The sequence below is a fragment of the Hoplias malabaricus genome, chromosome 18 (genome assembly GCF_029633855.1).
Source record: "Hoplias malabaricus isolate fHopMal1 chromosome 18, fHopMal1.hap1, whole genome shotgun sequence".
NCBI classification, from domain to species: domain Eukaryota; kingdom Metazoa; phylum Chordata; class Actinopteri; order Characiformes; family Erythrinidae; genus Hoplias; species Hoplias malabaricus.
Genome location: NC_089817.1, coordinates 28812336 through 28873498, shown reverse-complemented (window position 1 = coordinate 28873498; position 61163 = coordinate 28812336). Strand labels below are relative to the sequence as shown.

Genomic DNA, 61163 nt, shown 5'->3' with positions numbered 1-61163 from the left:
ACTGTTCTCATGTCTGGGATTTACAGATATAACTATACATCTTCTTTGTGATATTTTGATTGGCAGACCACCAAGCAGATCACCTCGCAACCCACCAACGTGACCACCCCATCAGTTAAACAGCAATTAAAGCTTTCGACTTCGACAGAGAGGAGGACACCAAGCTCCACTCTCGCTTCAGGTCTATGGGTCTGAAAAAGTACGGAGCTGTAAAGGAACCTTAACTGGCAAATCAGTCATTATTAATTATGTATTTAATGTAAGCAGAAGCATTACATTTAACATCAGCATTAATCGTTTGTATACAATGTGTAAACTGTTATAAATGTATTACATGATGTAGAATCTCAAAACAATTAAAAATGAAGTTAGGAGGTTATGTAAGAAAGGCAGAGTAATGTTGTGTCACTGTAACTGAGCTTTATCACAGTAATCTGAGGGACAAGAGAGGGACAAGCTGGAGCACGTCTGAGGAGCATCGCTAAGGAAATGATTCACTGAGTCACTCTGTTGTTTAGGCTGTGAATCATAACGGTCTGTGACAGTAAACCCTTCATCATCAACCTATAGCTGCTGTATTATTATGATCTTTACACTCTGTGGAGTGTGTGTGTGTGTGTGTGTGTATCACACGCTCACATAAACTGGTTCGGCCTGGATTTTATGCGAGCCGTAACCAGCATCATCAGTGACAGACACGTTTCCCTTGACACAGAGGATTGTGCAATAATGCCCTATATTGTCAAATGTAGGTGGACATCTCATCCAAGTTTTCTTGTAAAATAAAACTATTCATTGTGAGAAACTGGTTGTTTATCCCACTTTGCGCAAGTAACAGACGTGTTAGAACCTTTCAGTGCCGATCTGATGTAACGAGAACATAAAAGAAGTCAAGTCCTAATGTTGGATGATTTGATCTGGATCACAAGCACCACTCCAACTCACCCCAAAGGGAGTGGATGCAGCACATTCCCAGCCAACACCCATACGGCAGACCAGCACGCTTTACCCACAGGTTTAATGATTACACTGATGCATACCCTCCAGGGTCAGTGTGGATTAAACTTAAATATAATAAATATAACTAAAGTCCAGCAGTGCTCCTATTACTGCAGACTGACAGAACAGCCTTTGTGTGTGTGTGTGTGTGTGTGTGTTCTGATGTTTTATCCAACTCTTGAAGGGTCCTTCAATTTCTTACCATAGGGTCGTAAGATTTTAACCTTACATTTAGAACAGCAGCAACTGGGAAAACTACACAGTCTTGTTTGCAACAAAACGTAAAGGATGTACAAGGGGGCGTTTGTAGGTTAATTTTATGTTTATGTGCCAGTTAAAACTCAGTTATTTAATTATTATCACTTTTCTCTGTAAACCCTGGACCCCTGTGGATGGTGTGCTGTGACTGTCAGAGATGTCTTTGGAAGAGGTTACTGTTGTATATAGTGTAACTGTCTCTGAAGAAGCTGCAGGATATGGAGGACCAAACCTGCCAAAATGATAGATAGATAGATAGATAGATAGATAGATAGATAGATAGATAGATAAAGTAGAATTAAAGAATTGAGAATGTAAAAACAAAAACTAAATTTATGATATCTATACATATTATTTATATATGCATATATTCAAATTTTGTGCATGTATTTACTCAGTATATTTATTTCTGTATTATTTACTATTTTTATTCATTCCTAAACATATTTTTATTTTTTTCTGTATTTATATTTTTAACATTTGTTAAAACATTAACATTATTTATTCATTTTTTTCATTCATGTATTTCCTTCTCAATATATGCCAATAAAGAGGGCGTGTTTTTCAGAGCAGTCAAGTCCAGAACAGAGCAGTTGATCCTACAAGTGTCCGAGAGCACAAACGTCGGGGCAATGGTTGGTGTCGGATCTGCTCAGAGAGGCAGCTGCTCGCCACAATGAAATGGAGCAATGTATGTATCCGCTTGTTAAGTGTAATGCCGCCCCATTTCGTGGGTCCAATCGCACCTTCGGTCTCCTGTCATACAGCTGTCTCTCCCGCACACAGTCAGTCCCAGTGTTCCCTTGAGTTGTGCTATGGGTTCGTCAAGGCCATTACTACACCGCCGAATACTGATGGAGCAAGACACATACAGTTGATCTACGGCATCGGGCATCGCTTAACCAATAAGAATGTTCAGACTCTGTGACATCATTCATGGACAGCCCCCTTGTTATCATCATAAACAAGGAAACATTGGGGAAAAAAAAAAATGAATGCAGAAAACAATTACTATAGAAATACATAAATAAACGAATTAAATGAATAGATAAAAACGAAAAAATAATAAAAAGATAAACAAAAATACATTAAAAAATAAATTTAAAAGTTACAAATATGAATAGAGAAAATATATATAGAAAAGAATAAAAATAGTAAATAATACAGAAATAAATACACTGAGTAAAAATAAATGCATAAAATAAAAAATATACATAAATTTAAAAATTATATAATTATTAATTATTTATTTATTGTTTTTAAATCCTTTATTCCTCTTTTCTTTCTTTAATTCCATGTTTGTTTATTTATTTATTTATTTTGGCAGGTTTGGTCGTCCACAGTAGAATGTTGTAATGCTCTGTTGCCTCTGAGGCAGATTCCTGTACATTTGAGTTATGATTGCTGCCTCTGAAAAATATCGGTTTATAACACGGTATTTGAAAATCTCTGCCTAAGGTTTGTTAACCAATCACATTCACTCCTGCCTGTTGGCTAGGTAACGGTTACATCTGGGGCTTCGTAAACACATTAGACCAGTTTCAAACGTACAAACGGCAGCAAAATGCTGAGGAAGCATCTTTAGAATTTTATAAAAAAAATTGAGTACAATTATGAACATCGTCTTATAATGGTATTGTAACATGTAATTTGATTTATTTTAGTGCATTGTTGTTTTGAGTACTAATCTGTAAAGGGAAACGTTATCATTTATTTAAAGAAGGCCTTTCCTCACCCTCCTCCTGAGGTAAGTATTCCGCCATTTTAGGGTTAGAGGCCACAGATGTTTGTCCTTGTTTGTCCTTGTCTGTTTCATGATTTGTTGTATGAAGCTAGCAGGCTAACAGCAGCAGGGAAAAGCACATCACATGCTATTTCAAATCCAGTTCAATAGGTGGCGCCAGTGTCCGCTGACTAAAGGAACTGAATGTATGTTTCTCAATATTATAACCCGCCATATTCGTGCACTGCGCAGTTCTACACTGTTCTACATACTGTTGCTCTGCTGAGTTGCTCAGTTTGTGTTGGTCGCCCTCTAGTCCTTCATCTGTTTATTGGGTATTTTACCTATGTTTGCTCTAGTGTCGTATAGTGACGCTGCTGTTTCTTCTTTATTGTGTCTTATCATTTCTTTACTTACGTTATCTAATAGCGGTAACGGATCCTGAATATAAATAAATGTGTAGTTATATAGATAGACAGGACAAATAGACGGGCAAAAAGAACGACACCAAAAACAACACCATATAGCTGCCTTGAATTTTATGTGACCACTTATTTTTAAACCAATATTATTTTTATTCAGAAATTATAACATAGGGATACAAAAGACATGTAACAACCAAGATTTTTCTTTGCAGTGATTACCAGTCAGATCATATGTCAAATAAATGAATAAACTTAAAGGTATTGATTGTAAATCAATAAATAAGTAAGTAATAGAATAAATAATTTCAAAGAGTTTTGAACCCTATTTTACCCTGAGAATGCTGAACCTCAGTGTAATTTAAAGTCATTGTAGCTTATGAACTTCCTTCATGTCCATTTTTGATGATATTGTTTTTCAGCACATTTACTATGACCCATTCCATATGTCATTGCAGTTTTTGTTTTGTTTTTAACTTGAATCAAGGCTTTTAATGAATTTCTTTCATTTCACAACTGGACTTTAAGGTTATTGTTCACTTCATACAGTGTACAGTACCATGTTTCTTGCAGTGACAATATTTCCCGTATTAGCTCATACAAGGATATTATAAACTCAACCCATGCAACAGTGATGGACTCAGACTGTTTGAAGGGGTGAAAAAATAACAAGGGCACCTACTGCATTACATAGGACCCCACTAAGAGAGATTTTACAAGGGCACTGTGTTATGTTTTCTCACTTGGAAGAGCATCTGAGAGGGCACTTCACAAGTTTAATTTATTTATTACAAAGGGGATGTTGAATTTATCCCATTTTGGGGGCATCTCTAGGGCACTATATAACATATTCTCCACTTGCGAGGCTTCCATTAGGAAACGTACCCATATTCTCTCTTATGTAGATACAGCCTTTGCATGCCACTTAATAATGCCCCCATCTCTATTGAAAAGCAAGCATATAAGAACACATCTTAAGACACATTATTGAAATTTCTTGGTATAAAGTCACATAATGGTGGCGCAGCAGGTAGTGTCGCAGTCACACAGCTCCAGGGGCCTGAAGGTTGTGGGTTCGATTCCTGCTCCGGGTGACTGTCTGTGAGGAGTTTGGTGTGTTCTCCCCGTGTCCGCGTGGGTTTCCTCCCACAGTCCAAAAACACACGTTGGTAGGTGGATTGGTGACTCAAAAGTGTCCGTAGGGGTGTGTGTGTGTCTGTGTTGCCCTGTGAAGGACTGGTGCCTCCAGGGTGTATTCCCGCCTTGCACCCAATGATTCCAGGTAGGCTCTGGACCCACCGTGACCCTGAACTGGATAAGGGTTACAGATAATGAATGAAAGAATAGAGTCACATCATCATAATTTATTGGAAGAAACTGCACCCAAGAGGGCACTCAGTTATTTATTTGTCATATGAAATGCAGCCAATACACCAATTTATCTTGTTTTTGCCACTCAAGGGGGGATTTCAGCATTTTTTATATATAATTTTTTATCTTTTAGTTCTTTCTCCTTTGTTTAACAGACTAGATGACCAAAATAAACATTCTAAAGTTGTCTCTAAACAATTCAATAGTTTTTAGTGAATATAAACAGATTTATGTTTTTTTCCTAAATGTCACTCTATACAAAATATCTTAAGTTGGTTACAGAAAGCTTTGGAATATTGTCTTGGTGTTTTTGTCAGTTAAATAAGGCTTTGGGAGAATTAACAGATGACAGATTCTTGATTTCTGCATTTTACACAATGTACAAACAGTTTTGGAAATGGGTGGGTTTTATTTAGAACTGAATCTGCATCTGAAAAAAATTCCTAGAAGAGATTTTTGAGAAAAATATGTGCTCTTCACAGCACCACACTACCCTCATTACCTGATTTTTTTTTCCTGTGGCAGTCTCAGTTATTCTGTGTATTGATTATGTTAAAACATTTTTAAACAGTGCTCTGTGCATGTGTTTATGTTGAGGTGACGTGTCAAGACAATCCCCTGCTGTGATATCGAGCAAAAGTCAGGTGATTCTTAATCACAAACATTTTCATTAAAAAATAAATGCGATACAACTTTTACATTTATATGAATTTATTAACATTTAATTTAGCTTTAAAAAATTAGAAACTCTTCAAAGATAAATATGGAGAGAAACAGAAAAAAGCAATACAGAGTGAGTTTTACAGTAGAATTAAATAATTTTAAAATACTTTAAATAAAATATGAAACTGAATAACAACCTCTCAAATTTGCACAATAATTTACTTAAAAATTTCATATTTATCTTAACTGTGGCACACCACTGCCTGCGTGGTGCATATGCCTGAGTGATTAACACGGCAGGAAGTAGTTGTTATTGAGCACACGGAGGAGTCTTCCATAGCCAAACTCAAACAGGCTTGACCCACTGTAGAGGTAGGTGAAATCTGTAAAAAAAACGAATGAACACAAAGTTAGAGGGATTAAACAAGTGCCTTATTTTCTTTCATTTGGAAGATTTAGATTTTTCTAGAGTCTAGAGTCCATAGGTTAAATACTGACCCCTGTACTGGAAAGCTGCAGTAACTGTCCCGGTCATTCCTGGGAATCTATCTGCCACCAGTTTTTTGAATCCTTTGTCTATTTTCTTTGTGGCCTCATCATAGCTGTAAAATGATAACATGATTGTATTAGTAAGTATTATCAGAGTATTGTGTCAGTTCTTGTCATCTTCACCTGACAGTGGTGTTACCTACCTGAAGTAGTGGTTTTTGACAAAAAACAGTGTCTTGCCAGTTTCCTGGTCATAGACGGCAGCATTGATCCTCTTCACTTTAGGGGGTAGACCCATGCTACTGAGGGTCTTGGGAAATCCCTTTGCCAAATCATAACCAGAGAAAGCCCAGACTTTCTGACCTGAGAATTAAGGCCACACATCCACATTAAGTCTTAAATAAGACTAGATATCAATGGAGTGGCTCCCAGACGGGGATTAAAACTAGTCCTGGACTATATCCTTGTTTTAATGAAAAATTACATTTAAAAATGCTGTACGATCCAGGACTAGGCTTAATCCCTCTCTGGGAAACCACCCCAAAATGTTTAATAATCATCTCCATTAGAATAGATGTTAGAATATTTCTGTGAGGATTTGATAGCATTCAGCTATGAGAGCATTACTGAGGTCAGGTACTGACTTTAGATGTTCAGTACCTCATGAGAGCACCTCATCTGTCATCTGTGTCCATAATCAGCTTTCTTACCTTTAAAGATGTAAACCAAATCATCTGATGGACTCTCATACGCAGCATCAATGTTTTCAGGAGCCTCTGGCCAGAAGCTCTTGATCAGATGTTGCTGAGACTCTGTAGAGAATGGGCTGTTACGCCAGAAGAGGCTGAATAAAAGTAAAACAGAATTCAGCATTAGATGGTATTACATGGTTAAAGATATTATAATGTAATCTTAAATGTAATTTAACATTTGTGCGTACCCCTTCTTGAAGAAGAGCATCTCTCCTCGCAGCAGGGTGACGGCATCCAGGACCAGGTTTGGGTCACAGGCATTAGGGGTGACTGGAGGTGTGGGTTTAGGCTTTTCTGGGTCAACAGGTTTTTCAGTGTTTGGGCCTGTTGTGTTAATTTCACACATGTTAGTAATTCACTGGAGAAAACAATGCATTAGCAATTTATTGATTGATTTTCAACTTAAAGACACAGTTACCACATATCAGACAATTTCAGGAGCTTACCATAGATGGACTGAATACCACTGACGTCATCTTGGGGCAGAACAAAGCTCTCAACATCTCTGAAGCTGTAATTTGGATACATTAGAGCACCAGGATCCTGGGAATGGTCAAGTCCCAGAGCATGTCCGAACTCATGGGCAGCCACCAGGAACAAGTTGTATCCTGTAGTAGACCATCAGATGTTGGGATACATGAAGTTCATATGTATTGAGAGTGTTGTTCTAATCATAGGTGACAAGTCTCACCAGAATAAGAAGAGGAGGTAAAGAACTCATCGTCATCAAAATGGGTATCTCCACCAATGCCAGGACTAGGGGGAAAGGCATGAGCCAAGAAACCATTGGGTCCATCAAATGGGTAGAAATCGCCATGCTCTGTGAAAAGGAAAAAAAATAATTACACTGGTGAACTAATCTCAGGTGAAGATGCAGCTCAAACTAACACATTGATAGGGATTCAGTTGGAAGTAAAACCTAGTACAGGCCCGACAGGTTACACATCTATTCTGTCTAAAACTATGGGTTTATTCTCAACAGTAAAGTGAAGCATTATTAGTGGGCACTTTTTAATTGAGATGAATTTGAGGACCATGAGTCAGGATACTGACCTCGGACACCGAAGGAAATCATGATGTCGGCCTCACCACTGTAAATGCGATTGAACTTGAGGGGAGTGACATCGGCCCAAACTTGGAAAGCTCTCTCAATTGAAATGTCCACTTCAGCTTGAGGCATGTCAGGAGTGTAGTTCTCAATCCTGTATTGGGAAATCACAGTCTATATACAGACCCTACTGGAAAATAAAAAAAAAAAACTACAACCAAGCTCCTAACCAGCAAGTGCAGATCCAAAAATGGTTCATGATTCCCTCTGGATACATCATACACAATATACAGATTACAATGAGATTTTCTCTGGAAACCCTGAGAAAAACCAAGAGCCCAAGCTGGAATCTTCTCACATACCTGTAGGTCACCAGGTTTGTTTTCCATTTGTAGTTTGCACCAGTAACTACATATGCAGATACGTCTGGAACTCCACACCGAGGTTTCTTCATCATGTCCAATGTTTCAGTGTCCAGAGTTCCTGTCACGTTCAACCTGAAGAACTCCTGCATCTCTGCCAGTTTCACACTCATGTCATTGACCGAGCGCCCAGAAGACTCTGTGCTCTTCTCTGTCATGCCATACAACTTCTTCAGGTAGTTCTGGTGGAATCAAGATGATCTGGAGTGAGAAATCTGAGCCTAACCTTTTGAGGTTTAATTTTCCATAAGTAAGAGAAAGACATCTAAATATCTCAGCAGTTTCTAGATACAATGTTGAGATCAGATGGAAAGCTGAGTCGTGAGGAAGAAAGACTCACCAGTGAATTTCACTTGTGTCTCTTCTTGTGTTTTAGTCGAGGTCTCATTAGTCTCAAACTGAGATCATAACATTCATAATAACCCAGAACTTCAATCATGTATCATCCAAGACTAAGAACGTCCCAGTTTAGTTCATGTAAATAAAATGTTATCTGATCCAGAAAGATCTGTTTAACCACCCTTAATTCTCCAGAGCCATTAACATCCATCTTCTAAGCTACCAATGCCTCTTTAGTGAAGTGGATTTCTTACCTTTGCCAGGTGTTCTTCTTCCTTGCCAGTATGTGGTGAAATTGGGCTCGAGAGAGCAGCGATCACCAGGCCAGCCATAATGCAGAGCTGATAGAAGGCCATGTTGCTTCTTCTTCTAGGAACTGTTTGATGCTGTCTTGGGTTTCTCTGCTGGCCTTTATACTGTAAGAAGAGACAGGTTGGGCAACACTTTGACTCACTCTGTGATGTAAAATAAGGAAGGAATTCCCCTCATTTCCTTGGGCAACAGACTGCGTGGTCCAGGTCTGTTTTAAAAACAAGTTTTGTTTTGTTTTTACCTAAAAACTGAGGTTTAATGTGAACAGGGCTGTGATGACTATCTACATATCTACCTTTGAAATTTGAATTTGATTTAGTTTGATGTGATGAAGATGAGTTAATTTGCTGGCAGTTATTTAATGTATGGATTATTGTCCTATCATGGAGTGAAGGGATGTTATGGAATTTAATACAATGGAAAGAAATATTATTCATAATGTGGCCAAAAGCTTATAGACACCTGCTCATACAACCTGTCTTCTACAATGTAGCCTATTAATTAGGAGTCTATTCCTCTTTAGTAGCAGTGCACACTCTTTTAGGACAGAGTACATTTTGGCCATTGCTGTAGGGTTTTATTGCAACCAGAAGGGCAATATTGATTTCGGACACTAATACTGGATAAATTTGAATGAACAGGCTAACAAACCCCACTCCAACTATTTAAAAAGGCTTTGAAGGAGCTCTCACACTCCAGAGAACACAGTTCCTTTGTTCTTACCCCTCTTTAAACCTCTCTTGGAACATTTGGAACTGAGCATATGTTTTAATGGAAATACATTTAAAGAGATACAAATTTGATGACTAAAGACTTCAGACAGAAAATACTAAGGGACTGGAGATGCTATATTCAGTCTAAAGCCTTATTCGGATGGGATTAGTTTTACATGGGGAGCTGGGGTAATGTTAGTTTTCCACAAGATGTTAGTAGTGTTTATGGTGGATAAGAAATCACGGTGTAAATAACAGATGGCAGGGGTGTGGATGGAGTGTATAGACTGTCACAACTTTTCTGAGATCAGTTCTCCCACCACAAGCATACAGCCCTAAACGTCTTTATCTAATAGTCCTTCATAGCGGATAACGGGCGAGAAGGAGGCAAAAATGTACTAATGCTTAACACAGTTATTATAGCCGATATTATATACCGTTTAATTTTAACGACACACGTTCATAACACGCATGGGGGCTACTAGTTTAGATAAAAACACACCTACAGCTCGCATCGTTCCACTGCTGAACTTTGATTTAAACCGTGTATTTCATCACTAAACGTCCCCTTCAGTTCCTCTTTTCCTGAGAAAACCTGCAAATAACGAATTTTCCCTGAAATATGACTCAATATTACACCACATTTTAATTCGGACGGGATTAGCAGAACCTGGGGTCGTTTTTACTGCCCGTTTTACAGGAGATGATCTTTACTGAAACGGGAGCGCGCACTCCAGAAGAATGACTGAAACGGTCTTTTCGGAACGAGATACTGAGGTAATAATTACTTTACCCACAAGTCCTCAGGTAACAATTACTTTACCCACAAGTCCTCAGGTAATAATTACTTTACCCCCACGTCCTCAGGTAATAATTACTTTACCCCCACGTCCTCAGGTAATAATTACTTTACCCCCACGTCCTCAGGTAAAACTAATCCCGTCCGAACAGGTCTTAATAATAATTATGAACTAAGAGAGAAGATAGTTTATTCACCTCCGTTATTGTGGAACTTGTTGCTAGCTCGGCACGGAAAATCCCACCGGCATGGCATCACATCTATTGGTCATCATTTGAATGAGGCAGTCAGCTGTTTCTCTTTAATAGGAAGCAGATCAGTCTGCGGTTTCTGGTGAGGTGTCATTGGATCCCCAAACTAAAGAAATGATAGACAGGTTCAAAAACACACAACCAAATAGTTATGTGACCATTTATTTTCAACCAATATTTTATTTTAATTCAGAATTCATAATTTAGGGATACAAAGTACAAGTAACAACCAAGATGTTTCTTTGCAGTGATTACCAGGCAGATTATTTGTCAAACAAATTAAAACTAAAGGTATTGATTGTGAATTAACAAGTAGGAAATTTAATAAATACATACATTAAAATGAAAAAAATTAAAATAAAAATCTTGAACATAAGAATGCTAATCATTGGTGAATCACAATGTAATGTAATCGTTATATGAGATTATGAGCTTCCTGAACCAATTGAACCAATACGATTTTGTTAGTTATTTTATTTTACTTAAATTGATAAGTTATGAAAAGCTACAAGTACTCCCCTATTCCACACAACTATAGCTTAATGTTCTATTTTTAAGTGTATGTTGTAACGGCCAGTATTCAGTAACGGATTTGCTGTCTCTTGAAGAGCCCTTATGCTAGGTGCGCAGGAGTGGAGGTAGCTAAGAGAAGAACCGTGTGTGGGTGTGTGTTGTGCTGTACGGCAGTGACCACTGGATCTAGCTCTTTTGTTTTTGGTTACACCTTTGTTTCTGTAAGTAACACTGCTGATGAGCTTTGTATGTCCATGTATGAATGGGCAAGTGACCTTATGAGGCCATATTTATTTCGGTCTAATTGCAAAATAAACGAGCAAGTGAAATACCAAATACTGTGTACGAGTGCCTGCTCTATGTGCTTCGTGCTTCACCTGCCGCAAACCTGACTACTATCTGGGTCAGAGCTGGAAACCCCAACAGGACTGGTCTCGAAGCGTTACAATGTTCACTTCATACAATGTACATTACCATTTTTCTTGCAGTGGCAGGATATTTCTTTTCATATTTCCCATATTTGCTCATACAAGGGTATTATAAACTCAACCCATAAAACACAGGTAAGTGTACCTATGTAAACAGAAAAGGCTGGACAGTTTATAAAAGGCAATAAAAACCCTAGGGTGGCACGGTTGCACAGCAGGTCGTATCGCAGTCACACAGCTCCAGGGACCTGGAGGTTGTTGGTTCGAGTCCTGCTCTGGGTGACTGTCTGTGAGGAGTGTGGTGTGTTCTCCCTGTGTCTGCGTGTTTCCTCCTGGTGACTGTTTGTGAGGAGCTTGGTGTGTTCTCCCTGTGTCTGCGTGGGTTTCCTCTGGGTGCAAACAAATTTGTTTCCTCCCACAGTCCAAAAACATGTTGGTAGGTGGTTTGGCGACTCAAGTGTCCATAGGTGTGAGTGTGTGTTGCCTTGGGAAGGACTGGCGCCCCCTCCAGGGTGTGTTCCTGCCCTGTGCTCAGTGATTCCAGGTGAAACAAATCGATTGTACTATGTACAAAATGCATGTGTTTCTTATTGTACAAATGTAAAAAATATGATTTTATTCGCAAACCTTTATTTTGAAAATGTGCAACAGAGATTAACATATTTTGGCAGCGAGTCTGATAAGGTGGGTCTTTAAGCCTTCATTAAGGCGCCTGTTCTAATATAAAGCTGCTCCATACATCAGCTTCACTGGCCTCTGATTTACCATCAGAGTCTGGCTTATAAAGTTAGTTTTTACCAGCTCTGGGCTTGAGGTCAGTTACGAGAACAGTTATGAAAGTGGCTTGTATATAACTGTTAGGGAAACAGAGGAGGATTTTGAGAGTTACTGAGTACAGAGTTTGCGGCTGCTAACTTTAGCCCAATTAGCTCACTTTTTTATATTAGACATAGATTCTAGTAATAAGTGCTTTTCTTTGGTTTCTGTATCTAAACAAAAATGGTCAAAGTCACACTTTGTATCTGTGGAACCCAAGATTTGTTGATGACAAAGTGTTATAGTCAGGTTTTTGAGAGTTACTGATGAACAAGTGCTAGTGTTATGCCTGCTAACTTTAGCCGGATTAGCTCAGTTTATAGAGTTGGTGCTATTTCTGTCAGTTGCTGTTGTAATAACAGCTAGAGTACCAACAACGTTACACTTTATGTCTGTAATAACAAGGTCCAGCTTCTATTATAAGGTAAAATATGAGTTTTATCATGTAGCCAACATCATTTTATTCGATTACACACGTTCCCCTGGCTCAACGTCATCTGAAGCCCACAGAGTCTTTGCCCATCTCTGTAAACATCACTTGGAGAGAGTGGGGCCTGCATGTGTTTCTGAGAGAGAGACAGGGAATGTATATTAGTAGAAGCCCAGAGAGTCGGTCATGTTTATGTGAGTGAGTGAGAGACAGAGATGTGTGTGAGACTTCATTTCACGACAGTACAGAAAACGTGAATTACACTCAGCAGCAGGAAGGGAGTGATCAGGAGACAAAAAGGCCAATTCTTACATTGTACTGTTTGGGAACTGAGGATACTAATTGTTGCTGTTTAGTGGGTGAATTTTTTGACTATTTTTTGACTCCATATTATCAAGGCCATTACTACATCGCTGAATACTGATGATGGAGCAAGACGTACAATTGATCTACGGCATCAGGCATCACTTAACCAATAAGAATGTTTAGACTGACATCATTCATGGACAGCCCCCTTATTATCATCAAGAGCAAGGAAAACTCGAAAAAAAATAATGAATGCAGAGAAAAATAGCTATAGAAATACATAAATAATAAAATGAATGAAAAAATAATAAAAATACAGTCATTCATTCATTATCTGTAACCGCTTATCCAGTTCAGGGTCGCGGTGGGTCCAGAGCCTACCGGGAATCATTGGGCGCAAGGCGGGAATACACCCTGGAGGGGGCGCCAGTCCTTCACAGGGCAACAAAGACACACACACACATTCACTCACACCCACTGACACTTTTGAGTGGCCAATCCACCTACCAACATTTTTGGACTGTGGGAGGAAACCGGAGCACCCGGAGGAAACCCACGCGGACACAGGGAAAACACACCAACTCCTCGCAGACAGTCACCCAGAGCGGGAATCAAACCCACAACCTACAGATCCCTGGAGCTGTCAGGCTTGGTAAACAAGAGAGACGCTCGCGGGTGTTTAGCAGGAAGAGATTTACTTCAAAGATGTGCAAAGCACACCGTAAAGAGAAGGCAGACACAGCAAAATGGACAATCCAAAGAATAGTGAGGTACAGGCTGAGGTCAAAAACACAATGTACTAAACAATAGCAGTCCGGATCCAAAAACACAGAGTCAAGAAGAACGTAAGGTAGGGTCATACACGGTTTGGCTTTCATTAATAAGGTTCGCTCGGTATGTAACAGAAAGTTTAGCAATACTTCGCAAATAGTAAATGCAACAGCCTGGGTTTATATAGTCAGTGAGTGATTATGATTAAAACAGAACAGCTGTGAGTTAAAACTCAGGTGACCCGGAGCGCACGAGAGAGTTCCTATTGGTTGGTGGAGTCATGGACCATCAGTTGAACCATGGGAAGTGAAGTCCTCGGAGTCATTCACAGACTCAAGTGGTACTGCGTCCTGAACTGAGGGAGGAAGCGAGACGTCCGCAGAGACAGGCGTGACAGTATCCCCCCCCCCCCTCCCCAAGGAGTCTGGCGCAGTCGGAGAACGAGGTCGACCAGGACAACTCGCACCGGAACGAGCAGGTAAGCCCCCTGAACCACCTGAGTCAAGAAGGTGTTGAACGGAAGAACTCCTCCCAGGACAACCCCCAGAACGTCGAGCAGTAGGAACCCTTCCCGTGCCAAGTGGTTGAGACCTGGGGCGTCCTCTAGGGCGAGGGGCTGGTTTGTCAGGATGGAGATGGTGGAACTCCAACACCAAGGCAGGATCCAGGACATCATGGGCAGGAACCCAAATCCTCTCCTCCGGACCATAACCCTCCCAGTCTACCAGGTATTGCAGTTGACCACTCCTCCTCCTGGAGTCCAGCAACCCACGAACCTGGTACACCGGGACTCCATCCACAACCACCGGAGACGGAGGTGCCTCGCCTGGTATCACCTCGTCCAAAGGACCTGGAACCACAGGCTTTAGAAGGGATACATGAAAAGACAGTGAAACTTTATACTGTTTGGGTAGATCCAACTTATACGTAACAGCATTAATCCTTTCCATAACCTTAAATAGGCCGATATATTTAGGAGTCATTTTCTTACAACCCCCTTCAGATCTGAAGTCCCGCGTTGAAAGCCAGACCCGATCTCCAGGCTGATAGAGTGGAGTATCATTTCTATGGCGATCAGCAAAGTTCTTATATCTGTTTAGTACCCTTTCAATGTGTTGGTGAGTAGATTCCCAGACCTCTTCACTCCTTTTCATCCAGCTGTCTACAGCTGGGACTTCGGTAGTCACCGCTGTCCAGGGCATGATAGGAGGTTGATAACCCAAAATACATTCAAATGGAGTGATACCCGTTGTTGAATTTACTAGGGAATTCTGTGCCATTTCAGCCCAGGGGAGAAAACGAGCCCACTCTAACTGGTTCTTGTGGCAATATAATCTAAGGAATTTACCCAGTTCCTGGTTCACTCTTTCACATTGTCCATTGGACTGAGGATGATAACCAGAGGTTAAACTTACATTGACCCCCAGATGTTCAAAGAATGCTGCCCACACCTGGGAAGTAAATTGTGGACCTCGGTCTGATACAATGTCTTCAGGGATTCCAAACAGTCTAAACACATAATTGAACAGGGCTTCTGCAGTTTCAAATGCTGTAGGTATCTGAGAAAATGGAATAAATCTCACAGCTCTTGAGAATCTATCTACCACCGTTAACACGGTGGTGAATTGCTGTGAAGGAGGTAAATCAGTGACAAAGTCAACTGCTATATGAGACCATGGGCGGTTAGGAACAGGTAATGGAAGCAATTTTCCAGCAGGCAAAGTCTTTGGGGTCTTGCATTGTGCGCAGACTGTACAAGATGCAACAACACGATGAATATCCGCTGACATGTTTTCCCAGCAATATCTAGCTTTTACCAATTCTTGAGTACATGTCTCACCTGGGTGACCAGAGGTAAGTGAAGAATGAGCCCAAGTGATTAAATAGTCTCTGAATTCAGTACGGACATATTTCTTGTTGACGGGGCACTGAGAGGGAATGCTCAGGGATTCTAAAGCCTTATCAATTTTATCATCTACTTTCCATCTAACCGCAGCCACTACCACCCCGGGTGACAGTGTCTTCTCAGTTTGCTTCTCCATGTCCTCTTCCGTAACAAACTGTCTAGACAAAGTATCAGCTTTAGTGTTACGTGAACCCGGGCGGTATTTAATGTTAAATTGAAAACGCGAAAAGAAAAGTGACCAACGAGCCTGACGGGGATTGAGTCTTTTAGCATTATGTAAGTATTCTAGATTTTTATGATCAGTTAAAACTAGGAATGGATGTAGTGCCCCTTCCAACCAGTGACGCCATTCCTCGAGAGCCAATTTAATGGCTAATAATTCCCTGTCCCCTATACCATAGTTTCTTTCTGTAGAAGTTAATTTGTGGGAATAAAAGGCTACGGGATGTAGTTTCTTAGTAAGATCTGAATGTTGTGAGAGAACCCCTCCAATACCTACATCGGAAGCATCTACTTCCACAACGAAAGGCATTTCCGGATTAGGGTGATGTAGAATTGGTGCTTTAGTAAAAGCCTCTTTAAGTCTTTGGAACGCAACGTCAGCTGGACTGTTCCACTGGAGTTTTCTAGGGGACCCTTTAAGTAGTGAAGTCAAAGGAGCAGCTAGTGTGCTATAATCTCTAATAAAGCGGCGGTAGAAATTAGCGAACCCCAAAAATTGTTAAAGACCCTTTATAGTAGTGGGAACTGGCCAGTTAATAACAGCGTCCACTTTGTTGTCGTCCATAACTACCCCTTGACTACTAATTATATATCCCAAGAAAGAGATTCTTGGTACATGGAACTCACATTTCTCTCCTTTTACATATAATTGATTGTCTAACAATTTATGGAGAACTTGACGGACCTGTTGAACATGAGTTTTAAGGTCTGGTGAATAAATTAAAATATCATCCAAATATGCAATAACAAATTTTCCCAGCATATCTCTCAGTACATCATTGATAAAAGACTGGAAGACAGAAGGTGCTATTGCCAAACCAAAAGGCATCACTAGATATTCATAATGTCCATTACTAGTTGAAAAAGCGGTCTTCCATTCATCTCCCTCCTTGATTCTTATCAAATTATAAGCGCTACGGAGGTCTAATTTAGTAAAAACCTTCGCTCCCCTAATCTGTTCCAAGGCTTCAGGCACTAATGGTAATGGGTATGGATATCTTTTGGTTATTTGATTTAGACCTCTATAGTCGATACATGGTCTTAAACCCCAATCTTTCTTCTCCACAAAGAAGAATCCCGCTGATACTGGTGAAGTGGAAGGACGAATGAAACCCTGTTGTAACGCTTCCTTTATGTACTCTTCCATTGCTTGGTTTTCGGTTTGTGTGAGAGGATAAATCCGAGCCTTAGGAAGATTAGCTCCCTCTATGAGGTCTATAGTACAATCATAGGAACGATGTGGAGGAAGTGACATGGCCTTTAACTTGCTGAATACTTCAATAATATCTCTATACTCATGAGGAATGTCGCATCTTGTACTAATATCCGGGCTCTCAATAGATGTTGAATGAATATTAATTTGTGGTCTTGACAGACAATGTTTGAAACAGTGTGGAGACCAAGACAACACCTACCTTTCCGACCAAGAGATAACTGGATTATGTTTCATTAACCATGGCAACCCCAAAATAACTGGATAGTCCGAAGAGTCTATAACAAATAAACTGATTTTTTCCTTGTGCAGAGCGCTGGTCTCTAATAAAACAGGAGCAGTCATTTGAGAAACCAAACCAGTTCCTAGGGGGTCTCCATCAATAGCTGATAGTTGTAGGGATCTTTCCAGAGACAAAACAGGAATTTTCAACTCCTTCACCACAGCCGCAGTTATGAAGTTTCCTTCTGCTCCCGAATCAATCAAGGCTGAAAACATAGGAGAACAAGCCTGAGAGCAGTGAATAGTCACTGGAAGAGTGAAGGACCTCGAAAAAAGCCCCTTTATGATTGTACTCACCAAATTAGCCTGTGGAGGCGTCTCGCGCTTTCCAGGGTTAGGTGCCTGATATTTGCGCGGACGAGCCGGACACTGACGTAGAACGTGATCAGCTGCGCCGCAATACATCCATAAACCTTTGTGTTGACGGTGAAGCCTTTCTTCTGGTGTCAGACGCGACGAATCACATTGCATGGGAGTAGGGTACTCGGATGCCTGATGAGTGAAAGAAGCAGGTGCTGGAAACGCCCTGTTGCGATGTTGCCGCAGGATAGGAATGTGGAGGCCCTGGGATATCTTTCCAATATTGCGAGGTTTACAAGTACTTAAAAGATGGTCGAGACGAATAGCCAAGTCGAATAATCCCTCCAATGTGAGATTTTCGTCCCTACAGGCTAACTCCGACTGGATGTCCCCATTAAGTCCGTTGCGAAACACAATGAGTAACGCGGGTTCATTCCAGCCGCTACCGGCAGCGAGAATACGGAACTCTAATACATAATCCGCCACGGATCTGCTGCCTTGACGAATTTTAGCGATTAGTTTGCCATTAGATCCCCCCTCATTAGGACGATCAAAAACAGTTTTAAAGTCTTTTTCAAATCTATCGTAAGAGAGACTCTGTACATTAGGCCAAACGGCCGTAGCCCAATCAAGTGCTTTACCAGTCAACCGAGATACTAAAAATGATATACGAGCGAAATCAGAGCATGGAGGGAAGCTATTAAAATATAACGAGCACTGTAGCAAAAACCCCTTACATTTGTCCATGGAACCATCATATTTCTCCGGTTTACTCACGCTATAGGGAGATGATGGAACAGAAGAAGGTATAACTTCATTCGAGGTTGATGGAGGTTCGAGCAAAGGGGCAGGAGGTCGCTGGTGAACAAGACCTTTTAAATGTTCAGAAATAACCGCCATTTGCTCTTGTTGCTGGCTCTGTTGTTGCCTCAATAGAGTTACAGACTCCGATAATTGCTGCAATATAGAGTGATGTTCTCCTAACAACTGTCCTTGGTTACCGATAGCAGTTGTTAAGTCACCAGAACCCGCCGTCTGCATTTTAAAGGCGAAGTATTCTGTCAGGCTTGGTAAACAAGAGAGACGCTCGCGGGTGTTTAGCAGGAAGAGAGTTAATTCAAAGATGTGCAAAGCACACCGTAAAGAGAAGGCAGACACAGCAAAAGGGACAATCCAAAGAATAGTGAGGTACAGGCTGTTGTAGGAAACAATTGTATTACTTTATGTTTGTGGACAAATATCCTTAAATGATGATTAGTTAAAATTAAGCATTTATAAGTGAAATCTTGTATCTTATATGCATTTATATGAATGACTAACTGGCGTGATGACTCACCTTCATAATTTTTAAACGTCTAACCTTGAACAGATGTGCACTTTAGGCTTTTAGCACGCTCACATTAATCACAAGTGTAGGGGGGCTGAAGTGTCTCCCTAAATTTTGCTCTCAGGGAAAGGAGGCATGGGAAAGAAAAGGTATATTGTCAGAAGCTATGATGAATGTCTTTGGGGTCACGGGATGCATGTGAAACTTGCACGCGAAAGACCTGAGTACTAACGTGGAATTATGTATATTAATATATGCTAATCAGCCAGAAACGCCTTGCCAGCAGGGGACACGTCATATGGGGTATAACTGTGGAGTCAGATCTTGGAGAGGTCAGAGCTTTACGTGGAAGGGGTGTTACACTGTTTTTTCATGTATTAGTTCTTCTTTTTCTGTATTGTTAAATAAATACTTTGATTTGCTTTGAACTTCACTCGACTGGTTTCTGCGACTCTTCCGGAACGAACACGTCTCCCCGAAGAGGGAGGGTGTATTTTGGACCTTTTGGAGATTTTCTAAATTTTAATTACTTTGAGAACGGTCCAAAAGAACATTTAAATCTTCAAGGCTGAGGTCAAAAACACAATGTACTAAACAATAGCAGTCCGGATCCAAAAGCACAGAGTCAAGAAGAACGTAATGTAGGGTCATACACAGTTTGGCTTTCATTAATAAGGTTCGCTCGGTATGTAACAGAAAGGTTAGCAATACTTCGCAAATAGTAAATGCAACAGCCTGGGTTTATATAGTTTATATGGTTTATATATACAGAACAGCTGTGAGTTAAAACTCAGGTGACCCGGAGCGCACGAGAGAGTTCCTATTGGTTGGTGGAGTCATGTGACCATCAGTTGAACCATGGGAAGTGAAGTCCTCGGAGTCATTCACAGACTCAAGTGGTACTGCGTCCTGAACTGAGGGAGGAAGCGAGACGTCCGCAGAGACAGGCGTGACAGGAGCTGTGTGACTACAACAGTACCTGCTGCACCACCGTGCCGCCCCGAAATAATAAAAATAAACAACAAAAATACATAAAAAAAAGAAAAAATAAATTTAAAAGTTACATATATATAAAGAGGAAATATACATAGAAAAGAATAAAAATAGTAAATAATACAGAAATAAATACACTGAGTAAAAATAAATGCACAAAATAAAAAATATACATTAATATAAAATTATATAATTATTAATTATTTATTTATTGTTTTTAAATCCTTTATTCCTCTTTTCTTTCTTTAATTCCATGTTTGTTTATTTATTTATTTATTTTGGCAGGTTTGGTCGCCCACAGTAGAATGTTGTAATGCTCTGTTGCCTCTGAGGCAGATTCCTGTACATTTGAGTTATGATTGCTGCCTCTGAAAAATATCGGTTTATAACACGGTATTTGAAAATCTCTGCCTAAGGTTTGTTAACCAATCACATTCACTCCTGCCTGTTGGCTAGGTAACGGTTACATCTGGGGCTTCATAAACACATTAGACCAGTTTCAAACGTACAAACGGCAGCAAAATGCTGAGGAAGCATCTTTAGAATTTTATAAAAATGTTTTTTGAATACAATCAAGAACATCGTCTTATAATGGTATTGTAACATGTAATTTGATTTATTTTAGTGCATTGTTGTTTTGAGTACTAATCTGTAAAGGGAAACGTTATCATTTATTTAAAGAAGGCCTCTCCTCACTCTTCTCCTGAGGTAAGTATTCCGCCATTTTAGGGTTAGAAGCCACAGATGTTTATCCTTGTCTGTGTCATGATTGTTGTATGAAGCTAGCAGACTAACAGCAGCAGGGAAAAGCACATCACATGCTATTTCAAATCCAGTTCAATAGGTGGCGCCAGTGGCCGCTGACTAAAGGAACTGAATGTATGTTTCTCAATATTATAACCCGCCATATTCGTGCACTGCGCAGTTCTACACTGTTCTACATACTGTTGCTCTGCTGAGTTGCTCAGTTTCTGTTGTTCGCCCTCTAGTCCTTCATCTGTTTATTGGGTATTTTACCTATGTTTGCTCTAGTGTCGTATAGTGACGCTGCTGTTTCTTCTTTATTGTGTCTTATCATTTCTTTACTTACGTTATCTAATAGCGGTAACGGATCCTGAATATAAATAAATGTGTAGTTCTATAGATAGACAGGACAAATAGACGGGCAAAAAGAACGACACCAAAAACAACACCATATAGCTGCCTTGAATTTTATCTGACCACTTATTTTTAAACCAATATTATTTTTATTCAGAAATTATAACATAGGGATACAAAAGACATGTAACAACCAAGATTTTTCTTTGCAGTGATTACCAGTCAGATCATATGTCAAATAAATGAATAAACTTAAAGGTATTGATTGTAAATCAATAAATAAGTAAGTAAAATAATAAATAGATTTAAAAATAATAATATAAAATAATCATTTATAATATAAAATAGTGGGAAATCAAAGAGTTTTGGACCCTGAGAATGCTGAACCACAGTGTAATTTAAAGTCATTGTAGCTTATGAACTTCATGTCCATTTTGATTATATTGTTTTTCAGCACATTTACTATGACCCATTCCATATATCATTGCAGTTTTAGTTTTGTTTTTAACTTGAATCAAGGCTTTTAATGAATTTCTTTCATTTTTTGAAATCAATAAGTTATGAAAAGCTACAAGTACTCACCTATTCCACATATTAAACCTTCGTTTACCACACAACTGGACTTAAAGGTTATTGTTCACTTCATACAGTGTACAGTACCATTTTTCTTGCAGTGACAATGTTTCCCGTATTAGCTCATACAAGGATATTATAAACTCAACCCATGCAACAGTGATGGACTCAGACTGTTTGAAGGGGTGAAAAAATAACAAGGGCACCTACTGCATTACATAGGACCCCACTAAGAGAGATGTTACAGGGGCACTGTGTTATGTTTTCTCACTTGGAAGAGCATCTGAAAGGGTACTTCACAAGTTTTATTTATTTATTACAAAGTGGATGTTGAATTTATCCCATTTTGGGGGCATCTGTAGGGCACATATTCTCCACTAGCGAGGCTTCCATTAGGAAACTTACCCATATTCTCTCTTATGTAGATACAGCCTTTGCATGCCACTTAATAATGCCCCCCTCTCTATTGAAAAGCAAGCATATAAGAGCACATCTTAAGACACATTATTGAATTTTCTTGGTATAGAGTCACATCATCATAATTTATTGGAAGAAACTGCACCCAAGAGGGCACTCAGTTATTTATTTGTCATATGAAATGCAGCCAATACACCAATTTGTCTTGTTTTTGCCACTCAAGGGGGCATTTCAGCAAGTTCTTTTATATATTATATATATTATATTATATATAATTTTTTGATATTTTAGTTCTTTCTCCTTTGCTTAACAGACCAGATGACCAAAATAAACATTCTAAAGTTGTCTCTAAACAATTCAATAGTTTTTAGTGAATATAAACAGATTTATTTTTTTCCTAAATGTTACTCTATACAAAATTTTTGTAACCAACTTAAAATAGCTTTGGAATATTGTCTTTGTGTTTTTGTCAGTTAAATAAGGCTCTGGGAGAATTAACAGATGACAGATTCTTGATTTCTGCACTGTACACAATGTACGAACAGTTTTGGAAATGGGTGGGTTTTATTTAGAACTGAATCTGCATCTGAAAAAAATTCTTAGAAGAGATTTTTGAGCCTTACAGAATAAGTTATATTATTAAAAAATATGTGCTCTTCACGGCACCACACTACCCTCATTAACTGATATTCTGTGTATTGATTATGTTAAAACATTTTTAAACGGTGCTCTATGCATGTGTTTATGTTGAGGTGACGTTTCAAGACAATCCCCTGCTGTGATATTGAGCAAAAGTCAGGTGATTCTTAATCACAAACATTTTCATTAAAAAATAAATGCGATACAACTTTTACATTTATATGAATTTATTAACATTTAATTTAGGTTTTAACGATTAGAAACTCTTCAAAGATAAATATGGAAAGAAACATAGAAAAAAGCAATACAGAGTGAGTATTACAGTAGAATTAAATAATTTAAAAATACTTTAAATAAAATATGAAACTGAATAACAGCCTCTCAAATTTGCACAATAATTTACTTAAAAATTTCATATTTATCTTAACTGTGGCACACCACTGCCTGCATGGTGCATATGCCTGAGTGATTAACACGGCAGGAAGTAGTTGTTATTGAGCACACGGAAGAGTCTTCCATAGCCAAACTCAAACATCTTTGACCCACTGTAGAGGTAGGTGAAACCTGTAAAGAACGAATGAACACAAAGTTAGAGGGATTAAACAAGTGCCTTATTTTCATTCATTTGGATGATTTACATTTTTCTAGAGTCCATAGGTTAAATACTGACCTCTGTACTGGAAAGCTGCAGTAACTGTCCCGGTCATTCCTGGGAATCTATCTGCCACCAGTTTTTTGAATCCTTTTTCTATTTTCTTTGTTGCCTCATCATAGCTGTAAAATGATAACATGCTTGTATTAGTAAGTATTATCAGAGTGTTGTGTCAGTTCTTGTCATCTTCACCTGACAGTGGTGTTACCGACCTGAAGTAGTGGTTTTTGACAAAAAACAGTGTCTTGCCAGTTTCCTGGTCATAGACGGCAGCATTGATCCTCTTCACTTTTGGGGGCAGACCCATGCTGCTGAGGGTCTTGGGAAATCCCTTTGCCAAATCATAACCAGAGAAAGCCCAGACTTTCTGACCTGAGAATTAAAGCCACACATCCACATGAATTCTTAAATAAGACTAGATATCAATGGAGTGATTCCCAGACAGGGATTAAACCTAGTCATGGACTATATCCTTGTTTTAATGAAAACTTACATTTAAAATGCTGTACAATCCAGGACTAGGCTTAATCCCTCTCTGGGAAACCACCCCAAAATGTTTAATAATCATCTCCATTAGAATAGATGTTAGAATATTTCTGTGAGGATTTGATAGCATTCAGCTACAAGAGCATTACTGAGGTCAGGTACTGACTTTAGATGTTCAGTTCCTCATGAGAGCACCTCATCTGTCATCTGTGTCTATAATCAGCTTTCTTACCTTTAAAGATGTAAACCAAATCATCTGATGGACTCTCATACACAGCGTCAATGTTTTCAGGAGCCTCTGGCCAGAAGCTCTTGATCAGATGTTGCTGAGACTCTGTAGAGAACGGGCTGTTACGCCAGAAGAGGCTGAATAAATGTAAAACAGAATTCAGCATTAGATGGTATTACATGGTTAAAGATATTATAATGTAATCTTAAATGTAATTTAACATTTGTGCGTACCCCTTCTTGAAGAAGAGCATCTCTCCTCGCAGCAGGGTGACGGCATCCAGGACCAGGTTTGGGTCACAGGCATTAGGGGTGACTGGAGGTGTGGGTTTAGGCTTTTCTGGGTCAACAGGTTTTTCAGTGTTTGGGCCTGTTGAGTTAATTTCACACATGCTAGTTATTCACCGGAGAAAACAATGCATTAGCAATTTATTGATTGATTTAACTCTTAAAGACACAGTTACCACATATCAGACAATTTCAGGAGCTTACCATAGATGGACTGAATACCACTGACATCATCTTGGGGCAGAACAAAAGTCTTAACGTCTCTAAAGCTGTACGTTGGATACATCAGGGCACCAGGATCCTGGGAATGGGAAAGTCCCAGAGCATGTCCGAACTCATGGGCAGCCACCAGGAACAAGTTGTATCCTGTAGTAGACCAGCAGATGTTGGGATACATGAGGTTCATGTCATGTATTGAGAGTGTTGTGTTCTAATCATAGGTGACAAGTCTCACCAGAATAAGAAGAGGAGGTAAAGAACTCATCGTCATCAAAATGGGTATCTCCACCAATGCCAGGACTAGGGAAAAATGCATGAGCCAAGAAACCATTTGGTCCATCAAATGGGTAGCCATCACCATGGGCTGTGAAAAGGAAAGAAATTAATATACTGGTGAACTAATCTTGGGTGAAGATGCAGCTCAAACTAACACTTTGATAGGAATTCAGTTCGAAGTAAAACCTAGTACAGGCCCGACAGGTTACACACTTATTCTGTCTAAAACTATGGGTTTATTCTCAACAGTAAAGTGAAGCATTATTAGTGAGCACTTTTTAATTGAGATGAATTTGAGGACCATGAGTCAGGATACTGACCTCGGACACCGAAGGAAATCATGATGTCGGCCTCACCACTGTAAATGCGATTGAACTTGAGGGGAGTGACATCGGCCCAAACTTGGAAAGCTCTCTCAATTGAATTGTCCACTTCAGATGGAGACATGTCAGGAGTGTAGTTCTCAATCCTGTAGTGGGAAATCACAGTCTATTTACAGACCCTACTGGACAATGAAAAAAAACTACAACCAAGCTTCTAACCAGCAAGTGCAGGACCAAAAATGGTTCATGAGATAATGAGACAATGAGATTTTCTCTGGAAACCCTGAGAAAAACCAAGAGCTCTAACTGGAATCTCCTCACATACCTGTAGGTCACCTGGTTTGTTTTCCATTTGTAGTTTCCACCAGCAGCTACATATGCAGATACGTCTGGAACTCCACACCGAGGTTTCTTCATCATGTCCAGTGTCTCAGTGTCCAGAGTTCCTGTCACGTTCAACCTGAAGAACTCCTGCATCTCTGCCAGTTTCACACTCATGTCATTGACCGAGCGTCCGAAAGACTCTGTGCTCTTCTCTGTCATGCCATACAACTTCTTCAGGTAGTTCTGGTGGAATCAAGATGATCTGGAGTGAGAAATCTGAGCCTAACCTTTTGAGGTTTAATTTTCCATAAGTAAGAGAAAGACATCTAAATATCTAAATATCTCAGCAGTTTCTAGATACAATGTTGAGATCAGATGAAAAGCTGAGTTGTGAGGAAGAAAGACTCACCAGTGAATTTCACTTGTGTCTCTTCTTGTGTTTTAGTCAAGGTCTCATTAGTCTCAAACTGAGATCATAACATTCATAATAACCCAGAACTTCAATCATGTATCATCCAAGACTAAGAACTTCCCAGTTTAGTTCATGTAAATAAATTGTTATCTGATCCAGAAAGATCTGTTTAACCACCCTTAATTCTCCAGAGCCATTAACATCCATCTTCTAAGCTACCAATGCCTCTTTAGTGCAGTGGATTTCTTACCTTTGCCAGGTCTTCTTCCTGCTTGCCAATAGGTGGTGATATTGGGCTCGAGAGAGCAGCGATCACCAGGCCAGCCATAATGCAGAGCTGATAGAACGCCATGTTGCTTCTTCTTCAAGGAACTGTTTGATGCTGTCTTGGGTTTCTCTGCTGGCCTTTATACTCTAAGAAGTAGAGTAGGTTGGGCAACACTTTGACTCACTCTGTGATGTAAAATAAGGAAGGAATTCCCCTCATGTCCTTGGGCAACAGACTGCGTGGTCCAGGTTTGTTTTAAAAATAATTTTTTGTTTTGTTTTTACCTAACAAATTTTTTTAATGCAAACAGAGCTGTGATGACCATCTACCTATCTGCCTTTGAAATTTGAATTTGATTTCGTTTGATGCGACGAAGATGAGTTAATTTGGTGGCAGTTATTTAATGTATGGATGATTGTCCTATCATGGAGTGATGGGATGTCATGGAATTTCATACAATGGAAAGAAATATTATTCATAATGTGGCCAAAAGCTTATAGACACCTGCTCATCCAACCTGTCTTCTACAATGTAGCCTATTAATTAGGAGTCTATTCCTCTTTAGTAGCCGTGCACACTCTTTTAGGACAGAGTACATTTTGGCCATTGCTGTGGGGATTTTATTGCAACCAGAAGGGCAATATTGATTTCGGACACTAATACTGGATACATTTGAATGAACAGGCTAACAAACCCCACTCCAACTCTTTACAAAGACTTTGAAGGAGCTCTCACACTCCAGAGAACACAGTTCCTTTGTTCTTAACCCTCTTTAAATCTCGCTTGGAACATTTGGAACTGAGCATATGTTTTAATGGAAATACCTTTAAAGAGATACAAATTTGATGACTAAAGACTTCAGACAGAAAATACTAAGGAAATGGAGAAGCTATATTCAGTCTAAAGCCTTATTCGGATGGGATTAGTTTTACATGGGGAGCTGGGGTAGTGTTATTTTTCCACAAGATGTTAGTAATGTTTATGGTGGATAAGAAATCACGGTGTAAATAATAGATGGCAGGGGGGTGGATGGAGTGTATAGACTGTCACAACTTTTCTGAGATCAGTCCTCCCACCACAAGCATACTAGTTTAGATAAAAACACACCTACAGCTCGCATCGTTCCACTGCTGAGCTTTGATTTAAACCGTGTATTTCATCACTAAACGTCCCCTTCAGTTCCTCTTTTCCTGAGAAAACCTGCAAATAACGAATTTTCCCTGAAATATGACTCAATATTACACCACATTTTAATTCGGACGGGATTAGCAGAACCTGGGGTCGTTTTTACTGCCCGTTTTACAGGAGATGATCTTTACTGAAACGGGAGAGCGCACTCCAGAAGAATGACTGAAACGGTCTTTTCGGAACGAGATACTGAGGTAATAATTACTTTACCCCCACGTCCTCAGGTAATAATTACTTTACCCACACGTCCTCAAGTAAAACTAATCCCGTCCGAACAGGGCTTAATAATAATTATGAACTAAGAGAGAAGATAGTTTATTCACCTCCATTATCGTGGAACTTGTTGCTAGCTCAGCACGGAAAATCCCACCGGCATGGCATCACATCTATTGGTCATCATTTGAATGAGGCAGTCAGCTGTTTCTCTTTAATAGGAAGCAGATCAGTCTGTGGTTTCTGGTGAGGTGTCATTGGATCCCCAAACTAAAGAAATGATAGACAGGTTCAAAAACACACAACCAAATAGTTATGTGACCACTTATTTTAAACAATAATTTTCTTTTAATTCAGAATTTATAATTTAGGGATACAAAGGACAAGTAACAACCAAGATGTTTCTTTACAGTGATTACCTGGCAGATCATTTGTCAAATAATTCAATAAAACTAACGGCATTGATTGTAAATGAACAAGTAGGTAATTTAATAAATACATACATTAAAATTAAATTAAATAATAATTTAAAAACCTTAACATAAGAATGCTAATCATTGGTGAATCACAAAGTAATTTTAAATCGTTGTATGAGATTATGAGCTTCCTCTATTTCCATTATGATGATATTGTTTTTGATATTGTTTGTGGTTGTCAAGTCTGGGATTTTTAGCAGGGCTCTTAAGTTTCATAAGTACATATTTTTACAGTACAATAGGGAACAGAAATGACAGCAGTAAACATTCCCTAAGACCTGACATTTGTATTTTTAGTGGACACTACACTTTTCTGGGAGTGAAATATATCCTTTGTGGTTGTGATTATGTAATCCATGTTGAGTATGACATAGAGAGGAGAGCTAGAAATATCTTTTGGAGCAATATTCAACCAAAAATAATTCTCTGATTCATACCAGTTTTGTTATTTGTAGCTTCTGCTACGGCCTTATGTCAAAACCACTGTGAGAAAATACTGTATTTTGATGACTCACAAACCATGAACACAGTTTTGAACACAATCTGACCTGTGGGTTGAGAAAAACATATGCCCTGTGTTAATTACACATTTTCAAAATTTTCTCAATGACAATAAATCATACCTTCTACGGGGGGCACTTATTTATGGTTAAACTTTCTGTTTTAATATTTTCTACCCAATAGTGACTGAGTTAAAAACCTAAAGGTAAAGGTGCTCCGGCCTCATTGTAGGAGACAGGTTTAAATAAACTTTAAATATGGTGAAGGTGTTCATTTAATTGTTTCCACTAATTTTCTTTTGACCAAATCGCCAAAACCTTGGCCTAAACATGGAGGACCAGATTTAACCCCTTACCCACCCCTTATACACACAATAATATCTGTTCAACACCTTGTGTGACACTGTGTGTGTGTAAAGTTTTGGGTGCCTCTGATCAGAAATACCATGTACCTTATAAAATGTAATTCAGAATGTAACAGAACGTATGGCCAGTGAAGCAGCTTCGCCTCAGCGCCCATGTAAACAGGTAAAATCCAGTTTATTTTGCCTGGTAAACGTCACAAGACACAGTCTTTCCGCTTGAGTAAGAAAAGAGCAGTTTTTATGAGAAAAGCATGTTAGAACAGATCACTGTAAAAAACCGGAGCGTTAAAAGCCTTTTGTGGGTTTTACTGATAAAATCTGACCAGACATGACAGTGAAACCATTGTGGAGATGACTTCCCAGAAAAAGAAAAATGTCTACTGAATAAATTATTCCAAGATTAAAATAACAAACCTGAACCTCACCTTTTATTACTTCATTTTGCAGCCTTTTTATTTAACATCCATCCAAAAACAGCCATTAAATACAGGCTTCTATTAAGTAGCATTTGGGAAGATATAGAAAACCTGTATGTAACAGATAATTATAAGAAAAAAAAATCCTCATTTAATACAATATAATCAACCATTTTATAATGTAACATCAACATTTTCAGAGTTCAGTGTCCAACCCTGGCCTCCGTTAGAGCTTCCCTTCATTTAATCTCTAGGGGACTTTTAATATTTCTGTTGCATCTACTTCCTCTTAGGGCGGTACGGTGGCGCAGCAGGTAGTGTCGCAGTCAAATCAAATCAAATTTATTTATATAGCGCCTTTTACAACTAATGTTGTCACAAAGCAGCTTCACATAGTATGAGAACAGAACATTTAAATCAAAGCCCAATGCGAGCAAGCCGAAGGCTACAGTGGCAAAGAAAATCTCCCTCGAGGCTGGAGGAAGAAACCTCCAAGAACAAAGGGGATCCATCCTCCTCTGATCAAACTATAGATTGAATTTTAAATTATCACCAATGAAGTGTCATTATGCTACATAATAATAATAATAATAATAATAATAATAATAATCGTGACATCAATCTTGGGGCATAATAATAGTGCATCAGCTTGGAAGAATCAGTCAGTGTTGCTAATCTGAGTCCATTTCTACTTCAGTGTAGTTGATCATGGTGAGTGGTCAGAGGCTGGCAGCAGTAGATGGAGGTGAGCAGCTGGTCTGGTGTGGGCTGCAGGTGAATCCAGTAAACAATCTTCCATCAGTGGGCCACCTATTTCTCAGAGACCAGTAAAGGGAAGCAGTTAGTTTAGTTGAGTGCAGCAGAGAAAAAGAGCATGTGAATATTCCCATTAGTGTAGTGACAGATCTAACTGTAACAGACCGGGAGGAGGGAAACCAGAAGGAGCTCAGGCAAAGACATCCTGCCGCTCCAAGCAAGAGAAATGGTGAGCACATCATCCGAGTTTACCCTGATTCCCCATGCCCATGAGTTCCTGAAATGACAACCGTAAACTACAAAGAGGTTAGTTGCCAAAGGCTAAACTGAACAAGTGTGTTTTGAGCAGAGACTTAAACATAGTGTCTGTGTCCTGAACACTAGCTGGAAGATAGTTCCAGAGCTGAGGGGCTTTGTAGGAGAAAGCCCCCCCCCCGCTGAAGTCTTATGAATTCTGGGTACTAGTAAGAAGCCGGCACCCTGAGATCTGAGTAATGTTGGTAGTATTCAGGGGCGAGACCATGTAGGGATTTATACGTGAGTAAAAGAATTTTGTAATCAATACGGAATTTAACTGGAAGCCAGTGAAGGGCCGATAAGACTGGGCTGATATGATCAAATTTTTTTTGTTTTGGTGAGGACCCTGGCTGCAGCATTTTGAATTAGCTGGAGTTTACTCACGTTTCTGCTGGAGCATCCTGATAAAAGTGCATTGCAATAATCTAATCTTGATGTAATAAAAGCGTGAACTAATTTTTCCGCATCTGGGAGGGATAAGGAATTTCTTAACTTAGCGAGGTTCCGAAGATGTAGGAAAGCTGTTTTTGTAATGTTACATATATGCTGATCAAATGATAGATCTAAATCCATTATAACGCCTAGATTTTTAGCTGATGAGCTCGGGAGAACAGGGAAGTCAAAATTATGTATTAAGTCTGATACCTTATTTATAGCAGGTTTTGGACCTAGAAGAACCTCTGTTTTGTCACTGTTTAGCAGAAGGAAATTGTATGACATCCAATGATTCACTTCTTTAACACAGTCCTCCATTTTCTGTAGTGTTGGTTTGTCGCCTGATTTGGCTGATATATATAACTGTGTGTCATCATCTGTGTAACTGTGGAAGGTAATGCCATGCCTGCTAATAACTCTGCCCAGTGGCAGCATGTATAATATGAATAATAAAGGTCCTAAAATGGAGCCTTGGGGAATTCCAAATGTCATTTTTGTATGAATAGAAGAAACATTATTTACTTTTACAAACTGTTAGCGATTCTGTGAGGTAAGGCTTAAACCATGATAGGGCCGTTCCTGTTATTCCAACCATGTTTTTTTTTATCTTTCTAGCAGAATAGTATGATCAATTGTATCAAAAGCTGCACTGAGGTCTAGTAGAACTAGCATGGATACGCAGCCTTGATCAGAGGCGAGAAGAAGGTCGTTCGTTATCTTAACTAAAGCCGTTTCGGTGCTATGGTGTGGCCTAAAACCAGATTGAAATTTTTCATATATGTTATTTTTATGCAAGTATGGCCTAAGTTGTTGGGCCACAACTTTTTCTAAGATCTTAGATACGAATGGAAGGTTAGAGATGGGTATATAATTGGATAGTACACTAGGATCAAAATTCGGTTTCTTGATCAGGGGTTTAATAATTGCTAGTTTAAATGCTTTGGGTATGTGACCCAGTCTAAGGGACGAATTTATGATTGTTAAAAGGGGATTGATTATGACTGGTAATACTTCTTTAAATGCTTTTGTTGGTATTGCATCAAGTGTGCAGGTCGTACACTTTGACGAGTAGATGATTTTCTCCAATTCTAGCTGTGGTAGCTGTTGCAGGTGGGATGCAAATAATCTGGAGAAATTAGCATTTCTTTATTAATAGAGATAGAGTAAAAAGCACCCACTCACAATGGATTCATTAATAGCCCTTAAACATAATAAAAGAACACTATATAGGAGACCAGAAAAAAAATTAGCTTGCCTGATCCCTAAATATGATTTTATTCGCAAACCTTTAATTTGAAAATGCGCAACAGAGATTAACGTGTTTTGGCAGCGAGTCTGATAAGGTGGGTCTTTAAGCCTTCATTAAGGTGCCTGTTCTAATATAAAGCTGGTCCATTCATCAGCTTCACTGGCCTCCGGTTCACCATCAGAGTCTGGCTTATATAGTTAGTTACCAGCTCTGGGCTTGAGGTCAGTTACGAGAGCACAACAAATAACAATGACTGATAATTACAGTTATGAAAGCGGCTTGTATATAACTGTTAGGGAAACAGAGGAGGATTTTGTGAGTTACTGAGTACAGAGTTTGCGGCTGCTAACTTTAGCCCGATTAGCTCACTTTTTTGTATTAGAAATAGATTCTAGGAATAAGTGCTTTTCTGTGGTTTCTGTATGGAAAAAAATGGTTAAAGTCACACTTTGTATCTGTGGAACCCAAGCTTTGTTGATGACAAAGTGTTAGAGTCAGGTTTTTGAGAGTTACTGATGAACAAGTGCTAGTGTTATGCCTGCTAACTTTAGCTGGATTAGCTCAGTTTATAGAGTTGGTGCTATTTCTGTCAGTTGCTGTTGTAATAACAGCTAGAGTACCAACAATGTTACACTTTATGTCTGTAATAACAAGGTCCAGCTTCTATTATAAGGTAAAATATGAGTTTTATCATGTAGCCAACATCATTTTATTTGATTACACACATTCCCCTGGCTCAAAGCCATCTGAAGCCCACAAAGCCGTTGCCCATCTCTGTAAACATCACTTGGAGAGAGTGGGGCCTGCATGTGTTTCTGAGAGAGAGAGAGGAAATGTATATTAGTAGAAGCCCAGAGAGCCGGTCAAGTTTATGTGAGTGAGAGACAGAGATGTGTGTGAGACTTACACGACAGTACTGCAAACGTGAATTACACTCAGCAGCAGATAAGGGGAGATCAGGAGACAAAAAGGCCAATTCTTAAATTGTACTGTTTGGGAACTGAGGATACTAATTGTTGCTGTTTAGTGAGTGAAATTTTGCCCATTTTCACTTGATACAAGATTTCAGTTTTGTAGCAGTCTGTCTTCGCTAATGTCTGATGCTTCTGTTCAAGATGAGCCATAGGAAACAGATCTGGACTGATCTGAAAATTTTCTCTTTTTTGACTCCATATTATCAAGGCTATTATTATACTGATGATGGAGCAAGGCATGTACAGTTGATCTACGGCATCAGGCATCACTTAACCAATAAGAATGTTTAGACTCTGTGACATCATTCATGGACAGCCCCCTTATTATCATCAAGAGCAAGGAAAAATGAAAAAAAAAATAATGCAGAAAAAATAGCTATAGAAATACATAAATAAATAATAAAATATATAGATAAAAACGAAAATAAATAAAAATAAAAATAAATTTAAAAGTTACATATATAAAGAGGAAATATACATAGAAAATAATAAAAATAGTAAATAATACAGAAATAAATATACTGAGTAAAAATAAATGCACAAAATTAAAAATATACATTAATATAAAATTATATAATTATTATTTATTTATTGTTTTTAAATCCTTTATTCCTCTTTTCTTTCTTTAATTCCACGTTTATTTATTTATATATATTTATTTATTATTTGAAAATCTCTGCCTAAGGTTTGTTAACCAATCACATTCACTCCTGCCTGTTGGCTAGGTAACGGTTACATCTGGGGCTTCGTAAACACATTAGACCAGTTTCAAACGTACAAACGGCAGCAAAATGCTGAGGAAGCATCTTTAGAATTTTATAAAAAAAAGTTTTTTGAATACAATCAAAAACATCGTCTTATAATGGTATTGTAACATGTAATTTGATTTATTTTAGTGCATTGTTGTTTTGAGTACTAATCTGTAAAGGGAAACGTTATCATTTATTTAAAGAAGGCCTCTCCTCACTCTTCTCCTGAGGTAAGTATTCCGCCATTTTAGGGTTAGAAGCCACAGATGTTTGTCCTTGTCTGTGTCATGATTTGTTGTATGAAGCTAGCAGACTAACAGCAGCAGGGAAAAGCACATCACATGCTATTTCAAATCCAGTTCAATAGGTGGCGCCAGTGGCCGCTGACTAAAGGAACTGAATGTATGTTTCTCAATATTATAACCCGCCATATTCGTGCACTGCGCAGTTCTACACTGTTCTACATACTGTTGCTTGCTCTGCTCAGTTGCTCAGTTTCTGTTATTCGCCCTCTAGTCCTTCATCTGTTTATTGGGTATTTTACCTATGTTTGTTCTAGTGTCGTATAGTGACGCTGCTGTTTCTTCTTTATTGTGTCTTATAATTTCTTTACTTACGTTATCTAATAGCGGTAACGGATCCTGAATATAAATAAATGTGTAGTTCTATAGATAGACAGGACAAATAGACGGGCAAAAAGAACGACACCAAAAACAACACCATATAGCTGCCTTGAATTTTATCTGACCACTTATTTTTAAACCAATATTATTTTTATTCAGAAATTATAACATAGGGATACAAAAGACATGTAACAACCAAGATTTTTCTTTGCAGTGATTACCAGTCAGATCATATGTCAAATAAATGAATAAACTTAAAGGTATTGATTGTAAATCAAATAAGTAAGTAAAATAATAAATAGATAAAAAAATACAAAATAATCATTTATAATATAAAATAGTGGGAAATCAAAGAGTTTTGGACCCTGAGAATGCTGAACCACAGTGTAATTTAAAGTCATTGTAGCTTATGAACTTCATGTCCATTTTGATTATATTGTTTTTCAGCACATTTACTATGACCCATTCCATATATCATTGCAGTTTTAGTTTTGTTTTTAACTTGAATCAAGGCTTTTAATTAATTTCTTTCATTTTTTGAAATCAATAAGTTATGAAAAGCTACAAGTACTCACCTATTCCACATATTAAACCTTCGTTTACCACACAACTGGACTTTAAGGTTATTGTTCACTTCATACAGTGTACAGTACCATTTTTCTTGCAGTGACAATGTTTCCCGTATTAGCTCATACAAGGATATTATAAACTCAACCCATGCAACAGTGATGGACTCAGACTGTTTGAAGGGGTGAAAAAATAACAAGGGCACCTACTGCATTACATAGGACCCCACTAAGAGAGATTTTACAAGGGCACTGTGTTATGTTTTCTCACTTGGAAGAGCGTCTGAGAGGGTACAAGTTTTATTTATTTATTACAAAAGGGATGTTGAATTTATTCCAATTTCAGTTTTTTTTATATATAACTTTTGATATTTTAGTTCTCTTTCTCCTTTATTTATCAGACCAGATGACCAAAATAAACATTCTAAAGTTGTCTCTAAACAATTCAATTGTTTTTAGTGAAAATAAACAGATTTATTTTTCCTAAATGTCACTCTATACAAAATATCTTAAGTTGGTTACAGAAAGCTTTGGAATATTGTCTTGGTGTTTTTGTCAGTTAAATAAGGCTTTGGGAGAATTAACAGATGACAGATTCTTGATTTCTGCATTTTACACAATGTACGAACAGTTTTGGAATTGGGTGGGTTTTATTTAGAACTGAATCTGCATCTGAAAAAAAATCCTAGAAGAGATTTTTGAGAAAAATATGTGCTCTTCACAGCACCACACTACCCTCATTACCTGATTTTTTTTTCCTGTGGCAGTCTCAGTTATTCTGTGTATTGATTATGTTAAAACATTTTTAAACAGTGCTCTGTGCATGTGTTTATGTTGAGGTGACGTGTCAGACAATCCCCTGCTGTGATATCGAGCAAAAGTCAGGTGATTCTTAATCACAAACATTTTCATTAAAAAATAAATGCTATACAACTTTTACATTTATATGAATTTATTAAAGTTTAATTTAGCTTTTAAAGATTAGAAACTCTTCAAAGATAAATATGGAAAGAAACAGAAAAAAGCAATACAGAGTGAGTATTACAGTAGAATTAAATAATTTAAAAATACTTTAAATAAAATATGAAACTGAATAACAGCCTCTCAAATTTGCACAATAATTTACTTTAAAATTTCATATTTATCTTGACTGTGGCACACCACTGCCTGCATGGTGCATATGCCTGAGTGATTAACACGGCAGGAAGTAGTTGTTATTGAGCACACGGAGGAGTCTTCCATAGCCAAACTCAAACAGGCTTGACCCACTGTAGAGGTAGGTGAAATCTGTAAAAAAAAAACGAATGAACACAAAGTTAGAGGGATTAAACAAGTGCCTTGTTTTCATTCATTTGGACGATATAGATTTTTCTACAGTCTAGATTCCATAGGTTAAATACTGACCCCTGTACTGGAAAGCTGCAGTAACTGTCCCGGTCATTCCTGGGAATCTATCTGCCACCAGTTTTTTGAATCCTTTGTCTATTTTCTTTGTGGCCTCATCATAGCTGTAAAATGATAACATGATTGTATTAGTAAGTATTATCAGAGTGTTGTGTCAGTTCTTGTCATCTTCACCTGACAGTGGTGTTACCTACCTGAAGTAGTGGTTTTTGACAAAAAACAGTGTCTTGCCAGTTTCCTGGTCATAGACGGCAGCATTGATCCTCTTCACTTTAGGGGGCAGACCCATGCTGCTGAGGGTCTTGGGAAATCCCTTTGCCAAATCATAACCAGAGAAAGCCCAGACTTTCTGACCTGAGAATTAAGGCCACACATCCACATTAAGTCTTAAATAAGACTAGATATCAATGGAGTGATTCCCAGACAGGGATTAAACATAGTCCTGGACTATATCCTAGTTTTAATTAAAAATTACATTTAAAAATTTTGTGCGATCCAGGACTAGGCTTAATCCCTCTCTGGGAAACCACCCAAAAATGTTTAATAAACATCTCCGTTAGACGAGATGTTAGAATATTTCTGTGAAGATTTGATGGCATTCAGCTACAAGAGCATTACTGAGATCAGGTACTGACTTTAGATGTTCAGTACCTCACGAGAGCACCTCATCTGTCATCTGTGTCCATTATGACCTTTCTTACCTTTAAAGATGTACACCAAATCATCTGATGGACTCTCATACGCAGCATCAATGTTTTCAGGAGCCTCTGGCCAGAAGCTCTTGATCAGATGTTGCTGAGACTCTGTAGAGAACGGGCTGTTACGCCAGAAGAGGCTGAATAAATGTAAAACAGAATTCAGCATTAGACGGTATTACGTGGTTAAAGATATTATATTGAAATCTTAAATGTAATTTAACATTTGTGCATACCCCTTCTTGAAAAAGAGCATCTCTCCTCGCAGCAGGGTGACTGCATCCAGGACCAGGTTTGGGTCACAGACATTAGGGGTGACTGGAGGTGTGGGTTTAGGCTTTTCTGGGTCAACAGGTTTGTCAGTGTTTGGGCCTGTTGTGTTAATTTCACACATGTTAGTAATTCACTGGAGAAAACAATGCATTAGCAATTTATTGATTGATTTTCAACTTAAAGACACAGTTACCACATATCAGACAATTTCAGGAGCTTACCATAGATGGACTGAATACCACTGACGTCATCTTGGGGCAGAACAAAGGTCTCAACATCTCTGAAGCTGTAATTTGGATACATTAGAGCACCAGGATCCTGGGAATGGTCAAGTCCCAGAGCATGTCCGAACTCATGGGCAGCCACCAGGAACAAGTTGTATCCTGTAGTAGACCAAAAGATGTTGGCATACATGAGGTTCATATCATGCATTGAGAGTGTTGTTCTAATCATAGGTGACAATTCTCACCAGAATAAGAAGAGGAGGTAAAGAACTCATCGTCATCAAAATGGGTATCTCCACCAATGCCAGGACTAGGGGGAAAGGCGTGAGCCAAAAAACCATTGGGTCCATCAAATGGGTAGCCATCGCCATGCTCTGTGAAAAGGAAAAAAATAATTACACTGGTGAACTAACCTCGGTTGAAGATGCAGCTCAAACTAACACTTTGATAGGGATTCAGTTGTACAGTGCCGACAGGTTACACACTTATTCTGTCTAAAACTATGGGTTTATTCTCAACAGTAAAGTGAAGCATTATTAGTGAGCACTTTTTAATTGAGATGAATTTGAGGACCATGAGTCAGGATACTGACCTCGGACACCGAAGGAAATCATGATGTCGGCCTCACCACTGTAAATGCGTTTGAACTTGAGGGGAGTGACATCGGCCCAAACTTGGAAAGCTCTCTCAATTGAAATGTCCACTTCAGCTTGAGACATGTCAGGAGTGTAGTTCAGAATCCTGTAGTGGAAAATCACAGTCTATTTACAGACCCTACTGGACAAAAAAAAAAAAAACTACAACCAAGCTTCTAACCAGCAAGTGCAGGTCTAAAAATGGTTCATGATTCCCTCTGGATACATCATACACAATATACAGATTACAATGAGATTTTCTCTGGAAGCCCTGAGAAAAATCAAGAGCCCAAGCTGGAATCTTCTCACATACCTGTAGGTCACCAGGTTTGTTTTCCATTTGTAGTTTGCACCAGTAACTACATATGCAGATACGTCTGGAACTCCACACCTTGGTTTCTTCATCATTTCCAGTGTCTCAGTGTCCAGAGTTCCTGTCACGTTCAACCTGAAGAACTCCTGCATCTCTGCCAGTTTCACACTCATGTCATTGACCGAGCGTCCGAAAGACTCTTTGCTCTTCTCTGTCATGCCATACAACTTCTTCAGGTAGTTCTGGTGGAATCAAGATGATCTGGAGTGAGAAATCTGAGCCTAACCTTTTGAGGTTTAATTTTCCATAAGTAAAAGAAAGACATCTAAATATCTAAATATCTCAGCAGTTTCTAGATACAATGTTGAGATCAGATGGAAAGCTGAGTCGTGAGGAAGAAAGACGCACCAGTGAATTTCACTTGTGTCTCTTGTGTTTTAGTCGAGGTCTCATTAGTCTCAAACTGAGATCATAACATTCATAATAACCCAGCACTTCAATCATGTATCATCCAAGACTACGAACGTCCCAGTTTAGTTCATGTAAATAAAATGTTATCTGATCCAGAAAGATCTGTTTAACCACCCTTAATCCTCCAGAGCCATTAACATCCGTCTTCTAAGCTACCAATGCCTCTTTAGTGCAGTGGATTTCTTACCTTTGCCAGGTGTTCTTCTTCCTTGCCAATAGGTGGTGATATTGGGCTCGAGAGAGCAGCGATCACCAGGCCAGCCATAATGCAGAGCTGATAGAAGGCCATGTTGCTTCTTCTTCAAGGAACTGTTTGATGCTGCCTTGGGTTTCTCTGCTGGCCTTTATACTGTAAGAAGAGACAGGTTGGGCAACACTTTGACTCACTCTGTGATGTAAAATAAGGAAGGAATTCCCCTCATTTCCTTGGACAACAGACTGCGTGGTCCAGGTTTGTTTTAAAAACATTTTTTTGTTTTCTTTTTACCTAAAAACTGAGTTTTAATGTGAACAGAGCTGTGATGACCATCTACCTATCTACCTTTGAAATTTGAATTTGATTTCGTTTGATGCGATGAAGATGAGTTAATTTGCTGGCAGTTATTTAATGTATGGATTATTGTCCTATCATGGAGTGATGGGATGTCATGGAATTTCATACAATGTAAAGAAATATTATTCATAATGTGGCCAAAAGTTTATAGACGCCTGCTCATCCAACCTGTCTTTTACAATGTAGCCTATTAATTAGGAGTCTATTCCTCTTTAGTAGCAGTGCACACTCTTTTAGGACAGAGTACATTTTGGCCATTGCTGTGGGGATTTTATTGCAACCAGAAGGGCAATATTGATTTCGGACACTAATATTGGATACATTTGAATGAACAGGCTAACAAACCCCACTCCAACTCTGTACAAAGACTTTGAAGGAGCTCTCACACTCCAGAGAACACAGTTCCTTTGTTCTTAACCCTCTTTAAATCTCGCTTGGAACATTTGGAACTGAGCATATGTTTTAATGGAAATACCTTTAAAGAGATACAAATTTGATGACTAAAGACTTCAGACAGAAAATACTAAGGGACTGGAGAAGCTATATTCAGTCTAAAGCCCTATTCTGATGGGATTAGTTTTACATGGGGAGCTGGGGTAATGTTAGTTTTCCACAAGATGTTAGTAATGTTTATGGTGGATAAGAAATCACGGTGTAAATAACAGATGGCAGGGGTGTGGATGGAGTGTATAGACTGTCACAACTTTTCTGTCTTTTAATTTTAACGACACACGTTCATAACATGCATGGGGGCTACTAGTTTATATAAAAACATACCTACAGCTGTATTGTGGATTTGAGGGTGGTGCATCGTTCAACTGCTGAGCTTTGATTTAAACCGTGTATTTCATCACTAAACGTCCCCTTCAGTTCCTCTTTTCCAGAGAAAACCTGCAAAAAACGAATTTTCCCTGAAATATGACTCAATATTACACCACATTTTAATTCGGATGGGATTAGTAGAACCTGGAGTCATTTATACTGCTCGTTTTACAGGAGATGATCTTTACTGAAACGGGAGAGCGCACTCCGGAAGAATGACTGAAATTATCTTTTCGGAACGGTTTAAAACTAACGAGATACTGAGGTAATAATTCCTTTACCCCCACGTCCTCAAGTAATAATTATTTTACCCACACGTCCTCAAGTAAAACTAATCCTGTTTGAACAGGTCTTAATAATAATTATGAACTAAGAGAGAAGATAGTTTATTCACCTCCATTATCATGGAACTTGTTGCTAGCTCGGCACGGAAAATCCCACCGGCATGGCATCACATCTATTGGTCATCATTTGAATGAGGCAGTCAGCTGTTTCTCTTTAATAAGAAGCAGATCAGTCTGTGGTTTCTGGTGAGGTGTCATTGGATCCCCAAACTAAAGAAATGATAGACAGGTTCAAAAACACAAACCAAATAGTTATGTGACCACTTATTTTCAACCAATATTTTATTTTAATTCAGAATTCATAATTTAGGGATACAAAGGACAAGTAACAACCAAATATGTTTCTTTACAGTGATTACCAGGCAGATCATTTGTCAAATAATTCAATAAAACTAACGGCATTGATTGTAAATGAACAAGTAATTTAATAAATACATACATTAAAATGAAATTAAAAAATAATTAAAAATCTTGAACATAAAACTGCAAATCATTGGTGAGTCACAATGTAATTTTAAATTGTATGAGATTATGAGCTTCCTCTATATCCATTTTGATGATATTGTTTTTCAGCACATTTATTTATGAAATGTCATATTTGAGGGCAGCATGGTGGTGCAGCAGGTAAGGTCTGTGAGGAGTGTGGTGTGTTCTCCCTGTGTCTGTGTGGGTTTCCTCTGAGTGACTGTCTGTGAGGAGTGTGGTGTGTTCTCCCTGTGTCTGCATGGGTTTCCTCCGGGTGCTCCGGTCTTCTCCCACATTCCAAAAACACACGTTGGGAGGTGAATTGGTGACTCAGAAGTGTCAGTAGGTGTGAGTGTGTCAGTGAATATGTGTGTGTTGACCTGTGAAAGAGTGGCACCACCTCCAGGGTGTATTCCCGCCTTGCGCCCAATGATTCCAGGTAGGCTCTGGACCCACCGTGACCCTGAACTGGATAAGGGTTACAGGCAACGAATGAATGTCATATTTAAGTGTAGTTTTAGTTTAGTTTTTTTTTTTTTTTACTTGAATCATTATGATTTTGTTAGTTATTTTATTTTTGTAAATTGATAAGTTATGAAAAGCTACAAGTACTCCCCTATTCCACATGTTAAGGTTCCGTTAACCCACACAACTATAGCCTAATGTTCTATTTTTAAGTGTACATTGTAACGGCCAGTATTCAGTAACGGGTTTGCTGTCTCTTGAAGAGCCCTTATGCTAGGTGCGCAGGCGTGGAAGTAGCTAAGAGAAGAACAGAGAGCGTGTGTTGTGCTGTACGGCAGAGACCACTAGACCTAGCTCTTTTGTTTTAGGTTACACATTTGTTTCTGTAAGTAACGCTGCTGATGAGCTTTGCGTGACTATGTATGAACAGGCAACTAACCTTATGAGGCCATTCTTATTTATTTATTTGCAGTGGCAGGATATTTCTTTTCATATTTCCCATATTTGCTCATACAAGGGTATTATAAACTCAACCCATAAAACACAGGTAAGTGCACCTCTGTTAACAGAAAAGGTTGGACAGTTTATAAAAGGCAATAAAAACTCTAGGGCGGCACGGTTGCGCAGCAGGTCATATCTCAGTCACACAGCTCCAGGGACCTGGAGGTTGTTGGTTCGAGTCCTGCTCCGGGTGACTGTCTGTGAGGAGCTCGGTGTGTTCTCCCTGTTCTCCCCATTCATCAGTTTCACTGGCCTCCGATTCACCATCAGAGTCTGGCTTATGAAGTTAGTTACCAGCTCTGGGCTTGAGGTCAGTTACGAGAGCACAACAAATAACAATGAAGGATAATTACAGTTATGAAAGCGGCTTGTATATAACTGTTAGGGAAACGGAGGAGGATTTTGAGAGTTACTGAGTACAGAGTTTGCGGCTGCTAACTTTAGCCCGATTAGCTCACTTTTTTGTATTGGACATAGATTCTAGTTATAAGTGCTTTTCTTTGGTTTCTGTATCTAAACAAAATGGTCGAAGTCACACTTCGTATCTGTGGAACCCAAGATTTGTTGATGACAAAGTGTTAGAGTCAGGTTTTTGAGAGTTACTGATGAACAAGTACTAGAGTTATAGCTGCTAACTAGCCGGATTAGCTCAGTTTATAGAATTGGTGCTATTTCTGTCAGTTGCTGTTGTAATAACAGCTAGAGTACCACTAATGTTATATTTTATGTTTGTAATAACAAGGCCCAGCTTATATTATAAGGTTTTATCATGTAGCCAAAATCATTTTATTCAATTACACACATTCCCCTGGCTCAACGTGTCACGCTCTTGTTCTGTCTTGTCTGTTGTCCCTGCCATGTGCTCACTTAGCGCATGGCTGTTTGTTTTTGTTCATGTCTCCGCCCTAGTCCCGCCTTTGTTCCTCCTCCTCGTCTGTGTCTCATTTGTTACCCTGCCCTCTCATTAGTTGTCCCAGGTGTTTCTTGTCATGTTGTGCATTTAAGTTCCCTTGTCTCTGTGTGTGTTGGTTGGACATTCCATGTTTGCATGTCTGTCTACATCTTTCTTTATCTAAGGTTCCTGTCATGTTCTCCTTGTTTGTCTATCTGTTTTGTTATCTTCTGTTTAATAAAAATTAGTGTGTTAGCAAATGTGTCTGCCTCCCATCAGTCGGCGCAATCCTAACACAACGTCATCAGAAGCCCACAGAGCCGTCTCTGTGAACATCAATTGGAGAGAGTGGGGTCTGCATGTGTTTCTGAGAGAGAGACAGGGAATGTATATTAGTAGAAGCCCAGAGAGCCGGTCAAGTTTATGTGAGTGAGAGACAGAGATGTGTGTGAGACTTACACGACAGTACTGCAAACGTGAATTACACTCAGCAGCAGATAAGGGGAGATCAGGAGACAAAAAGGCCAATTCTTACATTGTGTACTGTTTGGGAACTGAGGATTTCAGTTTTGTAGCAGTCTGTCTTCGCTAATGTCTGATGCTTCTGCTCATGATGAGCCATAGGAAACACATCTGGACCGCAGACAGGCTGGTCACGTCTACACACTATGTCAGTAGTTCGATAGAAGTAATTGGACCTGTCCTACACCTGCTTCTAATTTCCTGAATCTTTCATTGTTATGTGTGTGGTAGATGGTGAAAAACATTTTTTACAACTTTGAACCTTGTTTTCTCTCACAAAATGTATTAAAAGTCACATGATTCTTAATTACAAATATTTTCATAAAAGAAGAAATGCTATACAACTTTTATAAGAATTTATTAAAGTTTATTTAAAATATAACTCCAAGCATGGCAAGGTTTTAAAGATTAGAAACTCTTCAAAGATAAATATGGAGAGAAACATAGAAAGAAGCAGTGCAGTGGAATTAAATAATTGTAAAATACTGTAAATAATATATGAAACTGAATAACAGCCTCTCAAATTTGCACAATAATTGACTTTCAAATGTAATATTTATCTTAACTGTGGCACACAACTGCCTGCGTGGTGCATATTCCTGAGTGATTAACACGGCAGGAAGTAGTTGTTATTGAGCACACGGAAGAGTCTTCCATAACCAAACTCAAATAGGCTTGACCCACTGTAGAGGTAGGTGAAATCTGTAAAAAAAAAAAAAAAAAACCAAAAAAAAAAAACCAAAAAAAAAAAACCGAATGAACACAGAGTTAGAGGGATTAAACAAGTGCCTTGTTTTCATTCATTTGGACGATTTAGATTTTTCTAGAATCTAGAGTCCATAGGTTAGATACTGACCACTGTACTGGAAAGCTGCAGTAACTGTCCCGGTCATTCCTGGGAATTTATCTGCCACCAGTTTTTTGACTCCTGTTTTCTTTGTGGCCTCATCATAGCTGTAAAATGATAACATGATTGTATTAGTAAGTATTATCAGAGTATTGTGTCAGTTCTTGTCATCGTCACCTGACAGTGGTGTTACCTACCTGAAGTAGTAGTTTTTGACAAAAAACAGTGTCTTGCCAGTTTCCTTGTCATAGACGGCAGCATCGATACTCTTCACTTTTGGGGGCAGACCCATGCTGCTGAGGGTCTTGGGATATCCCTTTGCCAAATCATAACCAGAGAAAGCCCAGACTTTCTGACCTGAGAATTAAGGCCACACATCCACGTTAATTCTTAAATAAGACTAGATATCAATGGAGTGTTTCCCAGACAGGGATTAAACCTAGTCCTGGACTATATCCTAGTTTTAATTAAAAATTACATTTAAAAATGCTGTGCGATCCAGGACTAGGCTTAATCCCTCTCTGGGAAACCACCTCAGAATGTTTAATAATCATCTCCATTAGAATAGATGTTAGAATATTTCTGTGAGGATTTGATGGCATTCACCTACAAGAGCATTACTGAGGTCAGGTACTGACTTTAGGTGTTCAGTACCTCATGAGAGCACCTCATCTGTCATCTGTGTCTATAATCAGCTTTCTTACCTTTAAAGATGTACACCAAATCATCTGATGGACTCTCATACGCAGCATCAATGTTTTCAGGAGCCTCTGGCCAGAAGCTCTTGATCAGGTGTTGCTGAGACTCTGTAGAGAATGGGCTTTTACGCCAGAAGAGGCTGAATAAATGTAAAACAGAATTCAGCATTAGATGGTATTGCATGGTTAAAGATATTATAACGTAACCTTAAATGTAATTTAACATTTGTTCGTACCCCTTCTTGAAGAAGAGAATCTCTCCTCGCAGCAGGGTGACGGCATCCAGGACCAGGTTTGGATCACAGACATTAGGGGTGACTGGAGGTGTGGGTTTAGGCTTTTCTGGGTCATCAGGTTTTTCAGTGTTTGGGCCTGTTGTGTTGATTTCACACATGTTAGTAATTCACTGGAGAAAACAATGCATTAGCAATTCATTGATTGATTTTCAACTTAAAGACACAGTTACCACATATCAGACAATTTCAGGAGCTTACCATAGATGGACTGAATACCACTGACATCATCTTGGGGCAGAACAAAGGTCTCAACATCTCTGAAGCTGTAATTTGGATACATTAGAGCAACAGGATCCCGGGAATGGTCAAGTCCCAGAGCATGTCCGAACTCATGGGCAGCCACCAGGAACAAGTTGTATCCTGTAGTACACCAACAAATGTTGGGATACATGAGGTTCATATCATGTATTGAGAGTGTTGTGTTCTAATCATAGGTGACAATTCTCACCAGAAGAAGAAGAGAAGGTAAAAGACTCATCGTCATCAAAATGGGTATCTCCACCAATGCCAGGACTAGGGGGAAAGGCGTGAGCCAAGAAATTGTTGGGTCCATCAAATGGGTAGAAATCGCCATGCTCTGGGAAAAGGAAAAACATTTATTATACTGGTGAACTAATCTCGGGTGAAGATGCAGCTCAAACAAACACTTTGATAGGGATTCAGTTGTACAGTGCCGACAGGTTACACACTTATTCTGTCTAAAACTATGGGTTTATTCTCAACAGTAAAGTGAAGCATTATTAGTGAGCACTTTCTAATTGAGATGAATTTGAGGACCATGAGTCAGGATACTGACCTCTGACACCGAAGGAAATCATGATGTCGGCCTCACCACTGTAAATGCGATTGAACTTGAGGGGAGTGACATCGGCCCAAACTTGGAAAGCTCTCTCAATTGAATTGTCCACTTCAGTTTGAGACATGTCAGGAGTGTAGTTCAGAATCCTGTAGTGGGAAATCACAGTCTATTTACAGACCCTACTGGACAAAAAAAAAAAAAACTACAACCAAGCTTCTAACCAGCAAGTGCAGGTCTAAAAATGGTTCATGATTCCATCTGGATACATCATACACAATATACAGATTACAATGAGATTTTCTCTGGAAACCCTGAGAAAAACCAAGAGTCCAAATTGGAATCTCCTCACATACCTGTAGGTCACCAGGTTTGTATTCCATTTGTAGTTTGCACCAGTAGCTACATATGCAGATACGTCTGGAACTCCACACCGAGGTTTCTTCATCATGTCCAGTGTCTCAGTGTCCAGATTTCCTGTCACTTTCAACCTGAAGAACTCCTGCATCTCTGCCAGTTTCACAGTCATGTCATTGACTGAGCGCCCGGAAGACTCTGTTCTCTTCTCTGTCATGCCATACAACTTCTTCAGGTAGTTCTGGTGGAATCAAGATGATCTGGAGTGAGAAATCTGAGCCTAACCTTTTGAGGTTTAATTTTCCATAAGTAAGAGAAAGGCATCTAAATATCTCAGCAGTTTATAAATACAATGTTGAGAACAGATAGAAAGCTAGAGCCATTAACATCCATCTTCTAAGCTACCAATACCTCTTTAATGCAGTAGAGGTCTTACCTTTGCCAGGTCTTCTTCCTCCTTGCCAATAGGTGGTGATATTGGGCTCGAGAGAGCAGCAATCACCAGGCCAGCCATAATGCAGAGCTGATAGAAGGCCATGATGCTTCTCCTTCAAGGAACTTTTTGATGCTGTCTTGGGTTTCTCTACTGACCTTTATACTCTAGGGCGTCAGGTTGGGTAACACTTTATCTCACTCTGTGATGTAAAATAAAGAAGGAAATCTCAGAAGACAGCGAATTTCCACGAATTCTTCTCATTGCCTTGGGCAACAGACCCTGCTTGGTACTGGTTTGTTTTGAAAAATATATTTTTTAATTTTGTATTTACCTAAACACTTTTAATGCGAACATAGCTGTGATGACCATCCATATCTCTGGCTTTGAAATTTGAATTTAATTTTGTTTGATGCTATGAAGATAATGAGTTCATTATGCTAGTAGTTATTTAATTACAGTTATGAAAGCAGCTTGTATATAACTTTTAGGGAAACGGAGGAGGATCTGAGAGTTAGCCAACATTAATATTAGCTGTGTTCAGGTCGTGAGAAAGCGCTCCAAACATGCTGCAAGTTAAATGTTAGTCTCTGGCCACGTCCCAAACTGCACACTGCTGCACTGAATAGTATGAAGATACATATATACCACATTAGCAGTGTTTCTGTAGTGTATTAAGTAAAGTTCCATTATTTACATTTTGTATGGGACACAGTGTCTCTAACGTAAATGTTTATCAAATGCTGTTCCACATCATTATGAATGCAGTATTTCACTGCCTTATCTACATAGGAATCACCTTATAGCTAACATTTTGGGTATGGGGTGCGCTTTGACTCACCAAATATGTCCCTCGCCCATATCAAACTCACTCCTATGCCCTGCACCCCCATTTGCTCATTTCTGCACAAATTGAAAAGTGAGAAACTGAAGCACAGTTTAAATATTAACCTTTCTTGATTTTTCACCAGTTCTCTGTATTTCTGAAAGTTAGAACGTTGATGTTAATGTTGTAGCTGGTGTTATAATGTTAAGCTACTGATTTAGAGATAGAAGTTGGTATTACTTGAATAAATTAGAAAATTGTAAACTTTCATGTATTTTAGTACCATTTTTGGGGGGTGATTTGGGACAGTTGGTGTGCCGAAATTCCCCTTCGCTTAAGATGGGGAATAATAGAAAACGTTTGAGAACCACTGCAGTAGAGTGAACTGAAACAGACCTGAGGACAAAAGTTGGAGCAGAAAGTGTTGCCCTTTTTTCATGTGTTGTGGGGTTAGTTAGTTAGTTATAAATGTTGTTTATGAAAGTGTTATAATCAGGATTTTGAGAGTTACTGAGTACAGAGTTTGCGGCAGCTCACTTTTTCGCATTAGACATAGATTCTAGTAATAAGTGTTTTTCTTTGGTTTCTGTATCTAAACAAAATGGTCAAAGTCACACTTTGTATCGGTGGAACCCAAGCTCTGTTGACGACAAAGTGTTAGAGTCAGGTTTTTGAGAGTTACTGATGAACAAGTGCTAGTGTTATGCCTGCTAACTTTAGCCGGATTAGCTCAGTTTATAGCGTTGGTGCTATTTCTGTCAGTTGCTGTTGTAACAACAGCTAGAGTACCAACAATGTTACACTTTGTCTGTAATAACAAGACATCTATTTTATATTATAAGGAAATTATGAGTTTTATCATGTAGCAAACAACATTTTATTCGATAACACACATTCCCCTGACTCAAAATCATCTGAAGCCCACAGAGCAATTGGCCATCTCTGTAAACATCACTTGGAGAGAGTGGGGCCTGCATGTGTTTCTGAGAGAGAGACAGGGAATGTATATTAGTAGAAGCCCAAAGAGCCGGTCATGTTTATGTCAGTGAGTGAGAGACAGAGATGTGTGTGAGACTTCATTTTACGACAGTACAGAAAAGGTGAATTACACTCAGCAGCAGGTAGGGGGTGATCAGGAGACAAAAAGGCCAATTCTTACATTGTACTATTTGGGAACTGAGGATACTAATTGTTGCTGTTTAGTGAGTGAAATTTTGCCCATTTTCACTTGATACAAGATTTCAGTTTTGTAGCAGTCTGTGTTCGCTAATGTCTGATGCTTCTGCTCATGATGAGCCATAGGAAACAGATCTGGACCACAGACAGGCTGGTCACGTCTACACACTGTGTCAGTAGTTCAATAGAAGTGATTGGACCTATCCTACCCCTGCTCCTAATTTCCTGAATCTTTCATTGTTATGTGTGGTAGATGGTGAAAAATTCACATATTTTACAACCTTGAACCTTCTGAGTTTTCTCTCACAAAATGTAACAAAAAGTGTTTAAAAACACAAGAGAATTCCCTACTGTGAAGTCAAGTAAAAGTCACGTGATTCTTAATGACAAATATTTTCATAAAAGAAGAAATGCTATCCAATTTTATAAGATTTTATTAAAGTTTAATTAAAATATTACTCCAAATATTGCAAGGTTTTAAAGATTAGAAACTCTTCAAAGATAAATATGGAGAGAAACAGAAAAAAGCAGTAGAGTGGAATTAAATGATTGTAAAAAACTGTAAATAATATAAGAAACTGAATAACAGCCTCTCAAATTTGCACAATAATTGACTTTTAAATTTCATATTTATCTTGACTGCCTGCGTGGTGCATATGCCTGAGTGATTAACACGGCAGGAAGTAGTTGTTATTGAGCACACGGAAGAGTCTTCCATAACCAAACTCAAACAGGTTTGACCCACTGTAGAGGTAGGTGAAATCTGTAAAAAAACGAATGAACACAGAGTTAGAGGGATTAAACATACATACATTTTCTTTTCCGCCTCTCCATTTCAGGGTCGCGGTGAGGGATTAAACAAGTGCCTTATTTTCATTCATTTGGAAGATTTAGATTTTTCTAGAGTCCATAGGTTAAATACTGACCCCTGTACTGGAAAGCTGCAGTAACTGTCCCGGTCATTCCGGGGAATCTATCTGCCACTTGTCTCTGTAATCCTTTGTCTATTTTCTTTGTGGCCTCATCATAGCTGTAAAATGATAACATGCTTGTATTAGTAAGCATTATCAGAGTATTGTGTCAGTTCTTGTCATCTTCACCTGACAGTGGTGTTACCTACCTGAAGTAGTAGTTTTTGACAAAAAACAGTGTCTTGCCAGTTTCCTGGTCATAGACGGCAGCATCGATCCTCTTCACTTTAGGGGGCAGACCCATGCTGCTGAGGGTCTTGGGAAATCCCTTTGCCAAATCATAACCAGAGAAAGCCCAGACTTTCTGACCTGAGAATTAAGGCCATACATCCACATTAATTCTTAAATAAGACTAGATATCAATGGAGTGTTTCCCAGACAGGGATTAAACCTAGTCCTGGACTATATCCTTGTTTCAATGAAAAATTACATTTAAAAATGCTGTGCGATCCAGGACTAGGCTTAATCCCTCTCTGGGAAACCATCCCAAAATGTTAAATAAACATCTCCATTAGACTAGATGTTAGAATATTTCTGTGAGCATTTAATGGCATTCAGCTACGAGAGCATTACTGAGGTCAGGTACTGACTTTAGATGTTCAGTACCTCATCTGTCATCTGTCTATAATCAGCTTTCTTACCTTTAAAGATGTACACCAAATCATCTGATGGACTCTCATACGCAGCATCAATGTTTTCAGGAGCCTCTGGCCAGAAGCTCTTGATCAGATGTTGCTGAGACTCTCTAGAGAATGGGCTGTTACGCCAGAAGAGGCTGAATAAATGTAAAACAGAATTCAGCATTAGATGGTATTACATGGTTAAAGATATTATAATGTAATCTTAAATGTAATTTAACATTTGTGCGTACCCATTCTTGAAGAAGAGCATCTCTCCTCGCAGCAGGGTGACGGCATCCAGGACCAGGTTTGGGTCACAGGCATTAGGGGTGACTGGAGGTGCGGGTTTAGGCTTTTTTGGGTCAACAGGTTTTTCAGTGTTTGGGCCTGTTGAGTTAATTTCACACATAATAAGTAATTCACTGGAGAAAAAAATGCATTAGCAATGTATTGATTGATTTTCAATTTAAAGACACAGTTACCACATATCAGACAATTTCAGGAGCTTACCATAGATGGACTGAATACCACTGACGTCATCTTGGGGCAGAACAAAGGTCTCAACATCTCTGAAGCTGTAATTTGGATACATTAGAGCACCAGGATCCTGGGAATGGTCAAGTCCCAGAGCATGTCCGAACTCATGGGCAGCCACCAGGAACAAGTTGTATCCTGTAGTAGATCAACAGATGTTGGGATACGTGAGGTTCATATCATGCATTGAGAGTGTTGTTCTAATTATAGGTAACAATTCTCACCAGAAGAAGAAGAGAAGGTAAAGAACTCATCGTCATCAAAATGGGTATCTCCACCAATGCCAGGACTTGGGGGAAAGGCGTGAGCCAACAAATTGTTGGGTCCATCAAATGGATAGCCATCGCCATGCTCTGGGAAAAGGGAAAAAAAATAATTACACTGGTGAACTAATCTCGGGTGAAGATGCAGCTCAAACTAACACTTTGATAGGGATTCAGTTTGAAGTTAAACCTAGTACAGGCCCAACAGGTTACACACTTATTCTGTCTAAAACTATGGGTTTATTCTCAACAGTAAATTGAAGCATAATTAGTGAGCACTTTTTAATTGAGATGAATTTGAAGACCATGAGTCAGGATACTGACCTCGGACACCGAATGATATCATGATGTCGGCCTCACCACTGTAAATGTGATTGAACTTGAGGGGAGTGGCATCGGCCCAAACTTGGAAAGCTCTCTCAATTGAAATGTCCACTTCAGCTCGAGACATGTCAGGAGTGTAGTTCTCAATCCTGTAGTGGGAAATCACAGTCTATTTACAGACCCTACTGGACAAAAAAAAAAAAACTAGGACTAAGCTTCAACCAGCAAGTGCAGGTCCAAAAATGGTTCATGATTCCCTCTGGATACATCATACACAATATACAGATTACAATGAGATTTTCTCTGGAAACCCTGAGAAAAACCAAGAGTCCAAACTGGAATCTCCTCACATACCTGTAGGTCACCAGGTTTGTATTCCATTTGTAGTTTGCACCAGTAGCTACATATGCAGATACGTCTGGAACTCCACACCGAGGTTTCTTCATCATTTCCAGTGTCTCAGTGTCCAGATTTCCTGTCACTTTCAACCTGAAGAACTCCTGCATCTCTTCCAGTTTCACACTCATGTCATTGACCGAGCGCCCGGAAGACTCTGTTCTCTTCTCTGTCATGCCATACAGCTTCTTCAGGTAGTTCTGGTGGAATCAAGATGATCTGGAGTGAGAAATCTGAGCCTAACCTTTTGAGGTTTAATTTTCCATAAGTAAGAGAAAGACATCTAAATATCTCAGCAGTTTCTAGATACAATGTTGAGAACAGATACAAAGCTACAATTTCCTATTATGAGCCTCCACATTCACTCAGATCACAGAATACTGGATTTTTAATTGTTCCCAGAATTCAGAAGGCCTCAGCTGGGGGAAGAGCCTTTTCTTATAAAGCCCCCAGACTCTGGAATGATCTTCCAGAAAATGTTCGGGACTCAGACACAGTCGAAATCTTCAAATCTAGGCTAAAAACACATTTGTTTAGTTTATCTTTTGGTAGCTAATGCTCCCCCATAGATAAAGGCGGCAGATCCGGGGGGTCCATGGACACAGGGAATTATAGTAAACTGAGACGCTGGTGCTGTCGTCCCGCCGCTTCTCGCGATCACTCAGGTTTGTTGACGGTGGAGCGGAGGGATGCCAGTGTTTCAGGATGCTCCCGTGTCTGTGTGTCCTCCTGGTTCTCTCCTTTTAGTTAAAGCTGTCATAGTCAGATCTGCCGGAGTCATTAGCCACACTCTGGAAATTTTCATATTTTCTACTTTATAAACACAAAACAGTTCAAAACTAATTCCATCCCTTTACATCTTTCCGAGTAAACACCTGCACACCTGTCTGTCTGGACACTGATGGATGACTGTCGAGACCCTCCTCCACGCTTCAGACCAGCTGCCCACGCTCCAACAACCACCAAGTGCCTTGAAGCTGTCCCTACACTGAAGTTCTCATGGACTACTAACTATCATCACCAGTAGATTGACCAGAGGAGGATGGGTCACCCCTTGTGAGCCTTGGTTCCTCCCAAGGTTTCTTCCTCAGCTGGGGGAGTTTTTCCTTGCCACTGTCGCCCCTGGCTTGCTCACTTGAGGGTTTTACATTTGTTTTTACATTTCATGTCAAATCTTTGTCTTACTGGAATTCTGTGAAGCTGCTTTGTGACAACATCAGTTGTGAAAAGCGCTGTATAAATAAATTTGATTTGATTTGATTGATTGATTAGAGCCATTAACATCCGTCTTCTAAGCTACCAATACGTCTTTAATGCAATGGATTTCTTACCTTTGCCAGGTCTTCTTCCTCCTTGCCAATAGGTGGTGATATTGGGCTCGAGAGAGCAGCGATCGCCAGGCCAGCCATAAGGCAGAGCTGATAGAAGGCCATGATGCTTCTCCTCCTTCAAGGAACTCTTTGATGCTGTCTTGGGTTTCTCTACTGGCCTTTATACTCTAAGAGGTCAGATTGGGTAACACTTTATCTCACTCGTTGATGTAAAATAAAGAACGAAATCCCAGAAGAAAGCTTTTCACGAATTCTTCTCATTGCCTTGGGCAACAGACCCTGCTTGGTAGTGCTTTGTTTTGAAAACCTTTTTTTTTTATTTTGTATTTACCTAAACACTTTTAATGCGAACATAGCTGTGATGACTATCCATATCTCTGGCTTTGAAATTTGAATTTGATTTTGTTTGATGCTGTGAAGATAATGAGTTCATTATGCTAGTAGTTATTTAATTACAGTTATGAAAGCAGCTTGTATATAACTTTTAGGGAAACAGAGGAGGATCTGAGAGTTAGCCAACATTAATATTAGCTGTGTTCAGGTCGTGAGAAAGTGTCCCAAACTGCACACTGCTGCACTGAATAGTGTGAAAATACATATATACAACACTTAGCAGTGTTTCTGTAGTGTAGTAAGTAAAGTTCCATTGTTTACATGTTGTTGTTTGGGACACAGCGTCTCTAACGTTAATGTTTATCAAATGCTGTTCCACATCATTATGAATGCAGTATTTCACTGCCTTATCTACATAGGAATCACCTTTATAGCTAACATTTTGGGTATGGGGTGGGCTTTGACTCAGCAAATATGTCCCTCGTCCATGTCAAACTCACTCCTATGCCCTCCACCCCCATTTGCTCATTTCTGCACAAATTGAAAAGTGAGAAACTGAAGCACAGTTTAAATATTAACCTTTCTGTATTTTTCACCAGTTCTGTGTATTTTTGAAAGTTAGAACATTGATGGTAATGTTGTAGCTGGTGTTATAATGTTAAGCTACTGATTTAGAGATAGAAGTTGGTGTTACTTGAATAAATTAGAAAATTGTAAACTTTCATGTATTTTAGTACCATTTTTGGGGGGTGATTTGGGACAGTTGGTGTGCTGAAATTCCCCTTCGTCTAAGATGGGGAATAATAGAAAACATTTGAGAACCACTGCAGTAGAGTGAACTGAAACAGACCTGAGGACACAAGTTGGAGCAGAAAGTATTTGTTGCCCTTTTTTCATGTGTTGTGGGGTTAGTTAGTTAGTTATAAATGTTGTTTATGAAAGTGTTATAATCAGGATTTTGAGAGTTACTGAGTACAGAGTTTGCGGCTGCTAACTTTAGCCCGATTAGCTCAATTTTTCGCATTAGACATAGATTCTAGTAATAAGTGCTTTTCTTTGGTTTCTGTATCTAAACAAAATGGTCAAAGTCACACTTTGTATCGGTGGAACCCCAGCTTTGTTGACGACAAAGTGTTAGAGTCAGGTTTTTGAGAGTTACTGATGAACAAGTGCTAGTGTTATGCCTGCTAACTTTAGCCGGATTAGCTCATTTTATAGAGTTGGTGCTATTTCTGTCAGTTGCTCTTGTAATAACAGCTAGAGTACCAACAATGTTACACTTTGTCTGTAATAACAAGGTCTATTTTATATTATAAGGAAATTATGAGTTTTATCATGTAGCAAACAACATTTTATTCGATAACACACATTCCCCTGACTCAAAACCATCTGAAGCCCACAGAGTCTTTGCCCATCTCTTTAAACATCACTTGGAGAGAGTGGGGCCTGCATGTGTTTCTGAGAGAGAGACAGGGAATGTATATTAGTAGAAGCCCAGAGAGCCGGTCATGTTTATGTCAGTGAGTGAGAGACAGAGATGTGTGTGAGACTTCATTTTACGACAGTACAGAAAAGGTGAATTACACTCAGCAGCAGGTAGGGGGTGATCAGGAGACAAAAAGGCCAATTCTTACATTGTACTGTTTGGGAACTGAGGATACTAATTGTTGCTGTTTAGTGAGTGAAATTTTTGCCTATTTTCACTTGATACAATATTTCAGTTTAGTAGCAGTCTGTGTTCGCTAATGTCTGATGCTTCTGTTCATGATGAGCCAAAGGAAACAGATCTGGACCGCAGAGAGGCTGGTCAAGTCTACACACACACACTGTGTCAGTAGTTCGATAGAAGTAATTGGACCTGTCCTACACCTGCTTCTAATTTCCTGAATCTTTCATTGTTATGTGTGTGGTAGATGATGAAAAACATTTTTTACAACTTTGAACCTTGTTTTCTCTCACAAAATGTATCAAAAGTCACGTGATTCTTAATTACAAATATTTTCATAAAAGAAGAAATGCTATACAACTTTTCTAAGAATTTATTAAAGTTAATTTAAAATATAACTCCAAACATTGCAAGGCTTTAAAGATTAGAAACTCTTCAAACATAAATATGGAGAGAAACATAGAAAAAAGCAGTAGAGTGGAATCAAATCATTGTAAAATACTGTAAATAATATAAGAAACTGAATAACAGCCTCTCAAATTTGCACAATAATTGACTTTCAAATGTAATATTTATCTAAACTGTGGCACACAACTGCCTGCGTGGTGCATATGCCTGAGTGATTAACACGGCAGGAAGTAGTTGTTATTGAGCACACGGAAGAGTCTTCCATAGCCAAACTCAAATAAGCTTGACCCACTGTAGAGGTAGGTGAAACCTGTAAAACAACGAATGAACACAAAGTAAGAGGGATTAAACGAGTGCCTTATTTTCATTCATTTGGAAGATTTAGAATTTTCTAGAGTCCATAGGTTAAATACTGACCTCTGTACTGGAAAGCTGCAGTAACTGTCCCGGTCATTCCGGGGAATCTATCTGCCACTTGTCTCTGTAATCCTCTGTCTATTTTCTTTGTGGCCTCATCATAGCTGTAAAATGATAACATGCTTGTATTAGTAAGTATTATCAGAGTATTTTGTTAGTTCTTGTCATCTTCACCTGACAGTGGTGTTACCTACCTGAAGTAGTAGTTTTGGACAAAAAACAGTGTCTTGCCAGTTTCCTGGTCATAGACGGCAGCATCGATACTCTTCACATTAGGGGGCAGACCCATGCTACTGAGGGTCTTGGGAAATCCCTTTGCCAAATCATAACCAGAGAAAGCCCAGACATTCTGACCTGAGAATTAAAGCCACATATCCACATGAATTCTTAAATAAGACTAGATATCAATGGAGTGTTTCCCAGACAGGGATTAAACCTAGTCCTGGACTATATCCTTGTTTTAATGAAAAATTACATTTAAAAATGCTGTGCGATCCAGGACTAGGCTTAATCCCTCTCTGGGAAACCACCACAAAATGTCCAATAATCATCTCCATTAGACTAGATGTTAGAATATTTCAGTGAGGATTTGATGGCATTCAGCTACAAGAGCATTACTGAGGTCAGGTACTGACTTTAGGTGTTCAGTACCTCATGAGAGAACCTCATCTGTCATCTGTGTCCATTATGACCTTTCTTACCTTTAAAGATGTACACCAAATCATCTGATGGACTCTCATACGCAGCATCAATGTTTTCAGGAGCCTCTGGCCAGAAGCTCTTGATCAGATGTTGCTGAGACTCTGTAGAGAACGGGCTGTTACGCCAGAAGAGGCTGAATAAATGTAAAACAGAATTCAGCATTAGATGGTATTGCATGGTTAAAGATATTATAATGTAATCTTAAATGTAATTTAACATTTGTGCGTACCCCTTCTTGAAGAAGAGGATCTCTCCTCGCAGCAGGGTGACGGCATCCAGGACCAGGTTTGGGTCACAGGCATTAGGGGTAACTGGAGGTGTGGGTTTAGGCTTTTTTGGGTCAACAGGTTTTTCAGTGTTTGGGCCTGTTGAGTTAATTTCACACATAATAAGTAATTCACAGGATAAAACAATGCATTAGCAATTTATTGATTGATTTTCAACTTAAAGACACAGTTACCACATATCAGACAATTTTAGGAGCTTACCATAGATGGACTGAATACCATTGATATCATCTTGGGGCAGAGCATAAGTCTTCACGTCTCTAAAGCTGTATGTTGGATACATCAGGGCACCAGGATCCTGGGAATGATCAAGTCCCAGAGCATGTCCGAACTCATGGGCAGCCACTAGGAACAAGTTGTATCCTGTAGTAGACCAACAGATGTTGGGATACATGAGGTTCATATCATGCATTAAGAGTGTTGTTCTAATCATAGGTGACAATTCTCACCAGAATAAGAAGAGAAGGTAAAGAACTCATCATCATCAAAATGGGCATCTCCACCAATGCCAGGACTAGGGTAAAAGGCATGAGCCAAGAAACCATTGGGCCCATCAAATGGGTAGCCATCGCCATGGTCTGTGAAAAGGAAAAAAATAATTATACTGGTGAACTAATCTAGTTCTAATCTAGGGATTCAGTTGGAAGTAAAACCTAGTACAGGCCTGACAGGCTACACACTTATTCTGTCTAAAACTATGGGTTTATTCTCAACAGTAAATTGAAGCATTATTAGTGAGCACTTTTTAATTGAGATGAATTTGAGGACCATGAGTCAGGATACTGACCTTGGACACCGAAGGAAATCATGATGTCGGCCACACCACTGTAAATGCGATTGAACTTGAGGGGAGTGACATCGGCCCAAACTTGGAAAGCTCTCTCAATTGAATTGTCCACTTCAGCTTGAGACATGTCAGGAGTGTAGTTCAGAATCCTGTAGTGGAAAATCACAGTCTATTTACAGACCCTACTGGACAATTAAAAAAGTAGAATCAAGCTCCTAACCAGCAAGTGCAGGTCCAAAAATGGTTCATGATTCCCTCTGGATACATCATACACAATATACGGATTACAATGAGATTTTCTCTGGAAGCCCTGAGAAAAACCAAGAGCCCAAACTGGAATCTCCTCACATACCTGTAGGTCACCAGGTTTGTTTTCCATTTGTAGTTTGCACCAGCAGCTACATATGCAGATACGTCTGGAACTCCACACCGAGGTTTCTTCATCATGTCCAGTGTCTCAGCGTCCAGAGTTCCTGTCACTTTCAACCTGAAGAACTCCTGCATCTCTGCCAGTTTCACACTCATGTCATTGACCGAGCGCCCAGAAGACTCTGTGCTCTTCTCTGTCATGCCATACAACTTCTTCAGGTAGTTCTGGTGGAATCAAGATGATCTGGAGTGAGAAATCTGAGCCTAATCTTTTGAGGTTTAATTTTCCATAAGTAAGAGAAAGACATCTAAATATCTCAGCAGTTTCTAGATACAATGTTGAGATCAGATGGAAAGCTGAGTCATTAGGAAGAACGACTCTCCAGTGAATTTCACTTATGTCTCTTCTTGTGTTTTAGTGAAGGTCTCAAAGTCTCCAACTGAGATAACATTCATAATAACCCAGAACTTCAATCATGTATCATCCAAGACTAAGAACATCCCAGTTTAGTTTATGTAAATAAAATGTTATCTGATCCAAAAAGATCTGTTTAACCACCCTTAATTCTCATTAACATTAACATTAAGAGTCATTAACATCTGTCTTCAAAGCTACCAATGCCTCTTTAGTGCAGTGGATTTCTTACCTTTGCCAGGTCTTCTTCCTCCTTGCCAACAGGTGGTGTTATTGGGCTCGAGAGAGCAGCGATCACCAGGCCAGCCAGAACCCAGAGCTGAAAGAAGGCCATTTTGCTTCTCATTCTTCAAGGAACTGTTTGACTCTTGGGTTGTTCACTGTCTTGGGTTTCGCTGCTGGCCTCTTCTTATACTCTAAGAAGAGGGCAGGTTGGGCAAAACCTTTTCTCAATCTGTGATGAAAAATAAGGAAGGAAATCCCAGAAGACAGCCTCCCACAAATACCCCTTATTGCCTTGGGCAACAGACCCTGCATGGTCCGGGTTTGTTTTAAAACCACATTCATTTGTTTGGTTTTTACCTAAAAACTGACTTTTAATACAAACATAGCTGTGATGACTATCTACATCTCTGGTTTTGAAATTTGAATTTGATTTTGTTTGATGCGCTGAAGATAATGAGTTAATTTGCTAGTAATTATTTAATGTATGGCTTATTGTTCTATCATGGAGTGATGGGATGTTATGGAATTTCATACAATAGAAAGACATATTATTAATAAAAGCTTATGGACATCTGCTGATCCAACCTGTCTTCAATTTAGGCTATTAATTAAGAGTCTATTCCACTTTGCTTCAGTAGTTGCAGTGCCCACTCTTTTGGGACATTTATAGCCATTGCTGTAGGGATTTGATTGCAACCAGAATATTGATTTCAGACGCTAATACTAGATGAATTTGAATGAACAGGCTAACAAACCCCACTCCAACTCTTTACAAAGGCTTTGAAGGAGCTTGCACACTTCCCAGAACACAGCTCCACTGCTTTACAACCCGAAGCCATGAACTGCTGTGAGGATCTGATGGCATTCAGCTACAAGAATATTAAAGGTACTGATGTTAAATGATTACTTTGGGAACAAAAGTGTTGAATGTGTGTCCATTACTCCGGAGAACACAGTGCCATTGTTCTTCATTCTCTTTAAACCTCTCTTGGAACATTTGGAACTGAGCATAGTGACCTTAAATTTGAGGAAAAATGGTGGCTAAAGACTTCAGACAGAAAGTACTGAGGAAACAGATGCTTCATTCTGTCTAGTAATAATTATGAACTAAAACAGAAGATTGACCAAACACATGAGTTATCCAGGAACTTGCGAATTTGGCATGGAAATATACAACAGGCATGGCATCACATGTTAATATTTGTAAAAAAATTTTTTACCCGAGGCAGAATAGCTGCTTTTGTGATTGCAGCTAATGGGGATCCAAATAAAATAATAAAACATTTATAGGTCATTAGTGGAATCAGGCAGTCAGCTGTTTCTCTTTAATAGGTAATATAACATTCTGCAGTCTTTGGTGAGGTGTCACTGAACAGAACATCCACACTGCTGAAAAGAAATCCCCCTCTGCAGGTTTGAACATGTTTGTTTTATGTAGACATTGAGTCTTTCGGAATTTGTGACTTGAGGCAAAGGAACAGTTAGCAGCTCATTGTACGTCACATCTCTCACATCTGTCTGGACACTGAACAAGAGGTAAATTCCCAGTCCTGCTGTATCTGCTGATACCACATTCATCATTAGAACAGACAGACAGATAGATAGACCAATTAATAAAAGATATTTACACCAACCCACTAAGCCAATGATAGATAGATCAACTGACTAACCAATGGATGGGTAGATTAATAGATAAATCAACTGCCTAACCAATAGATAGATAGATAGACAGACCAACCAATAAAATGTAGATACACCAACCAACTAATCAAATGACTGGATAGATAGATTGATTGATTGATTTTCACTGCTGCTAAAACAACAGCTCAACACGCTTGGAGGAGAACATACTTTCATTTTCTCTCCAAATATGTGTTAGCTCCAGAAAACATTACATGACATATCAGATATGATAATGTGAGCACATGGTACTATTGGTATTTTTTTGTCCAACTTCCTTCCATCTTTTATGGGCACATAAGCGTTCTTTAGATTTTGCCAACTTTTTAAAACATTTTCCTCATGTATT

The 61163-nt window shown here is 39.1% G+C and overlaps 7 protein-coding genes across 7 annotated transcripts; all 7 read right to left on the bottom strand.

Moving 5' to 3' along the window:
* Positions 1–5542: 5542 nt before the first annotated feature.
* Positions 5543–8833, bottom strand: LOC136674604 (collagenase 3-like). The gene is made up of 10 exons (XM_066650676.1): positions 8741–8833; positions 8088–8329; positions 7731–7879; positions 7369–7497; positions 7124–7285; positions 6866–7001; positions 6636–6769; positions 6129–6288; positions 5935–6038; positions 5543–5819 (listed from the first exon to the last, which is right to left on the bottom strand). Exons 1-10 carry the CDS (start codon positions 8816–8818, stop codon positions 5725–5727), a joined length of 1389 nt encoding a protein of 462 aa, XP_066506773.1. The 5' UTR covers positions 8819–8833; the 3' UTR covers positions 5543–5724.
* A 14393-nt stretch (positions 8834–23226) lies between these two features.
* Positions 23227–26361, bottom strand: LOC136674307 (collagenase 3-like). The gene is made up of 10 exons (XM_066650228.1): positions 26254–26361; positions 25593–25834; positions 25265–25413; positions 24904–25032; positions 24654–24815; positions 24396–24531; positions 24166–24299; positions 23660–23819; positions 23466–23569; positions 23227–23359 (listed from the first exon to the last, which is right to left on the bottom strand). The coding sequence occupies exons 1-10, from the start codon at positions 26353–26355 to the stop codon at positions 23265–23267; spliced, it is 1413 nt and encodes a 470-aa protein (XP_066506325.1). The 5' UTR covers positions 26356–26361; the 3' UTR covers positions 23227–23264.
* A 9870-nt stretch (positions 26362–36231) lies between these two features.
* Positions 36232–39373, bottom strand: LOC136674309 (collagenase 3-like). The gene is made up of 10 exons (XM_066650230.1): positions 39281–39373; positions 38623–38864; positions 38267–38415; positions 37920–38048; positions 37672–37833; positions 37414–37549; positions 37184–37317; positions 36677–36836; positions 36483–36586; positions 36232–36365 (listed from the first exon to the last, which is right to left on the bottom strand). The coding sequence occupies exons 1-10, from the start codon at positions 39356–39358 to the stop codon at positions 36271–36273; spliced, it is 1389 nt and encodes a 462-aa protein (XP_066506327.1). The 5' UTR covers positions 39359–39373; the 3' UTR covers positions 36232–36270.
* Positions 39374–43978: 4605 nt separating this feature from the next.
* Positions 43979–47461, bottom strand: LOC136674310 (collagenase 3-like). The gene is made up of 10 exons (XM_066650231.1): positions 47088–47461; positions 46651–46892; positions 46295–46443; positions 45947–46075; positions 45697–45858; positions 45439–45574; positions 45209–45342; positions 44702–44861; positions 44514–44611; positions 43979–44359 (listed from the first exon to the last, which is right to left on the bottom strand). The coding sequence occupies exons 1-10, from the start codon at positions 47187–47189 to the stop codon at positions 44265–44267; spliced, it is 1407 nt and encodes a 468-aa protein (XP_066506328.1). The 5' UTR covers positions 47190–47461; the 3' UTR covers positions 43979–44264.
* A 1955-nt stretch (positions 47462–49416) lies between these two features.
* On the bottom strand, positions 49417–54341 carry LOC136674308 (matrix metalloproteinase-18-like). Its single transcript, XM_066650229.1, has 3 exons — positions 50207–54341; positions 50013–50116; positions 49417–49849 (listed from the first exon to the last, which is right to left on the bottom strand). Exons 1-3 carry the CDS (start codon positions 50299–50301, stop codon positions 49755–49757), a joined length of 294 nt encoding a protein of 97 aa, XP_066506326.1. The 5' UTR covers positions 50302–54341; the 3' UTR covers positions 49417–49754.
* On the bottom strand, positions 50649–53627 carry LOC136674417 (collagenase 3-like). The gene is made up of 7 exons (XM_066650428.1): positions 53526–53627; positions 52153–52394; positions 51799–51947; positions 51436–51564; positions 51188–51349; positions 50929–51064; positions 50649–50832 (listed from the first exon to the last, which is right to left on the bottom strand). The coding sequence occupies exons 1-7, from the start codon at positions 53625–53627 to the stop codon at positions 50649–50651; spliced, it is 1104 nt and encodes a 367-aa protein (XP_066506525.1).
* Positions 54342–55896: 1555 nt separating the features above from the next.
* LOC136674306 (collagenase 3-like) lies at positions 55897–59538 on the bottom strand. Its single transcript, XM_066650226.1, has 10 exons — positions 59142–59538; positions 58478–58719; positions 58126–58274; positions 57788–57916; positions 57540–57701; positions 57281–57416; positions 57051–57184; positions 56544–56703; positions 56350–56453; positions 55897–56242 (listed from the first exon to the last, which is right to left on the bottom strand). The coding sequence occupies exons 1-10, from the start codon at positions 59253–59255 to the stop codon at positions 56148–56150; spliced, it is 1425 nt and encodes a 474-aa protein (XP_066506323.1). The 5' UTR covers positions 59256–59538; the 3' UTR covers positions 55897–56147.
* Between the last annotated feature and the right edge of the window lie 1625 nt (positions 59539–61163).

Coding starts and splice junctions, on each gene's coding strand:
- LOC136674310 (XM_066650231.1), bottom strand. CDS start 47,189: ATGGCCTTCTATCAGCTCTGCATTATGGCTGGCCTGGTGATTGCTGCT. Junction 45,859..45,946: donor TACCTTCTCTTCTTCTTCTG/GTGAGAATTGTC, acceptor GGTGTACTACAG/GATACAACTTGTTCCTGGTG. Junction 44,612..44,701: donor GTCAAAAACTACTACTTCAG/GTAGGTAACACC, acceptor ATCATTTTACAG/CTATGATGAGGCCACAAAGA.
- LOC136674417 (XM_066650428.1), bottom strand. CDS start 53,627: ATGGCCTTCTATCAGCTCTGCCTTATGGCTGGCCTGGCGATCGCTGCT. Junction 51,948..52,152: donor ACAAACCTGGTGACCTACAG/GTATGTGAGGAG, acceptor TTCCCACTACAG/GATTGAGAACTACACTCCTG. Junction 50,833..50,928: donor ATGCTCTTCTTCAAGAATGG/GTACGCACAAAT, acceptor ACATTTATTCAG/CCTCTTCTGGCGTAACAGCC.
- LOC136674604 (XM_066650676.1), bottom strand. CDS start 8,818: ATGGCTGGCCTGGTGATCGCTGCTCTCTCGAGCCCAATTTCACCACAT. Junction 7,286..7,368: donor TACCTCCTCTTCTTATTCTG/GTGAGACTTGTC, acceptor GGTCTACTACAG/GATACAACTTGTTCCTGGTG. Junction 7,002..7,123: donor TGGTATTCAGTCCATCTATG/GTAAGCTCCTGA, acceptor TTAACACAACAG/GCCCAAACACTGAAAAACCT.
- LOC136674308 (XM_066650229.1), bottom strand. CDS start 50,301: ATGGGTCTGCCCCCTAAAGTGAAGAGGATCGATGCTGCCGTCTATGAC. Junction 50,117..50,206: donor GTCAAAAACTACTACTTCAG/GTAGGTAACACC, acceptor ATCATTTTACAG/CTATGATGAGGCCACAAAGA. Junction 49,850..50,012: donor TGCAGCTTTCCAGTACAGGG/GTCAGTATTTAA, acceptor GTTTTTTTACAG/ATTTCACCTACCTCTACAGT.
- LOC136674306 (XM_066650226.1), bottom strand. CDS start 59,255: ATGAGAAGCAAAATGGCCTTCTTTCAGCTCTGGGTTCTGGCTGGCCTG. Junction 57,702..57,787: donor TACCTTCTCTTCTTATTCTG/GTGAGAATTGTC, acceptor GGTCTACTACAG/GATACAACTTGTTCCTAGTG. Junction 56,243..56,349: donor TGCAGCTTTCCAGTACAGAG/GTCAGTATTTAA, acceptor GTTGTTTTACAG/GTTTCACCTACCTCTACAGT.
- LOC136674309 (XM_066650230.1), bottom strand. CDS start 39,358: ATGGCTGGCCTGGTGATCGCTGCTCTCTCGAGCCCAATATCACCACCT. Junction 38,416..38,622: donor ACAAACCTGGTGACCTACAG/GTATGTGAGAAG, acceptor TTTCCACTACAG/GATTCTGAACTACACTCCTG. Junction 37,550..37,671: donor TGGTATTCAGTCCATCTATG/GTAAGCTCCTGA, acceptor TTAACACAACAG/GCCCAAACACTGACAAACCT.
- LOC136674307 (XM_066650228.1), bottom strand. CDS start 26,355: ATGGCGTTCTATCAGCTCTGCATTATGGCTGGCCTGGTGATCGCTGCT. Junction 25,414..25,592: donor ACAAACCAGGTGACCTACAG/GTATGTGAGGAG, acceptor TTCCCACTACAG/GATTGAGAACTACACTCCTG. Junction 24,532..24,653: donor TGGTATTCAGTCCATCTATG/GTAAGCTCCTGA, acceptor TTAACTCAACAG/GCCCAAACACTGAAAAACCT.